Source organism: Pogona vitticeps, chromosome 1 (genome assembly GCF_051106095.1).
Source record: "Pogona vitticeps strain Pit_001003342236 chromosome 1, PviZW2.1, whole genome shotgun sequence".
Classification (NCBI taxonomy): Eukaryota; Metazoa; Chordata; class Lepidosauria; order Squamata; family Agamidae; genus Pogona; species Pogona vitticeps.
In genome coordinates this window covers 45,708,443-45,780,531 of record NC_135783.1, presented here as the reverse complement: position 1 = coordinate 45,780,531, position 72,089 = coordinate 45,708,443, and the positions used below count along the sequence as shown (strand labels likewise).

The window sequence follows — 72,089 nt, the reverse complement described above, 5'->3', positions numbered from 1 at the left end:
CAACCATAACTAGAGAATGGGAGGTCCTGGTCTTTGCCCACTCAGACCTAGACTGAACTGGTCATATTCTTCCCCATTACAGAGAGCTGCACTGTCGCTTTACTTAAATTATACAATTTTTGCTAATTCTTTATCTATGACTATAAACAGGCTTATGTGTTTTTATAGCTAGCTGTGCCTTTGCCTGTTTCCTATTTGGTGATATATCACAGCAATGCCTAAATGATCATGCTGTGTCCCTATGCCAGACCCTCCCTTCAAATTGCTGTCCGTGTTGCTGGATGTTTGAAAAACAGGCATTAAAACAATCTCAGAATGGCCGCTAGCATGATAGGTCAACTCGTTTTCAAAATACACTCCACAACTTTACCTGAAGCTTTAACAAAGAGGTCACCAATGCCAGCATCTCCAAAAACCTTCCAAGAAGGTTTTAAGCTACCACTCAGGAAGGGTATTAATTATTGCTCTATGAAAGGTACAAAAGTGCTTCTCCACTTGTAATTTTCTGTTGAGATAATAACAATATTGCATGCACTAACACTGAGTATCAGTGGGAGGGGTTCTTCACAATCTATGGTGATTGTCCTGTGCCACTCACCTATTGCAAAGGTTCTTTTTCCTGCCTCTGGCTTACCCTTCCCCCTTCCTATTTGTTTCTTTTGCTTCCTTTTGTTTGTTAGTCTTTCCCTCCCTCCCTCCCTCCCTCCCTCCCTCCCTCCCTCTCTCTCTCTCCCTCTGACTTTCCACCATGCAGCAGACATGGAAGATATCTCTCCCCCATAACAGAGACTCTGACTTTTTCCTTTCATTCTTCTGATTGCAACTACTGATTGCAACTGTAAATAAAGAAACTTTTTTTTCTACTTTAAATGCTTCTAGAGTGATTTTTCCCTTCATGGATTGCTGCCTTGTCATGGCGAAGGGGCTTGAGTAACTCAGGAAAGCTATGGGCTATGCCGTGCAGGGACACCCAAGACAGAGAGGTCATAGTGAAGAGTTCCGACTAACCGCAATCCACCTGGAGGAGGAACTGGCAAGCCACTCCAGTATCTTTGCCGAGAATGCCCCATGATCAGAAACAAAAGGCTAAAAGATATGACGCTGGAAGATGGGACCCTCAGGTTGGAAGGCGTCCAACATATACTGAGGAAGAGCGGAGAACAAGTACAAGTAGCTCCAGAGCTAATGAAGTGGTTGGGCCAAAGCGGAAAGGACGCTCAGCTGTGGACGTGCCTGGAAGTGAAAGGAAAGTCCGATGCTGCAAAGAAAAATACTGCATAGGAACCTGGAATGTAAGATCTATGAACCTTGGGAAACTGAATGTGGTCAAACAGGAGATGGCAAGAATAAACATTGGCATTCTGGGTGTCAGTGAACTAAAGTGGACGGGAATGGGTGAATTCAGCTCAGACGATTATCATATCTACTACAGTGGTTCCTCGCAAAATGAATGCCTCACAGGACAAAAAACTTGTAAGATGAATGGTTTTGGTGATGGGGTTGATGACTCACAAGATGAATGTTCCTATGGCTGTGCTTCGCAAGACGAATGTTTTCCGTTTTTTTGTTCCTGCCTTATGTTTGCTGATTTTTAAATGTTTTTCTATGATGTTTAAAAAGTTAAAGTTTTTTGATTGAAATTTTTGAAATCATATGCACAATATGTATGGCTTTAAAGAGCACTTAATAAACTCTTTGTAAACCAAATTTGACTTTGTTCTGACTTTTTTCCCCCATAGGAACGCATTAATTAGATTTCAATGTATTCCTATGGGAAAATGCGTTTCACAAGATGAATTTTTCGCAAGACAACATTAACCACGGAACGAATTAAATTTGTCTTGCGAGACACCACTGTATTGTGGGCAAGAATCCCATAGAAGAATGGAGTAGTCCTCATAGTCAACGAAAGAGTGGGAACAGCTATACTGGGATACAATCTCAAAAATGATAGAATGATTTCAATACGAATCCAAGGCAGACCTTTCAACATCACAGTAAAAATTGGGAAAGGAGGACGACAAGGCTGTATATTGTCCCCCAGCTTATTTAACTTATATGCAGAATACATCATGCGGAAGGCTGGACTGGAGGAATCCCAAGCCAGAATTAAGATTGCCGGAAGAAATATCAACAACCTCCGATATGCAGATGATAGCACTCTGATGGCAGAAAGTGAGGAGGAATTAAAGAACCTTGTAATGAGGGTGAAAGAGGACAGTGCAAAAAATGGCCTGAAATGCAACATCAAAAAAACTAAGATCATGGCCACTGGTCCCATCACCTTCTGGAAAACTGAAGGGGAGGATATGGAGGCAGTGACAGATTTTACTTTCTTGGGCTCCATGATCACTGCAGATGGAGACATCAGCCTGCTTCTTGGGAGGAAAGCGATGACAAACCTTGACAGCATCCTAAAAAGCAGAGACATCACCTTGCCAACAAAAGTCCGAATAGTCAAAGCTATGGTTTTCCCTGTAGTGATGTATGGAAGTGAGAGCTGGACCATAAAGAAAGCTGACCACAGAAGAATTGATGCCTTTGAATTGCGGTGCTGGAGGAGGCTCTTGAGAGTCCCCTGGACTGCAAGGAGAACAAACCTATAAGTTCTAAAGGAAATCAACTCTGAGTGCTCACTGGAAGGACAGATCCTGAAGCTGAGGCTCCAATACTTTGGCCATCTCATGAGAAGAGAAGACTCCTTGGAAAAGACCTTAATGTTGGGAAAGTGTGAAGGCAAGAGGAGAAGGGGACGACATGTTTGGATGAGATGGTTGGACAGTGTCATCGAAGCTACCAGAATGAATTTGACACAACTCCGGGAGGCAGTGGAAGATAGGAGGGCCTGGCGTGCTCTGGTCCATGGGGTCACAAAGAGTCGGAAATGACTAAACGATGAGTGTGATTTTTAAGACATATAGTGCTAATCACCGTGAGAAGGCGAAGGTGGTGGAACTGGGCTAATCTCTCTATGTTTCTTACCCCACTAATGAAAAGGGGGATAAACTAAATTTACCAGCATTTTACAGCAATGCAGAAGCCTCCAAGCCCTGGTAAAGAATAGTTAATATATTTTTATTAGATGTTGTCTGGCTAGGATCAATTTATCTGCCTTGAGGTCTTCCATCAAAGGAAAAAAAAGAGAATATGGATGAAAATCCTTCATTCTTTTTTCTTTATTTATTCATATCAGAGTGTTGCACAATGTAAAATTATCAAATTATATGAAATATAAAGTCGAAATAAATTTAAAATGTTAAAATGATTACACGGTTTGTGACCACAAGAAGGCTACTTCAGTACTGTTATCTCAGGCATTTACTAGATGTTCTTTTGTACACTTGGTGGGGTATAAATTACATATACATATGTATAACATAAGTGTTGCAATGTGTTGCAAAGTGTTGAATATCTCCTCATTCACAGAAAATGGGTCCTGTATTCAAGTAGTCCCATTTTACCTGATTATTCTTTGATTTTCCAACTTCACTTCTCTTTGCATACATTAATTTTTTACACATTGAATTATGAAGCTGGAAACCAGAAACTTTCCCGGCATTTCTTGGAAACTGGAAATTTCTTATTTTAGTTTCAGAGAATAACTGTGGTAATGCCTCTAGCAGAACACTCTGCAGCAACAAATGTCAACAGACAGCCTGTCCAGATTGTCTGTTTTGGATGTGGGGTGAATTGGGCTACAAAGGGTCTGCTGAGGTCGGGGGTGGGGGATGAGTGATGTGCCATTTGGCATCTCCTCCATCAGAGGAGAAAACAATCCCTTGTAGCCCAATCAGCTGTCAATTAAATACTTCCCCTCATCATCCTTATCAGCTGATCAAAACGAAACTGAAAGTGAATGCAAGGACTCTCTTTCTTTAAAAAAATTGGGTTGCCCACTAATGGTGCAATTCTCCAACAGGATGGGAACTTAAATATTTATGAAAAGGATTAGCTCTGCATTAGGGTGGCTATAATAGCTATTTTGGTGGTTTTAGTAAAATTTTAGGCATGCAACCTTTTTAACTTATGAGTCAGACTGGATTTGAAGCTTTCACTAATTTAAAAAGTGAGTCCCTAGCTCTTATAGAGACAGAATTAACAAAGCAAGATGCAATAACCATTCTGGCCAATTTTTTTAGGCAATGAGCAAAGTCATCCACAGTTTGATATGACTCTTTGATATGGGGATCAGAGAGCTGGCGCTTAGCTGGCTCCGAGCCTTCCTTGACAGCTGGGTCCAGAATGCACAGCTTGTGGAGACTTGGTCATCTCTATGCACCCTCAGTTGGGGGGGGGAGGTTGCCTCAGGGGTTGTCTGTCTCCCCAATGATTTTCAACACCTGTGTGAGGGTGCTGAGGGAGGTCATATTGATGCTGAACCTGGACAAGATGGAGATCCTGCCTGAGCTGGACAGAATTACTCTCCCTCTTTGAGATTGAGTCTGAAATTTGGTGGTGATTCTGGACTCGGCCATTTAAAGGAACAACCAATATTGGCTGTTTCCATTTGAACTTTAACCAGCTTAGGCTGATTGCTCATGCAGTCATGTGGTAGTGATCTTGAGGATTAAATACTGTAACACTCTCTATATGTGGCTGCCACTGAAGCTGATTCGAAGACTGCAGCAGATGCAGAATTCACCCTTATTTATTTATTTATTTATTTATTTATTTATTTATTTATTTATTTATTTATTTATTTATTTATTTATTTATTTATTTATAGGTTTGGGGCCTCATTCCTTGTCACAATCCCCCTAAAAATGTCTGCTCAGCCCACCTAGAGACAATCAGAACGTTGCTGCCAGAAGTCGGGCCTTCTCAGTTGTGGCCTCATCTTTGTGGAACAGGCTCCCAGAGGAGATCCCTCAGCCCCCTTCCTTGCCTGTGTTTAGGGAAGATGGTGAAGGCAGAGCTTTCTAAAGGTTTGGAGACATCCTTCCCTTAGGTTGTAGCACAATTTGGTTTTATCTTACCTTTACTGCCATCGTTAGTGTTTTGATGTATTTGGGTTTTGTTTTATTCAGTTTGTTTGTTACTTTGCTATGTGTGTTTGTGATGAGGAGAAAGAGAAGAGATGGGTTACATTTATTGTTAACCGCCAAAGTCAGGTGGCATACAAATGTTTTAAATAAATAAATAAATAAATAAATAAATAAATAAATAAATAAATAAATAAATAAATAAATAAATAAATAAATAAATAAATAAATCTTTTAGATGTTTCCACTCTCCTCTGCCAGTTCTTGGCAATCCAAGGAGGAGGCGGGAGGGGGAGGCGAGATCCCTTTCTTCTTTCCCTGATATTTTCTTCTTCCCAAATTTCTTTAGAGAAACTTCTTGGCTGTCTTCCAGTGTTTCTTGCACAGAAGAAAAACACCTTTGTTATTGTTTGCTTTAGAAATCAGTTATATTTGGGGTTTTCTGTGTATAGGAGACAGTCTGTCATTGACAGTTTCTCATTTCAGCTGCTGAGAGCAGAGACTCGTTATACACTTGATGCCTTGTAAATGAAGTATCTTTCACCCCAGTCCTTTGACGAATGTTGGGGAGGTTCCAGTTGTTGGATTTTGCGAATTTTTTTGTCTTTACACAGAGAGAGACACAGCCTTGTCCTTGAGTTTCCCATTTCAGCTGCTGTTCTTTTGTCTGAACTTACATCCCTGCTGATTCTCTACACCAGAGTATCTGTTCCCCCCCCCCACACCTTTGTTGTGGATATCTTTCTGTGGGCAGGTGCCAAACATGCAGCACTCTGATTTGATTGGTTACATTTGAACAAGCCAGGTTGCTAACTGGGGACACCGAGAGGACATTTTTGACACCCCTGACACACATTTTCCCTGAGCACAGCTCTTGGGGGAGGCGAGAGAGAATAAAGGAAGCCAGAAGGAACTATTGTCTATAACCTGAAGGTCCACCAGATTTCTAAAGCTGATGGTACACTACCATGTAGCACACACACCATCCCTGGTCACAGCCTTTTATTTCCCACGTTTGCAGGTTCCCTCTTCCCTTCCAGACAGGAAACATATACATACAACACTGAGGACAAATCAGTTCAGGCCACCTCCAAATCAGTACGTTGGTCCCAATTTGTTTGGCAAATACTGGGATAGTAATTAGATCAATCAGTACTCACATATCTCTAATAGCAAGAGAACTATTTTAATTTGAACTTAAGTTTCCCTTTCTAAGCCCAGCACTCTAATCATTGCATTATGTTGGTTCTGTCAGATCAGTGGTTACTGTATTAATGATGTCATGGCTTAAACATACTGACAGAAGAACAAGGCAACAACTAATGTGCTGAATTTATATAATATGCAGATATGGCCACTCAATTTGCATTAATAAGGGAATGAGTCTGGTTGGATCTGGAGAAATCAAATATAGCACACCTACTCTGGACGGCAGAAAACAGGCTTGGAGCTGCGTGCAACTGGCAGGTCATGTAATTCTCACTCCTGACTGATACACGCAAGATGCACATTTTCAAACAATTTACTGCAGCTTTAATAGAAATGCAGTATTTGTGGGAGACTTCAACCAGCAAAGCTGTGTGCCTGCTCACCCTGCAGTCCAGGTGTTCACTTTAAATGGAAAACGTGCACAGCCCTGCTGGTCCCTCGTCTCTTTCTTTGCTTTTAAGCTGGATTTTAGTGGAGTAGCCCTCCAAATGGAGGATATCTCACCTCTGGCAATCTTTGAAACAGGGGATTATTTGAACGACCTATTTATAAAAGAGAGCTAGAAGCGGCGTTTGTGATGACAAAAGCCACTTATTTAGCAATACACCCCCCAAGATCCCTTGTTAGATCAGATAAAAAATTGGGCTCTCTGCTCAGAGCATGAATATTTTATTGATTGATTAAAAAATAAGCTTCAGTAACTTTAAGGACATCCAAGAAGTTAGACAAGCAGTGTTTGGAGATCTTTTAAAGCTGAGGAGGTTTTTTATCTTGTGTTCAGCAAAACCAGGTAAGTGGTTTATAAGCACAGTCAACTGAACAAGTATAGTAATTTACAAGCTTAACGAAAATCAAACCTATATAAAAGAGAGGCCACACATGATTCAGTATTTGTTCCTTTTTAGAAACAGGATACGGATTCAGCGCTTTCTCAGTGTTACATAGCCATTTGCAAGAACTAATTGCACTGTGTGCCCAGGAAATCCTAAGCCAAGGCTTGGGTTCAGCGCTAAGGCTGAACTACTGATAAGAAGTAATGAGCTTCTAGTAACCTTTTGACGTGAGAGACATAAAATATAAACTAGAACAATTAGAGTGTTCTGACTTTCATGCCCATGCCATAAAAGATAAGGATGTTCCTACACAGCACATGTAACTCTAAAACCTGGGAGGTCAGTCAAAGGACCCGCTCACCTCAGGCTGCCAATGTTCCAAATAATATTCCTGTATGAGGTTGCCAACACTCAATCCCAAGCGTGTTTAGGACACCATTTACTTCAAATGTGAGCCTAGTTTTATGTATATCATTGGTATCTATTACTGCAGTTTGACACAGTGAAACGTATAGAAGATGCTTGGTACTGTCGCTCAGTTAGGAGTACCAAATGCTAAGTTGCTTACAGGTTACATTTTTATGCTGAAAAAATAGGTATATAAAAACTGCATGAGATGAAGAGAATGGAAGCAGTTCCACAGATGCATCACAGGAGTCTGAAGCTACATGAAACAACATGTTTGCTATGTTATGTTTGTATTTAACTTATAAACTTGTTTGATTGTTGTTTTCTGTTCCAAGATATTTTATAGTTTAAAAAGAGAGAACTTAAACCTGGTTTCAGAATGATCACATACTCTTTTATATTACTCCGAAAGCCTAGTAAAAATATTGGTAAATCGTATCAGAGTAGCGCTTAGGAAAGAGAATCTGAATGTGCTAAATTAGATGCTCAATGGAGAGCTGGTAAAATACAGGTAGCATATCTTGGACCAACCCTCATCCTAAAAAAAAATTGTCACAAAGGATTATCAGCTTGTACTTCCTTAAGCTCTGGTCCATGGGGTCACGAAGAGTCGGACACGACTTAACGACTAAACAACAAATTCCTTAAAGGGCCTGTTTCTTTAAGTGAGTGGCCAGTTACACATGCATTTCCAAAAAAAGAAGACCAGAGAAGATGGCATGTTGCATAGAATTTGTATTGCTGATTTGGAAACAATTATTATCATTTAAATGGGAACACAAAAATATCTCATCCTAGTGGACAAGACTGTGACCAGAGGCCATTGGTCATGCTCAGTGTGCTGCCAGAATGCAAGTAAGACATTCTCAGTTATAGTTTTGGATCTGACAGTTCTTCAAACAGAATACTACCCTTTAAAAAATAGGGTAACTGAGGCTGTGACTGGACTTCAAAGGAACATGCCTGATTGTGCTAAACTAGATGCTAGAGAGGGCTCAAGGAGGACTCAGTGTTAAAAAGCAGCATTGTTCCCTAAATGTTAAATATGATTGATTGTAATCCTACAAGGTTTTCAGATTTCATAAAGCCTCCTCTTTGGAGTGATCATTAGCAGTTAAACACCAGCTTTGTTTGCATTCTGATGGCTGAGATAGAGGGGTTGAAATCCAGTAGTATGCTGCAACTAGAATAGGTCCATTGAATCAGTGGGGATTTGAGTCAACTCTTCTGTGAGTTCCACTATTCAAATTGGCCTACTCTAATTGTGACTTACTCCTGGATTTCAGTCAATGCTAGGAAGGGATTGTATGGCTGAAACATTAAAAAAATGTTTTATTTTTCTAATGATGTGTTAACTATAGCATCTGAATAGATGCTTAGTGGGGAAGCATGAGTGGGTCACCTCAAGTCTGGTCCCACTCTCACAAGCCCAGGGGAACTTGGGAGAGAACAAGTCTCCTGAGCTTCTAGCCAGCAGGGATACACCACTGCAAGTGAAGGAACGGTCACTTGAAGCCTGATGCATGTCACCTGGAGGAGGGTGCAATGGTGGGAATAAGAGGGCGGGAGTTGCAGGGCTCAGGGCTGTCTTCAACCACATCAGACTAAAGGGAGCTATGGAAAGAGGCAGTCAAGCACTGGGACCTTGTCTTCAGTGCCTGCACAGAGGTACAGACAGGGCTAAGGGACAGGGGGAGTCACTTCCTCCTGGCCAGCCAGTTTGGCCATGGAATGGGCTGGAGACTTGAGGCTCTGGCAATGCAACTCCCAGTTGACCTGTGCCACCCCAGATTCGGTGTTCTTGCTGCCTGATGAGAGATATAGTGCCTACCCCAGCCCAGCTTTGGTGCTGGAGATACAAATGGCAACAGGTATGGCAAATGGAACTTCAGGAGCAGCAGCGCCATAAAGCCCAGTCCACATCACCTGCCTTTACCATCCCTCTCTAAAAGGACTGTACCCCAGATCAGGATTCATACTTTTCACCTGCTTCTCCAGACCTGGACTACTGCGGACCCCAATGAAGTCAAGTGGGGTCCCAACCAGACTGACTGCCTGGAGTCTTAGTGTTGAAAACTCCCTGGGAACATGAGGAAAGGGGCAGTAGGGGCTGACTCTGTGCCTTTAACGAAAGCTACCCTGAGTGATCAAAGCAAGCTGGAACCCATGGAATTTTTGCTGGGGGACTCCTCAGCTGCTGGGCCCTGAGTGGGGGAACTCACAGGAAAACAGCAGAACTCCAGCATCTTGGGCTCTGTTATTCAAGTGCAATTTCTTGCTCTTGTGATAGTCTGGTAGGAAGCGAGCAACACTAGTTGTTGTCTGAGTGCCATTATATTTATCTGCTTTACAGGCATTTTTTATATTCTTTTATGCATCCAATGATTATTGCCAGGGAGATAGGGATCAGCTACAGCACAGATAAGTTCTGAGGACATTCAGTATTATGGCTGACTGCTGATTTGCATCTCCAGTCAACATTTCCTTCAGAATAAATAGCTACTAAATCAAAATTAAGCATGCCAAGGAATTTGCGTTCTCTGAAATCCTTAGTTCTATCAGTGTCAATGAGGAAAATAATATTCCACACACAAAGCAAATATCATGCTTCAGGGCATTGGTTGATTAGCTGAGGTAGGCAGAACAAGATTCCTACTGCTATATAGTTCATGGTACTCTCTCTCTCTCTCTCTCTCTCTCTGTGTGTGTGTGTGTGTGTGTGTGTGTGTGTGTGTTGAACATCTATCATGTCAGATTATTCAATGCAACTAGGCTGCTAAAGCAGAGTGAGTCAATGATCTAATCTAACAAAGCCACCTCTGGCTCTGTGATCAGATTAAATATAACCTAGCCAAAGCTAAACAAAACACTACTAAGCCCATTGATTTCAATGAGAAACATCTATTCACAGGCTTAGCTGTCTCATTAAGATCAATAAGAACTTAACTCTGGTTGGAGTGTGACCAATATCTGAGGGAACAGTAAAAACTCAGCTCAGTTTGCAACACTGTGTTTCAGATGTTATAGCAGATCTTGACATCTATAAATTACATAGTATACATATTTTCCTTGTTTATTCTCTGTATGTTGGATTTGCTTAGTTATAATTATTTTAACATGCACATAAAAACAGTAAGAATAAGGAAGCCACACCCAAATGGGAAGCTGATTTGGAATGCTAACCCAACAAAAGCAAAGGGAAACTCCACCTCATGCCACTTTTATATGAGTCTACCTGGGGAACTTTGTATCATGGATGCAGAAAACTAGTCAAGGGCTTTTCATGTAGGATAGAGTACAGCTAGCATTCATAAGCATGAGTGGCAGATGGTGGCAATGTTAATTTCAACATTGCTTCCCACACATGTTAATGGGCATATATTTGTCTCACTCCAAAGGGTCAGGATGAGGTAAACTCGTTCCCCACTCAGACCACAGAATGCCTGTATTTCCAGCCACTGAGAAAATACAGCTAAAGTGTTGATGGTACAAAATTGTATGCTTCCTGAAAACACATAATCTATTAACATAGGTCCCAAAGCAAAGGAATTAGAAGTGACGGAATCATAAAATTGAAAAGGACTTTGAAGGTCAACTGCTGTACCAATGCAAGAAAATTCAGTGTCTCACTTCTACAGCTATGTGCATTTCATAAGTTTGTGCAATAATACATGCAAATTGGAAAGTGCCAACTGGAACCTTTGTGTTTTAAATATTTTGTAAGCTGCTTTGAGTTCCTTCATTGGGACAAAGGTGGGATATATATAAAACACATGAATGGATGGATGTTCTTGATAGTTGGGCATAGTTATAGAACTAATAAATAAGAGATATAGGCAATATGGATTAAATCAACATATAATCCTGTTGTAAACTGCCCAGAGTGACCTCCAGCCAGATGGCTGTATATTAAATAAGTAAGTAAATAAATAAATATTCGTTGTAATTTTATTATTAAAGAACAAATGCAATTGAACACGTATTTCTTACATTTGCTAAATTATATTAGATCCTATTACAATTCCTGCCTTTGAGAATAAACAAAAGGCTATAGATCAGTGGTTCCCAACCTTGGGTCCCCAGATGTTCTTGGTCTACAGTTCCCAGGTAGGGAACCACGGCTACAGATCTACTTCCTAATCTAATATATTAGCCAATACCTATATCAGGTTCCACCCTAGTCATGTTCACAAACTGAATTCTGAGGGCTCAATATGCAGTCTTCACCTTGATGCTGCTTAATAGTACAATTAAACATTGTACCAACTCTCTGTGACCTCTCCCTGATGTGTTTATTCAAGTGCAGCAACTGCTTCCTTGTCCATTACCCACCAATTGCCACTCAACCTCCTGGTTGCTCCCAAAGGATGCCACAAACTTCTTATCTCCATCACAAGAAAAATAATAAAAAAGACTACTATCAAGGGAAGAGGACTTTGCAATTTACACAAACCAGCACTTCACAAAAGTAGTGTGTTTTCCATTCGAAAAGCAAATCACACCCAGCTAGACCAGGCACAGAAGTGCTGATTAATTGCTTAAAAATGCAAATAACCCATCCACTGCTTCTAATTTTGGCAACACAGCAGCAGCCAACATAGGTCTGTGCCATTGGTGCAAAACTTGTTCTCACCAATATCTCACCCTCCATGAAGAATAATTCTCAAAAAGAATAATTCTGTGGTTCCTGATCTCTTAAGGTGAGGACAAGACAAGCAAGAATTTGCATTGCAAATAATTTAATTTCAATAGCCAAGTAACAAATATAGGCAAACACTGTGTCTTCTCTCCTTGTAGCCCAGAATGAAAGACATACTTTCCCCCTCTGTTTTGTTAATCATCTCATAACACAGTCATCAACAGGAAAAAAGCAGCTAGAGAAGGATAACATTTTTTCTGAGAACTGATGGCAGATTCAAAGGGAGTTCACATGCCCTGTGATATGAACACATTCGCTCTCCATTTTTGCCTCTGTGAAACAACTGTTGTATTTGTTTAAAAATCTAGAAAGACCTCTTTGGCCTCAAATGGTGGTAGGGGAAAAGAAATGTATGAGTACATAAGAAACAATGATTCTCTCACACCATTAGTTGTATTAAACCTATTGGCTGGTAACAGTCTCAGTTGCAGAGGGCATCCCACCAGAAGATTTTAGTAGAGTCAATTACTTCTTTCTTCTATATTGTTCCCAAGGAAAGAGATCATTTCTGTCAAGCTCACACTTTTATCATATGTCATATACACCTATGGCAACAGAACTTCAACAAGGAACATTAATAAAGAAAGTGTGACTGACGTTCAAATGGAACAATAAATGATTATTTAAAATTACATAAATGAGTCTTAAGTATATGTGTTTCCCCTTTTCATTTTCTCTGTAACTGAAGTTACAAGAAAGAGACTGAATACTTGTATATTCCTTCCCTATTAACCACAATTAAATTTGCATCTGAACTGAAAAGCATGGTTAATTTTAATTATGGTTTATTGAAAAGCCAGTTTCATGAATCATGGTTTGTTGGCTTATTCCAGTAATCTATTTACCAGCATTTATCAGGGCTAGACATAACACTAAATGGCAGTTAGTTAAACGTATAAACAAAATCTTCTGATCATTTCCTCACAGCTGCTCTAGAGAGGAAGAGAGAAACAGTGAGCATGTGAACCTTAATCCAGGAATTCCTCAATCCAGGAACATTGACATAACTGTAAACCATAATTTACTTTTATGTCTGAATATAGTGCTTCTGTATAGATGCTGAAAAAGGGAAGAAGAAAGGAGCACAGAAAGAGAAAGCAGAAAAAGGAATAAAAGGCTACCCATAGTATTTTCTCTTGTTTAAACTGAAGATTTAACAGAGAATGGTAAATGTCCAGGGTTTTAAAAGGGAATACTAAATTGTAATATTTCTTATAACCTTGGGAATTTGGACAATTATGAAATATTGTATCATCTTTCTGATCACTGGACACCCAAGCTATAAATGGGGGACAAGAAAAATTACAGACAAAAATTACCAGGATGATATGAGAAAATAAGAGCAACAATACATAAGGGGACCCATTTCAGATTAGGAAGGGAAAGCCCCCAGCTTTTCATTTTTTTCCCCCATACTATTTCCTGAGTTCCAAAAGTCTATAGTTCTCTCAGAACAACAACTCTTCAAAGTTTGAAGCTTCGATATTTATCATCACTGTCAGTGATTTAATAAACATTATCATGTTACCTGCTTTACCTGTCCCTGGCAACATAAAATAGTTACATGTACTGGTGGTTCTGTAAAACAAAGCAATATAAGGATTTCTACCTGGATGGTTGCTAGCCTGACTAACCAGCTTTGTTTTGTCATTTAATATATATTTTTGTTCCTTTTTTTCCTAGTATTGCCTTAGTGTGAATCAATGTGAAATTTGCCTTATTATCCTTACTAGAAACCTGCAGCTAAAAAACTAACAAGTTCCTTCAGATCAATACATGAAATTCATACCCACATACACAATTGTTTCTAAACTACCTCTGCCTCAAAGGTTTGCTAGCCACAATACTCAAGTAAAAATAGAATATATAATGTGCAAGATTCCTCTATTATGCTCCTCTGCCCACTTTCTCTTCTATTTTCTTTAGGTTCCTATTTTTCTACTCACACCTACGGTGCTACTTTTATCTTTACTTCCCTGCTTCAAGACATATCTTCCCAGTTTTTGGTTAATCCTATAACCCTGGTACGTGGTGGTGTTGTGGGTTAAATTGCAGAAGCCTCTGTGCTGCAAGGTCAGAAGACCAGCAGTTGTAAGACTGAATCCACGTGACGGAGTGAGCTCCCATCGCTTGTCCCAGCTCCTGCCAACCTAGCAGTTTGAAAGCATGCAAATGCAAGTAGATAAACAGGTACCACCGTGGTGGGAAGGTACCGGCATTCCGTGTCTAGTCACACTGTCCCTGTGACCACGGAAACTGTCTTCGGACAAACGCTGGCTCTACAGCTTGGAAACGCGGATGGTTTAGGTTGTTCCCATGCGTTTTGACTGACAGCATTCTATCCCACCCCCTTTTAGTGGTTACTTGCTCCTTTTTGGCACAGCAGTAGCACTACAGGTTTGTTTCTGGAAAATTTTGGTACAATCCAGAGCACTTCTGACTAGTCCATTCTGTAGCCCATATGGATGGTTAGTCTGCACCAAAAGAGAGCTGCAGGCAGTGTTACCTGAGGTGACAACCCTGTGATGTATTTGATGGGTTGTGGGATTGAAAGAGACAATGGAGCACCCTCTCCTCTATTTTCATCTACTCTACTGTTTTAAATGTTTAAAATATATTATCCTACTGATACAGCTCTATTCTAGATAAACAGAATACATGGGTGTTATTATGTGTACTATGCTAGGAAGATGCATTGCAGTTGCGCTATGTTGCTTACTTTATTTAACAACAACAAAAAGGAAAGTGACAATAGTCCGCTGAATGATAGCCACAGGAAGAGATAGCAAGAGGAGTGTAATTAATTGAAAGGGAGACAAATTGGGGACATCCAAAGACCAGTCTGGACCCTTATCAGGGGAGAAAAATAATGTTGATCCGTGTGAACAGAAGGATTACTCAAGTGTGAGGAGAAACAGATAGCACTAAAGATAAGAACTTTTTAAGTACAAAACCAAATGCCTCCCATTTCGCCCATCTGGATGTGCTCTATGTGTTACAGTGACAGTAAATGAGATCTGTTGTTATGTGCTTCTCTCTCTTCACTTTCCAGAACAGGTCTTGCATAGCAAAACACATGATAATTATTAGTTATCTACTATGTCAATCACGTTGGACTGTAAGAAGCTGCTGGATTCCTATGCCTGTTTCACAGTAGTCCTCATGATATTGAATATACCAATATAAACATAGAAGCATCTTTGAATGTGACCTTTTGAATGAAACCAACTGTTTTCACTTGTCCCCATGTAACTATTGAACAGATCTTACATGTGACTAGCTGTTCACTGAGATGTTCAATGGAGGCCTTACTTGTTCCATAACCAGTAGAAGACTGTCTGAAAATATCACGAAAGCAGGCCCTCTCAATGGCAACATCCATCCTTTGGACTTCACTTCCCTGCGAGTTTAGAGCAGCAGAAAGAGTGTTCATCTTCATACTGTACACCTGATGCAGGTATCCCTCTGCAGTAATTATTTTCAGTGCTCTCTTTATCTATTGATTGTCAATTTTTTATTTGTTCTAGACTATGTAATTATTTAGTGGTTGGAATCTTATCATGTATTTACAGCAGCATGATTTAGACAGTGCATTGAGAGGTCAGTGCAGGCATTTGCTGATTTCTTAACATCACAGTTCACCACTGAGATTTATTTACACCATCTCCTGTTTGTGAATAACAGGTTTGTAAAACCTCTTATTTTAAAACATAAAATCCTAAATCCAGTTGGTAATCCCAGATAGACTAGCCATACTGAATCAATGGGATTTAGTAAATAAGGGTTGACTCACCAGCAGTTGATTCCATGGATGTACTGTCTTTGTGTCCAGTAATTTTGATTTAGACTCAGGATCCAACACTGGCACATAGCTTTCCATTGCATGAACAGTCAGTTGTGCAATCTTCTTATTCATACAAGGAGGCTCAAAGATCTCCCTACATTAAGCACTTTGGAAAGTTTTTAAATAAATACGTAAATATATAAATAAACAGCAAAATAAAAAGACAGACAAATAATGTGTTGGTGAATTTGTGAAATCCACAGTCTGCTCTAGCTTCAGGAGCAGCTGAACCCAACTGCCCAAAGAAAAATAACTTAAGCATGCCTTGCAATTCCCTAGATTTTTCAAGTCTGACTTTAAATCAAACAGTGACTTCAAAGTTAATCTAAAATGATATGATGGAAGGTTAGGCAAAAATTCTTCCTTTGGCTTTTTAGTTTAGCTTCTAATAGTATGGACTGAGCATTAAAAAGAATAATGGTTGAATGTGAACCAGATATGTGTAGGAAGAGTAGCTCTCACCACTAAAAATTAAAAAAGCAGCATATTGAATACCAACAATGGTAAGTAGCATCATTCTCATTTCATTCCGGTAAAGTCTGGGCCAGAATTCAAGGTTGCTCCATCCCGTAAGAACTGGAAAAGACTGTGCTCCTTGACATTCATCTTCTGTTTCTGCCTATTTTTGCCCCTACCTTCCTAAACTGCCCAAGCAATTAGAAGCACAAGGTCTGCCTGGGGACATCTGCAAGGTTAGAGAAGACATTTTCCATTTTAATGAATAAATGGCCTCTGTCTGCTTAACATCACTCTTGTGTGCATGTAACAAATACGGGCAGAATCAATTTTCTTCCCTTCTGAACTGCTAATTAAAGGATTTCTGTGATGTGAGGATACCAACGAAATGGCTGCTGGGATCATTCCCACTTTCCTGTCGCATTATGCAGGGTACTCTTCTACACCCACCCCTAAGTCATGGGTATAAAGGATTTAAGCAGAGCAATTTCTAAGAAAGTCAACAAGTGACACAGGAATGGAGCAAATGCCTAATGGGGCTAAATGCTGCCAACTGTCTATGTGCTTGCATACACAACCGGGTGTGAGGGAAAAAAATGTCAGTACAATCGCACAGTCTGTGTATGCTCATGCTGGAAGCAGGGAGTGGGAGCATGCTTGTCCTACTTGTTTATTCCAAATGAAGGCTACTTTCAAGCTTGTGTAATGCCCATATGGCTTGTATCATTGCCATCCTTGTTGGCTGGTCATAATTATGCTGCTGCACATGTAGCATGGCTTTGCAATCTGAAATTTTTATTGAATTGAAGAACACATTTATAAAAAGTGAACATTATCATTGTTTTATGAGATACATCTTTCTTACCCACCCCATCTTTCATATGTGATCCGTGATCCTTCATTGGGCCTTTGTTCTGGGAGAAAGAAAGGACATAAATCAAAATCCATGAATAAAATAAATAAAATATGATCTGTTCCAATGCTGAAATCTACCACTCTGTTTTCATTTCAAGCAACATGATGCAAAGGACCCAGTTTGCAAGGTTTAGAAATTCATTTGTCCCTCCCCAGTGTTCTTTCGCTTCCCACTTGTCCCTATTTTGCCTCTATAGTTTTTCTGACTCATTATTCTTTTTCTCCCCACTACCCTGGACCACGGTTGGATCTTTCCCTCTGCTACCTCTGCCCCCGGCACAACAGAAGGATTATTTCTTTTCTGTGCACCTTTCAACAATTTGAAGGCTTCAAAGTCTTCCAGCGAAATACAGTATATGGAACTGCCTAGAGGCCCTCTGGAGAAATGACTGTCTAGGCTTTGTCAACAGCTTTGTCTCTCACGGCAAAGGAAGATCGGAGAAATTTGCCAGCTTGTGACAGAGGATGATATTGGTGACTAGATACCATATTAAAGGCAAATGATGTACACATGAGAAATGTGCACCTGCAGTCCCTTTAGTACTCATGCCAAGTTTCAGGAATCTCAGTTTCACAGTCTTGGAGCTACGGTGGGTGGAGAGAGAGACGCAGAGAGATGGACAGACAAACATACGCACATGTATTTTATAATTATAAATTTCTAGACATAATCATTGCAGAAATGAGCTTCATCAGGATAATTATGTACAAACAAAGGTAAGCATTTGCAGAAGACCCAGCTATCAATGATAGTTTATTTATTTATTTATTTATTTAACTTATATGCCGCCCACACTACCCGAAGGTCTCTGGGCGGCTTACAGCATTTAAAATACAATAAAAAGGCAAAATAAAAGGGCAAAATCTCATCTCATTTTGGACATAATTTTGCAAGGCCCACCACACTGGTAAATGTATTTGTTGGAAAAGAATATGAACCTCATCTGCCACATTTATGGCATCTAAAGAGGAGCCTAGTTCCACAGAATACACCAACTACAAGCCTCCAGTTCATTGCTTTTCTAGTGAGAGGTCAATAGTCTACATATTATTAGTACATACAGAAATGATGTAGTAAGAACCAAACCTATAAGGCAATAGAAGGCCAAGTCCAACCCAGGCAGTTTTAGTATCACCAGCTAGAACATTCTGAATAGCATATTTCAGGTGGACTTGTCTGAAATTCTTGGATGCTGTTTCCTTGATGGTATGGGCAGTTCTGGGCAGGATGTTTCACATAGCCAATCTATCCCCAATACACCCCAATGTGGTTTGTAATGATGATACACGAAGAGATTTTTATTTTTATTTTTTTAAGAAAGAAAGAAAGATAGGAGATAGGTGAAGAACTTTTTAATAAAGCTCGTTTTGGGGAACTGATTGGCTGTTACAAAATAAACTTTTAATGTAATACTCTGTGCTTTTTATTTTCCCTCTTTCTATTTTTTTAAAAAATACAGTTGTTCTAAACTGATAATCTGTTTGATTATATTTTAATATCATAACTTATTAAAATTTGCATTGTACTTGTTTTTAATTCTCTTGTAAGCAGCCATGGTTTGAGAGATACTAAACAAACAAACTAACAGACCCGACAGACAAACACATTAAAAGAAGGTAAAACATGTAAAGCAATACATTGCTGTAGCAAAAGTCAACTTCTTCCATATTTTGCAATCTTAAATGAACTGGAACAATTTTAATGTCTCTGGTAGTCTAAATAGTGCCTCAGTTGTGCTTGCTTTCCTCTAAAGTAGAGTTTATTTCTGACAATATGAAATGAGTGCTAGAAAACCATAATCCCCTTGAAGGTGCCACCTTGATCTCCCAACTAACAACAACAACAACAACAACAATATCTCCTCCATGGACACAGGCCTTATTGAAGCAGAGGAGCTTGTGTGCTTTAGTTAGGTTGAGAGCTAACAGGTCTCAGCCGAAAAGCCAGACCAAACATCAATTATGATGAGAGGAAATAAACAGAAATCCTTACTGGATCAGTCATCACCCAGGTCAACAAGGACCACATGAGATGCTATAGCCCCTGTGCATCTGGTGACAAATGGGTTACAGGGCTCAGCAGACCCAGTTGAGGAACCAAGACAGGCTGCTGCAAAGCTACTGGTACAACATAAATGCAAAATTGGACTCCCATTGAAAATTGAGAAAATTGAGCCCATGGTTTTTTAAATAAAGGAATTATGGAAATCTGGAAAAAGAAACACCCGAATAGCGACATACACTGAACAATGAAGAATGGACAAGAGAAGTTTTTCAACCGCAATAAAGAGCTTTCAGAACTGGAATTGCAACAACCAGAAAAGGTGGCAAAAGAAAAATAAACACAGAACAATGACCATAATATGGAAGATAAATGGAAGGCAGATGCAATAGTGGAAGAAATAGAGCAACAATTTTTTGTTGTTGTTTAGTCGGTAAGTCATGTCCAACTCTTCGTGACCCCATGGACCAGAGCACGCCAGGCCCTCCTGTCTTCCACTGCCTCCCGAATTTGGGTCAATTCATAGCTTTGGCAGCTTTGATGACACTGTCCAACCATCTCATTCTCTGTCGTCCTCTTCTCCTCTTGCCTTCACACTTTCCCAACATCAGGGTCTTTTCCAAGGAGTCTTCTCTTCTCACGAGATGGCCAAAGTATTGGAGCCTCAGCTTCAGGATCTGTCCTTCCAGTGAGCACTCAGGGCTGGTTTCCTTCAGAATCAATAGGTTTGTTCTCCGTCATAAAGATGATGGTCAAAAATTTTGGGGAAAAATGTGGAAAAGCCCAACCAGACATGACAAAAATGCCTCATGGATTAAATATATTTGTAAAAAAAAAACCCCTCAAGAAAAAGATATGGACGATATTGTAATAACAACTGAAATGATTAAGAGGCAAGTAAAGGCTGTGAAAACCTGGAGTGTACCTGGCCCAAACGAGCTGCACAGATTTTGGTTAAAGCATTTAACGAGTTTCCATCAATGTATAACTGCAATTTAATCACTTACTTCAAAATTCTACAACTGAAGATTGGATAGCAACATTTAAATAAAAGAACCCAGTAATTTTTGACCAATTACATGCCTTCCAACAATGTTCATGCTCCTCACAGGAATACTTGCAAGATCAATTTTTAATTATTTAATTGAAAACTCCCTATACCCAGCTGAACAGAAAGAGAATTTTAAATGTCAAGAGGCACAAAAGATCAGTTACTTATTGATAAAATGGTAATAAAGAATGCAAAAAGATGAAGAAATTTTTTTTAACATGGTCTGGATAGACTATACAAAGGCATTTGACTATTGCCACACAGCTGGATTAACACCTGCCTTAAAAATTTAGGATTAGTAAAAACATTCAAAAGTTCAATGTATTTGCAAAGGCTTTCACGGCCGGGATCTAATGGTTGTTGTGGGTTTTTCGGGCTTCTTGGCCGTGTTCTGAAGGTGGTTTTTCCTAACGTTTCACCAGTCTCTGTGGCTGGCATCTTCAGAGGACAGCAAACTGTGCTCTGGTGTAGTTGGCTAAGGCGTGGAGTATTTATGGCTGTGAGATGGGATGATTAGTGTGTATTGTTGTGGATGTCTTGTTTTCTGTGGATGGGTGATTAGTGTGTTTTGTTGTGGGTGTATTGTTGTGATAAGGAGATTATCTGTCACTGTGGTTGATGGTAGTGATCCCCTTGACCTTGTGGTTGGGTAGAGTTTGTGACCTTTTGCATGCTGTATTTTTGAGAGCTAGGAGCCAAGTTTTGTTGAGTTTCAAACTTTCCTCTTTTTTGTTGAAGTTTTTCTGGTTCTTGTGGATTTCAATGGCTTCCCTGTGCAGTCTGACGTAATGATTGCTGGTGTTGTCCAGTATTTCAGTATTTTGAAATAGAATTTCATGTCCAGTTTGTTTTAGGGCATGTTCAGCTACTGCAGATTTTTCTGGTTGTTTTAGTCTGCAGTGTCTCTCATGTTCTTTGATTCTGGTGTGGATGCTTCGTTTTGTGGTTCCAATGTATACCTGGCCACAACTGCAAGGTATCCGGTATACTCCTGCAGTGGTGAGGGGGTCCCTTCTGTCCTTTGCTGACCGTAACATTTGTTGTATTTTTGTGGTGGGCTTGAATACTGTTTTTAGGTTGTGTTTTTCAGAAGTTTCCCCATGCGTTCTGTGACACCTTTGATGTATGGCAGAAATACTTTGTTTGTGGGTGGCTGTTTTTCTTCTTCAGTTCGGTGTTGTTTTCTTGGTTCGATGGCTCTTGTGATTTCATTTTTGGAGTAGCCATTTGCCTGTAGGGCCCAATTCAGGTGGTCGAGTTCAGTGTTGAGAAACTGCGCTTCGCAGTTCCGATTTGCACGGTCTACCAGTGTTTTGATTATGCCTCTTTTTTGCCGTGGGTGGTGGTTGGAGTTTTTGTGTCTGTGTGGGTGGGTTTTCTGTAGACCTTGTGTCCTAGTTGGAGGTCAGTTTTGCGTAGGAAAAAGTTCCTCTGGAAAAACATAGGAAAGTGAGAAACTGTCTTCATGATGTATGGTGAAGAAACTGGGGAAGTTAGCATCAAAAAAGGAATATTTCAAGGGGATTCTTTGTCATCCCTGCTGTTTAACATCTCACTAATGCCCATGTCAATAATTTTAAATAAAACTGGATTGGGCTACCATATTTCAGAACAAGCAGGAAAACTCAATGACTTGTTATACATGAATAACCTAAAACTATATACAAAAAGTTGCACTGAGATAGAATCACTGCTAAAAGCAGTGTGAATATTTAGTGAAGATATTCAAATGAATTTTGGAATTGACAAATGTGCAGTTGTGTCTATACAACACGGTAAGTTCAAAAAACTAGATGGAATAGAGTTAAAAATGATGATATTATAAAATTACTATCAAGTAATGAAAATTATAGATACCTTGGAATACTAGAAGCAGATAACATCCTGCACACAACTTAAAGAACTGACAGAAAGAGAATACATAAAAAAGCTGCAGAAAATCTTAACATCAAAATAAAATGGTGGAAATACTATCAAAGCCATAAATACATGGGCAGTTCCAGTAATTCGATATCCAGTTGGAATAATAGATTGGACCCAAAATGAATAAGAAGAATTGGATTCAAAAACACATAAACTAATAAACATCTATCATGCACTATATCCAGAAAGTAATGTGGACAGATTACATTTACTGCGAAAAACTAGAGGCTGTAGATTACTGCAAATACAGCAGGTAGTAGAGGAGGGAAAAAAGTACATGATGATGTTGGTACAAGTAAAGAAAAATTACTTAGGGCAGTGAATATAGCGAATATTTTGAGAACATCAGAAACAATGGCTCAATATAAGAAACAACAATTTGCAGTTCAAATTAAATGTATCTATCTGTGGGCTGAATGGATTAAAATAAAACAGTATTGTATATACCATATTTAATATGATGAATATAAAAATAATTGCAACTAAAAATAACTGTGGAGACTCCCCCAAAATACTTTGTGACCCCCTTTGGGGGTGGGGGGTATCACAATGTTCGGTTTCGTAACCCATGCCTATTGTTGAGAGTTTGGTACTGTACTGAATTCCAGTACAATGCGCAGCAGAAGTGCCAGCCGGTTCAGGCAGAATTAGCTAGAAGTTCCCCTTTTAATACCCGCCCCTCACCAAACACTAGCACTTAAGAATAACACTCAGGAGGCCTTTTTGTATAAAAGAAAGAAATCTGTATTGTACTCACGAAGATAAGCATTTAGAAGGTTTCAGGTAGATACAGGAATAAAAACAGCAAATACAGTGTTCTTCTGTTCTGGCCCCACGTGGCTGGAGGGATCTCCAGGCTTAGTGGGCCGGCATGGAGTCTTACATCTTTCCAGGTGAAAGGCGTGTGCAGGAATGCTGACCAACAATGGTGGTTCAAACACCTCATGGCCAGGAGGGCCGGAAACAGGGGTGGAGCCTCCCTACCCGGGAACAACAAACTCCCTCTAATTGGTCAGTATGTAAACAAACAAGCAAACAAGTTAGTTTGTGTTGCAGGCCCTTCCCCTTTGAAATTTACATCTAGATTGCTTGACCATCCAACACCTATTTGGATCCATTGTGCTTTTTGCTTGTACAAGCGGCAAGAAGAGGTGGGAAAGGAACAAAAACATGATACTGGGTATTACTATTGTGACTCAGGTGCCCTTTTGCCCTACTTCATAGGGAACAGTACTTGAAGGGATCCACTGTTTGAAGTGCTGTCTGGAGTAAAGATAAATAACTGTATCTTCTCCTCTCCAGAGAGGCCTTGAAGTTGCCTCTCCACAATTAGCACCTGGATGGTAGACTGAGAAGAGGAAAAGCCCCACCCCACCCCCAGTCCTCAATATTAGTGACAAGTACTGTATTTCTATTTAAATTATGGTAAAGGTAAAGGTAAAAGTTCCCCTTGACATTTTTAATCCAGTCGTGTCCGACTCTAGGGGCCGGTGCTCATCCCATTTTCAAGCCGTAGAGCCAGCGCTTGTCCGAAGACAGTTTTCTGTTGCCACGTGGCCAGCGTGACTAGGGAACGCCGTTTTACCTTCCCACTGAGGTGGTACCTATTTATCTACTCACATTTGCATGCTTAAGAACTGCTAGGTTGGCGAGGAGCTGGGACAAAGCAACAGGAGCTCACTCCACATGGATTCCATCGTACGACTGCTGGTCTTCTGACCCTGCAGCACAGGCTTCTGCAGTTTAGCCCACAGCGCCACCACATCCTTTAAATTATGGTAACTATTTCTAAATTTGCCTTTATCTGTGTCAAAACAACGTATGCACATTTTATGCAAATCAGCACCCCTTATGTATTGGCAATGAACGGCCACCTCTTAATTAGTTCTTGTTCAATATATGAAGTGGGAAAGCCACAATGCATGCATTAGACTGGACTGGGATGTGGAGCAGAGAAGGAACCTGTAGTTTTTCCTCAAGAAAATACACAGAAAGCAAACTACAGTGTTAAACGCTTTTGTGTCCTGCTGCCAACACTCTCTACCTCCTTCCATTGCCTTCTGCACCAAGAGTTCATTTGCACCAGGGGAGTACATGACTGAAAATGGTAAAGAGAGAATAGGCCCTGCATGTTCAACTCTATGGCTGCAAATCGGAGCTGACATTTTATTCTCTGCAATTCCAGCTTGCTAAGGCAATTAATTATTGTTAATTATTGTTTCAAATATGTTGGTGGCATTTTGAACATTATTGTGATTCATCTTTTGTAATGAGCTAGAACAGTTATTATGCAAATCATCCCATTGATCAAAGATGTATTGATGTCTCTCCTTCTTCATGCTTTCTGCTCTGTATACCCAAGCATCCTCCACATATTTATCTATTAATCCACACCTTTCTTCAAAATGCAGTTAATTTGTAAATGCTTTATGATAGCCACCTACTTCTGGCACAAGCTATTCTCAGTTCTGGAATTGATGGAATTCACTCAAACAGGAATGGTGGTGGCCTGCACATGCCATGCCTATGTAATTCAAATCTGCCTTGAATAAAAGATCAATCAATCAATCGTTAAATTAGTAATAAAAAAAATCCAGAAACCTCAGAACAAAATACTTTACTGAACTTAGGAAAATTCTCTGGCTTCCATGCTAACAAGCATCCTGGGAAGGAGACATTCACTGTTCTTTGAGGCAGCCATAAAAAAACATAAGATTACCAGGTTGCAGGATCTGACTCGTATTTGGAAAGGGGTATGCTTTTCGGGGGAGGGGAGCCAGAGGAGTAAGTTAAATTACAAGATACAGAACCAGAACCAAGGCAATGAACAATCTTTCACTAAGTTCATCATAAGTCCCCTATTCTAAAAAGTGAAACAAACTCTTCTTGGTATGTTCTTTTACTCTCAGCATATCTCGTTCTTTGTGAGACAGAACAGGTGGATGCGTGCATAATAACTGCATTTTGAAACTATATTGGAAAGACGACAGCAATAACTCCACTGGAGATTGCCTAGAAGCACCTTAAAAGTCCTGCCAGCTTCTGTGTTGTGTTTGGTCCAGCACCACCCTTAAATTTCTGGGTTGTACCTGCTGAGTTCCAAGGTCTGATTTCAGAGAGTCTGGCAACTGCATCTCCCCACTACATTGTACTAAAGTTCTGAATGAATGCAACTCCCACTGATCATGCTACACCTTGTCATATGACATATTATGCAGAAACAATAAAACTTAACAGTTGGTGCTTTGAACAAAATATGGTGGGACACAGGAGAAGATAAAATCAGCATCAAATAATGTCACAGTCCTACAGTGTATATGAAAAAGGACCCAAAGGTTATGAACCATAAATGTAGCATGACTAGTCTTCAGTTCAGTACCTAATCATAGGCATGAAAGGGGGCTAAGTGGTCATCTAGTCCCATCCCACGACTGCAGGAAATGTACAGCTAAAGTAATCCTGACAGACGGCCATCCAGCCTCTGCTTAACAACCTCAAATGAAAGAGACCCCACAACCTTCCAAGACAGTCTGTTCCACTGTTGAACAGATCTTAGTGTCACAAGGTTCCTCCTAATGTTTATCAGAATATCCTTTCTTGTAATTTGAATAAATTAATTCATCTTCCATGTGATAGTCCTTCAATATGTTAAGGTGGCTATCACCTCACATCTCAGTTTCCACTTCCTCAGGCTAAATATACCCTGCTCCCTTAACTGTTCTTTATAGGCAAACTTCTCTCTCACCTCAGTCACCCTCCTCTTGGATAGCCTCTAGAACAGTGGTCCTCAACCTTGGGCCTCCAGATGTTCTTGGACTTCAACTCCCAGAAATCCTGGCCAGCAGAGGTGGTGGTGAAGGCTTCTGGGAGTTGAAGTCTAAGAACATCTGGAGTCCCAAGGTTGGGGACCACTGCTCTAGAACACTGATAGCTTTCCTAAATCATGGTCATTATCCTGTTCATTTCTGGCTAAGCATAAGGTTCCACTTATGGAGCTCCTGTGTTCTTGACTTTGTAAGCAGGCCATCACTCTGTGGTTTTCAACAAGGCTTGCACTTGTGAAAAGCAGCAGAGTCTTGCATGTGCAAATATGGGGCAGCAGGATACTACTCAGTATCTTTTGTAATAAATGAATGAATATAATCAATGGCACCCTCTTGGATTGAGAGGTGGAACACCTTTGTCAACGCTTTGAAAGCGAGTCTAGGACCAGAGAGATCCAGGGGCAAACCCACCACAGCCATAATGCTTCTCATGTATGTTGTTTGGATTTGGGGAGAAAAGACAGAACATACAAAATCAGAAAAGGAAAAACCAGAATGTGTACTGATGGGCTCTTTTGCATAGGGACTAACCAGGGTCAGAATCAAATACAAGCTCTCTCTTTATAACTCTAAAGGGACAAAGCTACTACTTTGTTTTAAACATGCATTACCAGGGCTCAGGCTTGTTTATTGTCTGCAAAGTATTCTTGTGGCCAAGGAGGAAATATAAATAAAGAGATAATGGAAGCCGTTTCTTAGACTCCAGTCTAAGAAAAACAAAGCTGCAAAGAGGTGAGAGACCTTTTCCCCCTGCCACAATCATTAGCTTTTCTGAGGTTCAGCTTCTTAATGTTGCATTAGTAACCCTGGCTTCTGGGAACATCTGGCTAACGGATAAACAGCCCGTCTGATCAAAGCTGCTGCTGACTGCAGGCTGAGAGGATCACTGGTTGCAGCCATGCCTGGCCCATCACTAGTGAACATAACAATGAAACAATTTAAGATGTCCTCCCCTGCTTCTCTCCCGCCCCACCCCATGCTGGCCCTGTCCTAGTTACTGGGGGGGCGGGGGGGAAGCAATGAAGGTTGCCAGCAAATTAATCTTGCTGCAAGTCTGTCTAAAGGGCTTGAATACAACCGAGGCTACTGCCAATGCTGTCTTCGGTACATCTCTGACCATTAAGTGTCAGTGCTATTGACTCAGGGGAGCACTTAATGCTCCCATTTATTTTAATTTCATATCACTTTGTGCTGGTTCTTTAGAAACACAATTGTAAGCTTTGCTTTATGGGGAGTCAATACCAACCAGACAGCCTGCAGTCAGCAGTGGCTTCTCAAAAGTCACTGTGTCATTGGCCACTGGCAGCAACAGGGATTCTAATTCAGAAGACAAGAGCTTTTCAGCTAAATGGGTCAAAATTGAAATTCACTGTAAAAGCGGGTGCATTATTTAAAGCACACATATGGTGTTCCTATCTTCTAGTTTTCTTCTCCTTTTGTAGCCCTGCAAATGCTACCATTTCCATCATCTCTAGTTAGCACTGCCTGGGATTATGGTGTTGTAGTTCAACCTATATGGAGCGCACTAGTTTCGGGGACGCTGCTATTTGCTAAGGGCAAAATAAGAAGAAAAAGGAGAAAAGCAAAAACAAATTGTATATAAACAGCAAAAAGGGACAGTGGGAGGTAGTGGTTAGAAAATTAGACCATGCCTGAGGAGCTCTGAGTTCAAATCCTCATTCAGCCATGATGCTCTCTGGGTGAACTTGGCCTCTAGCTAACCATAGAGCCATGCTGTGAGCATAAGAAGGGGAGGGCCTGTATTTTCCTTTGAGCTCTGTAGAGATGTATAGTAGTAATTGTCTGGGTTTTGCTTGCAACCTCGCATGTTTGTGGTTTATGTGACTGTGAGGGAGTTTTCTGGGCTGAAATTGATTGACTATCCATCCAGCACTAACCAATCATGCTTTCCAGCCTATGAATTCAATGAGAGCCCCACCTCTTTACTGACTGTTCTTTTCCCTCTCTTTCCTTGGTTGGAAGCAATTGTTTGCTGTTGATCTGTTCAGTTGGTGACTAAGTATAAGAAAGCAGCAAATACAAGCCTGTAATTTCAAGCAACTATAAGTATTTTTATTCTTTCTCCTACAAATGTTTCAGAGTGATTTACTGAGACTTTAAGTGCCAGTTGATTGAAAAAGGGGTGTACTATCTGGGGAATTTGTGGCCATTCTCCTCTGCGGATCTCCTTGCTTCTACTGCATAGCAAAAGGGAATTTTACCAGAAATTCAAAGCTCTGCAACAGCAGCGATAGCTGTTGGTTATACAACTTGACTAATCTTTTCTGATGACAAAAAGGCCTTTCTGACGAGGACTGGATTATGTAATCACTCGGTTTATTAGCTCTCGGGGCAATAGCCGAAATCTGTGAGATTTGCTATGCTTCAGCAGTTCTTCAGGCAGAGAAGCAAATCTCGGCGCAACTGAAAACAGGAGGAAGAAGGCAAGTAAGTTAGATTTTTCTGTCCGAGTTTGTTTGTTAGCAATAAAAGAATCAACCTGGGTGCCCATCTCCACTCATTCCCAGCAGGCACCACCTCTGGTTTAGCCAGAAATTCAGACTTTTAGAGGCACCTTTACTGGCTTAGCATGAAGATGTTTCTAAGTGTGTTGAGCCTATGTGACATCAATGGACCTAAAAGCTAACAAAGACGGGAAGGGACTGGGTTAAAGAGAGCAGGGGAAGGGTCTCTAAGCACTTGGCCTAGGCCTTCTTACACCGACAGGACCCACTGCATGATATCACACCAGCTTGTCTCAAGACATGACTAGACCCCTCCTCCTCCCCCATATTGGTTTTGGGGCCTGAAATCACAAGGATTGGTATGCTGTTGACCTGGCATATTTATATTTATATAAATAACATAAATACATGAAGAAACAAAACAAAATAATAATAATTGCACCATTGCAAGAATCAGTACAGTTTTGGAAGGGGAAGGGACTTTGCAAATGGAGGAAAACTGGTTAGATCTCCAAATAGTCCTGCTGGAGAGGAGCACATTTATTATCATTGCATTTTCATGTGGTTTTGTGTTACTAGAATATGATTTATGTATATGCATGACCTTGTACAATAAAATCCGTTTGTTCAGTGATTCACCAAGACCCTGGGCAGTTTTTAAGTGGTTTTGTGGGGAAGCTTTTCACCCACTTCTGTTGAAATGCACTCAGAAGAGTCCCATTAAGTATGTATAAAATGTAGTCAGCAGAAAAGGCCTGTGGACACAGATCAGGAGAGAGCCTTCCAAGCTTCTTGGTGACTTCTGTGAGCTATCACACCACCCCTAGTCTCTTGATCTGGAGGTCTCAGAAGAGAATTCAAGAAAAAACACTGTTCACACACAACATTAAGAATGTAAAATGAAATGAGATCTGTCTCGCTCAGCATTAACCCTGAGCGAAACATGCAACTTGTGCTTTCAGAAGTGCAGCTTTAAGTCAGTATATCCTTACATGCAAGAAGGTTGAGTCTTAATCTTGTCAAATGAAACTTGACTAGCTTCAGCTAATAATTTATTATTATCTCTGACAGAGTCCTTTGCCTCAATTCCCCCACTGCAACCTTTCATAAAGGATGCCGATGTAGCAAAGGAAAACATGTTTGAAGATGCCTTTCCCTATTGCATTAAAGTCCTTTTTACACAGAGACTGTGAAATCAGTGCCTGCTACAAACACAAGCTTTGTCTTCTGCAGATCAAAACCAAACAGAAGTTTCTCTTCAGGGGGTGTCCCAGGTTCAGTCAAACACAACAGCTTCCCCTGGAGGACTGAGGTTTCCCTCCCAATTGTAACTGAACACTGGCTCATTCTTATGCATATCACAGGGTCACAAAATAACTGCCATGGCTAGGTGTGTTTGCATTTCAGCAAGCAATTCTCAGTCTCTGCTCAGGAGGGAAATACTGTATTTTGCAAAGAAAACAGATGAAAGGTGTTCATATTTATCTCACAGAAACATTAGTAGCGGTCTTATATCAAGACAGGACCATGTTCTATCTAACTCAGTATTTTTGTCAGGGATTCTTATCAAGTCTGGAAGGAACAGCTCTCCAGTTTTGGGGGCAGGTATTTTCCCTGGTCTTACGTGGAAATGACAGACATTGAGCCCGGGATCTTCTGTGTGCAAATCACATGCTCTATTGCTGAGCCATGCTTCTTTCCCTTCTTTCATTGGGCTCCCATGGATTCTTACAGTGATGCAAACTCATTCATGAATCCTTCCAAGCAGGCAGAAGCAGCCAAACGATTGGGCTCATGAAAAAGGTAAAGTGAATGAGGTTGTGATCATTGACAACCACCAAGAGTGACAATACAAAACAAAATACCTCCAGGGCAAAGGCTTCCATGCAAAGGAATTGCTGTTGGGCTGGAAATTCCTCACTAGGGATTCTCATCATGTTTGGAAACTCCAAACCAACAAGAATAAGGAATTATAATAATAGCATCCTTTACATCCCTGTTGGGGTAGGATGCTTATATTTTCTAGCACTAATGTGATTGAGTGATTGTTTGGGGCAGGATCAGGTTTACACGAATCAGGAATGGGTGAAGTGGGGACCTCCAGATGTGACTTGAGGACTCACATCCTTCCTAGCCAGCATAGTAAATAGCAAGGAATGACGGGATTTGTAGTTCAACAGCATTTAGGAGACCATCCCAGATTTCTACAGATGCAGATGCTACAGTAAAAATGAAAATCCATAGGGTTGGTCTGTTATATAGAAAGTATTGTACTGCTCTGTACATGAAACAAAACAAAACAACAGTAAATTCTATAGCTAATTGTACCCTTCCTTACAGAGCCTTTTAACTATGGGAGTACATAAAAAATTGCTTTCTTTTGGTATAGTATAATAATTCCACAATAGCTACCTGAAATGACATTGTAGAAGTACTAAACAAACCACTGTGGCTATAATCTTTTTAGAGGATGATATTATTTATTTTTTTAAAAATTTAATTTGTGGGTTTGAAATTGAGCAAATTCTGAGTAGATTATATTTTATATTTACAAAGCTTGTGATTTTATTCTTGTTCATTGAGAAGAGGACTTCTTTTGTTTGTGTTCTTAGCATTATCAGTTCATCCCTCTTGCACACAGCAGGCAGAAACTAATTGAGCCTAAGAGCAAATGCTATCCTGCACTGGCTGTATTTAATAAGTTTTATGTGGATTTTTCCTTGCATGTCCGTAATGGCAATGGCTAGTCATAATACTATTCTGATCTATCACTATGTGATTCTATCTTTTTCTATTGTAGATTGGGTTGGTTAACAAACAAAAAAAAGATTCAGTTAAAAACATTTCTACATACACACACGATTACTGTACAGTTGATGGCTGGCTACTGAACGTGTGAACTGATATCATGAAAAGGTGTGGAAAAGCTTCATTTTTTGGACTGCAACTTACAGAAATCCCCAACAATATGTAACAGTAAAAACAACAGTAGACTCAAAAAATATGGAGGTGCTCCCAACTCAGCCCTGAGTCCAGATGCTTAGGTTTCCGAGGTGGCCAGGAAAAAGTTAAACAGTTAAAATTGGTGCACCAGCTGCACCCATTCATTGAGATGTTTGATCTGTCTATAGTGGCAGATGCTGCAGTATCATCCTGCCTGGATTGCTATAACACAATACTTTACATAGTACTGCCTTTAATGGGTGTGCAGCTGGTTCAAAATCCTGCAGTGATTCTGCTGACTGGTGCTTGTTACAAGAAGCATATAACTCTCCTATTACAATAACTAATCCAAAATGCTCTTTATGACCTACAAAGCCCTATACGGCTCTCTGGAGGTCTGTATCACTGCATAGGAGCCTCCCTGGCTTTTAAGGCTCTATAGAGCGGCCCTTCTCTAGGTCCCACTATCCTCACTGACCCGATTGGTGAGGAAACAAGAGGGCATTTTCACTAGCTGCTCCCAGGATATGGAATCCACTCCTCCATGAAGCCAGGTTCCCCCTCCATCTTGTCTTTTTGCCAAGAGGCAGACACTTTCTTTTTAGGCATGCATTTAACTGACTTGGGCATGTAGGGGCTGGTACAGGATTCTGAATTGAAGTGTGTATGTTTCTAAGTGTTTTAAAACGATGGTTTTAGTAGTGCTACTTGTTTAGTTGCTTTTTAATATTATATCTTACTGTCTTTTCAACTGTGTTTATTATGTCATTTTAATTGACTGTAAGCTGCATTGCATTCCCTATGGGGGGAAAGGCAGCATACAAAACCAACTAATCAAATAAGTAACTTTTCCAAATTCTAATTAAAAGTGTTGGTTGAAATCCATTTCAAGTTGGAAGTGTGCTGGTCCTTACACCCATTCAGCCAACATTGTATAACTGAGCACACCGTTGATCTTGCAGTTGAACCATTCACATAGAGCTGTACAACAGGATAGTAGTAATATGACTGTGGATGTCACTCATTCATAGGGCCACCATAAGTCAGAAATGACTTGATCTCACATCGCAAGTAATATGACACTTTTTTCTAATATCTAAGGCCAAGATCCTATTTGATAGTAGTGGAGTGAAAAGCCCTACAAGTATCATTGTGTGAGATCTTGGATTCATGTAAGAGTGCAGGGGCCTCTAGTGGGGGAATATTCTGGCACTGAAGAGCTGGTTGGGATGTCCCAGCACCCTCTGCCAGGCAATCAGTGACCAACCATGTCACAGAGGAAGAAGCTACACCCCAGTGACAGGTAGGCAAATGAAGAACCACTTCCACAAAATGGTATTGGGTGCCTCCATACACAAAGTTCCAGCAGGTGCAACTGTTTGTGCAACCAGCTGCTGCATGAATATACTACTCTAGTTGAATTCCGCCCTGTGTGTGGTTTCCCATTCACATACCGTTAGAGATGAAAGTCCTATTTTGTCTCACATGCTTCTCCCTGTAAGCAAGGACTCAGTGAATCATCTTCACTACTGCAAGGATGTATTTTGGTGCTAAACACAGGAATCTGCACAAATTAATTGTGCAAACCTGAGATGACTGCTCCTGTCTGTTATGGACAACTGACAAAGTAAAGTAAAACTGACAACTTCGAGAGTTCCAGCAGGAGTCCTCATATGAACTTTGAAGGGCTGCAACTAACCTGTTTACTACCTGCTCCTCCTGGATACCTTAAAGTATGACCAAAAAAGAAATACTGAAAAAGCTCCTTCATACCCTGTGGTCACCCTGGTAGGCAATTCTGTCACATCTTTTATCCCAAATTGTTCTAGACTTGTTGTTACATGTAGTCAAGCCAGAATAGATTTATAGCTACCCTAATAGTGCTTTCAAGGCAAATGAGATAATTAAAGAGTAGTTTTACCGGTTGCACCCACCCCCAAATGAATTTCCATGGTAGACCTGGAGAACTGAACCCAGGTCTCCTGAGTCCTAGTCCATTACAATATTCTCTACACCACACTGGGTACTCCTGTTCTAGACTTAGGAGGGTCTTTTTACTCAAAAACAGAAGTGACTTCTAGTTTGAGTACTTGCCACTTGAGTATCTTTGCATACCCCCTAAAGTGGACTGTTTGCATCTTTCTTATAATCCACCAATTCTTGTATGCTTGCTGAGCCTCCACAGTTTGCTTTTCAATGAGAAAATGTTCTGTATGAAATACAGAGTCTTTAAAGAAAAGAAAAACCCTTTGTCTTGTTTTCAGCAGGAGGCAAGGAATGTTGCCAGGCTATCAAATTCTTCTTTGAGTTGTTTCCTTGGGCCAAAAAGCCAAAGTTGACAAGAATGAGGAATTCTGCAAATATTCTTCACAGTTGTTTCCTTGGACCGGACACCTTTCTAGAGGTGCACACCTGCACCCCCTCACACACAATCAAAAAACAGAGCACAGACAGAATTCTGACTCCTGTCCTCTGAAGATGCCGGCCACAGAGACTGGTTAAACATTAGGAAGAAAAACCTTAAGAACACGGCCAAAGAGCCTGGAAAACCCACAACAACCACAGTCAAAAAACCTTTGAATTTCAATGAGATTAGAAAATGCTATGGTGTTGCACCTGGAATGCCCCATTTAAACAAAGAAGCCATCCCTTGGTACTGCAATCATCAGGTGAAGAATATGCATGGATCTGACACTTCCATTGCTCCCAGCCTTCATTCATTCATTCATTCATTCATTCATTCATTCATTCATTCATTCATTCATATATGTACTACCCAATAGGACAATATGCACTCTCTGGGCAATTAACAACCAATGCATATAAACTACAAATAATACAATAACGATCATAAACACAAACAATAAATAATTGTTTATTACCACTCCACCATCATCTTCTCTTTCCCATTTAGACAGAATGTTTTGCATAGTTTTCATGTTCAGTCCATGCTGAGCTCCAGCATTTAATCCTCTGAAACAGCACAACTGTCAGGGCACGATTTGGGGGGATCTGATTAGCAGAATGAGCAATGCCCCCCTCAAAACAGCACAACTGGCTTTACTCTTTTGGAAGGAGGTGAAGAAATATGGGTTGGTAACGGAAGCAGGTGTCTATAATTTCACAGGGTGGTATATTTACTCTGGGTTTCAGCTTGAATTTTCCTAGGAGTTATCCAAAGTGTTGAACTTATTTAAGGGTATGGTTCAGCACCTTGGAGAGCTCCTGCACATTCCAGACTAAAGTTGGGCACAAATTGGCAGTTCATCTGTCGGTCTAACAGGTGGTCCACAGTTTCAAGCCCTGCCTCCTCTGGCAGGTGCCCACGCAGAGGCAGCACCCTGGTTTCATTGCCCAGCCTCCTCTGGGTGCTATCTCTGAGTGGGCGCCTGCCAGAGGAGACGGGGAACCATGGAACACCTGTTGGACTGACAGATGAACTGGCACAAACCACTGAACCAGCAGTTTGTGCCCATCTCTAGTCCAGGCTAAAGCCTAGGGTAATTCATTGCCATGAAATCAGAATCACCATCCTTCCCTGCTAGCTGTCATAACAAAAAGTTATGTAAGTCCATTCAGTCTATGGTCTAAAATTACTATGTGGCTCTACTGCCTTGAATCATAGCATCTTTTTCCATATTACATGTAAATCACATTTAACCTTTAAAGTGCTTAAGAGTCTGCTGCAGGATCATTGTTATGTTATATATCATCATGTTGCTTCTGATGTGTGGCAATCCTAATGATATTTTCAAGGTATATAAGATATTTAAGAGTGGTTTTACCATTGCTATTCTGAGTTTTCATAGCCAAGCAGGGATTTGGACCCAGGTTTCTTGAGTGCTAATCCAACCCTCAATCCACTACACCACACTGCATCTTACTTTTGGAGTAGAGATGGTGAAATCTGACAATTCTTCTTTAGCATGTCTTCAGTTTTTTTAAACTATTCAGCTATGCTCTTTGAGAATTTTGGGAAATTCTTCAAAAAAAAAAACCCTTGAAATATGATTATTTTCCATTTTATCCAGGACATTTCAATATTTCCAGCTATTTCCATCATGGAGAGGGTCATATTATCTCTCTCCCTCTTCCTGGGAAAAAGAGGAGGCCACCCTGATCTAGCACTACCAACATGGCTGAATACACTGGGATTCCAAATTAATATTTTAATTGTTAGAAGCTTCAACGCCCGGGGCCTGGATAGACAAATCTGACAGTTTGTTTGGCTACATCCTCATTTGATATTTTTAATGCAACAACCTCAACTTCTTTCCAAGCAGAATAAAAAAATAAACTATGAATGTTGGCAAAACCTTATAAAAAAGAATATTGTCACGTACCTAGTTGTCACCTTTCCATCCATCTTAAGTTACTGTGTGAAGGATTTCCTCCAGTTGGCAGTTCCCAGGGCTCAATGTGAGGCTTTCCTGTTTTCAATATGTTGGATCATCTGCTTCTGAATACTTCAATAGGTTTGATATCAAATTTTATATTTGATGGTGCTGTTCACATTTTGAAAATGTTGCATATTTTTATAACTCAGGTGCAAAAAAATGTGCATGGAGAATTGGCTCCCAAAATATCTCTTAACTCTCTCTGACTACAATTCAGTGAAACTGTGATATGTTTGATTTTGGAATAAAACACACATACACACACAGTTTTCCTCTGGTTATTTTTAAAACCTTAATTGTCTGGCAACAAATGGAAGCCATTGCAGGAGAAAGTGTGAATTCACTGGCAAAATTAAATTACCCTGGGGCAGTTGGCGGGGATGCAACAAAGGCATACGGCTGGGCTTTTAGGGAATGAAATATAACAAATCCGATGGCTGTGAGCTCATAAAACTCTGCCAATACTTCTTGTTCAGGAGCCAGCATGCCCCTTATTATTTTGTCCCTTGGCTTTTCACACAGTGCTGCCTACATGCTCAAATCCAGGGTTTTCTAGCAGCCCAACACACCCGCTGCTATTCTGTCTAAGATATTTCTGCATACCAGCATTTTAGGAGAAGAGTGTGTGGGGTGGAAAGTGTGCTCAGTACAGGAAGACATGTGGAGCCGTTTCAGATTGCTTTCTCAACATGCAGCGCATTTATTTATTGCACCATCCCAGGGCATGGAGGAGGGCACCTGCTATCTTTCTTTTTTATGCTGGAGCTAATGCAGAAACCAAACAGCAAGAAAAGAAGACTGTAAATTTAGGAAAAAAGTGTTTCAGATACTTTTAAATGTTTTTCATAACGATATTTCGAATTGAGAGAGACAGGTTTGAAGAGGGCGTGACTATTTACGTTCATGGGTTTTACAAGTAGAAATACTACTGTATGGAGATTGCACTCTAATAAAATGCATCATTTAATAAAAACACTGTACATTTTAGCTGGTTTAATAGTCAGCTAAAGGCGTGACATCCAATCTTATGCAAATCTATTCAGGAATAAATGTCACTATCGGCAGTAGGGCCTTGGGGCAGCCCAAGACATTTTGTTGCTCAAGAAAGGAATAAGATGGCATTCCCACCTCCATGCCTAATTCCACATAGAAAAGATGACCAGATTGGTAACCAAATCTTACTTCAGAGCTGATGAAGGGTAAGTATCTTCTAACTCACCTGACAGTACCGGGGTTCTTAAGTGAAGCTGTGCAATGCATACATTTTTGTCCTCCAGCACCCCATTGCTGCTTTGCTCCCCCACTCTCTGTCACATGAAGTTACTGCCTCACGTTCCCCAATGGTAGGGCTGGTCTTGTGGGGCTTACTTCCTAGTAAGTGTTCAGAAGGTTGTGGCTTGGTACATGTCAAATTTATCTGTTGAAACGGATAATACTTCAGATTATGTAAAACATGCACCTACAATCCATAATGTAATAAGTACCATATACAGTAGGTTTTGGCAAAGATGGGGACATGGATTAAAACTCACAGAATCTCACAGCAAGCATGAACAACTTGCTAGGTCAAGGAGCCTCATAGGGCAGCAGTTAAACTGCAGTACTACAGTCGAACTCTGTTCACAACCTGAGTTTGATCCCCATGGGCTCGGGTAACTGGGTCAAGGTTGACTCCGCCTTCCATCCTTCCAGGTTTGGTGAACAGAGTGTGTAAGGCTGCTTAATTAAATTGTAAAGCACCTAGAGAGTGCTTTAAGCACTGTGGGGCAGTACAGAAACAGCAGACTTTGCTTTGAAAAATTACAAGTCCCAGAATCCCACAGACAAAATTTCTGTAGTCCATATTGGATGAAGAATTCTAGTAGTTAAAAAATAAAATTAAAAAAAAATAAAAACAAAGTAATTGAATCACTTGATAGATGAATGAATTTATAGAAGATGCGATTAGTCAACTAACATTTTTCTTGAGTGACCGACACCTGTGACAACAGAGGCAGAGAACGTGCAGTCTCCCCAAATGGACCGCTGGCCACACAGGGAGAGACCAATAAGAGCTGAACAAACACATCATAGGCCGGACGTTGCTGACACTTGTAAATGCAGGAGCCCACTGAGATTCTACAAATAGTTTTAAATAGAAATGGGCTATTGAATTATTTATTTATTTTAAATACATATATCACACTTTTCCATGTGCAGTAATCCCCATCATAAAAATATTTAAAAGCCAGCAAAAATAGCAATGCAGCAAATAACAACAACTAAAACTAGTGCCAGCAAAAATATGAGTGAGGAAGAAGGACTGCAAGGCTATGCAATATGGTACTGCCTTCCTAAACAAAGAGGTTGCAAAGCTGCATTGTCGGTAAAGAATTTATCAACAATGTCTCTGCTATGCAGACCACATGGTATTACTAGCTGAAAAAGATGTGCAAATGTTACTCAGTAAGTCAATACAGTTCGTAATGAATGTGGTCCAAAATGTTAAGAAACCCAAGTTTGTGGTAAGCAGTAAAAAGAAAGCAGCCCTAAGACTACAGTCAAAGTCCCAAGATGAAAGGGGTGAGCTGCCTTGACAGGTGTGAGTAACTTGGAATTTGATTGAATAAACAGTGGGAGCAGCACCATGCAATAAAAGTCAGGAAAGAGATGGTCCAGAGCAGCTGCCTTCAGATGGCGTACATAATGTGTCTTTTGCTCCCTCTTGTTTCATGAGATTTGATGCCATTCAATCTGGGCAGCCTGAGGAAGCAGGCAGGATCCCTGGAGAGGTGAGAGCTACCATGTGTATGCAAGACTCTTGCTCTTCTTGGCTTATAAAAGCCATCAGAGGGGAACTGACTGGAGGAGAAGGGGAGTAGTGCCTCCTTGCAGTAAGGCAGGCGATTAGCATGCCTAAAGGGGTCGGTAGTAAGACTGCTGTTGAAAAAGCCCACTCTGAACCCCACCATAACAGGTATGTCTCTAAGGGCAAGATACTGGACAGAGTGATGGGTTCTCAGCTCCAGTGATTCCTGGAAATCATCTAGAACTATTTCAACCAGGCTTCAGGACTGCTTATGGGATGGAAATGGTTTTAGTCAACATGGCCTGGGGATGCCACCAATGTGGTTCCTTGAAGTGCAGGTAGAAGGTTTAAAAGGAGTGGTGGAAAGTAGGCAAGGGCAAGAGAAACCTACACAAACAAAGGAACAGGGGAGTTATGTCCCTATTGGTTCTGCTGGACCTCTTGGTGGCTTTTGATACCACCAACCATACTTTCCTTCTGGACCAGTGCAGGAGTGTGTGTGGGTCTGCTGATGCAACTCTCACCTTTTGTGGTATTGCAGAGCTGAGCACTCAGCATGGGAGATTGACAAGAACGACGTATGCTGTAACTATTGCCCCATGGCCTGGGGATGCCACCAATGTGGTTCCTCAAAGTGCAGAGGTAGAAGGTTTAGAAGGAATGGTGGAAAGTGGGCAAGGGGAGGAAAAAGCAGAGGGCAATCCAGATGGTGGGATGATGGGGGAGCGTTGAAGGAGGGAGAGGGAGGGAAGAAGCAGAGGAGAAAGAGGAAGAGGAATCCACTCAGTGGCAGACGGATGTGACTCATTGGTGTGTCCGGTTAGCCATGAGCCCAGGTGGGCTGGAGAAAGGAACACCATGATTTGGAGCTAGAAACATACATAGGTCCCAGGAGGAATAAAGGATATCCCAAACTATTCTGGATGGGAGGGACTGTCTGACCTTCTCCCCAGAGCCACAGAGTCAGAGTTAGCAAGTCAGTCCTCAGGAGTGAAATGGAATTGAGCACCTTCTTCTGCCCACAGATGATCCAGCAGCAGCCAGCTTTGGGTAGGGGGACTGGCATCCCTTGAGCCTGCACCAACTGTACTGCCATAGGCCCTCACTCCAGCTACACAAAAACCTTGGGACATTTGGGCTGAACCAAGGATCCTTCCACAATGCCATAGGAGTTTGGATTGGACACCACCTACTGGACCCTCAACCGGAATCCTCCTACCACTTACCTGACCCAAGATTAGCCTAGGATGGAGGATGTTATAACTGGCATGGAGCAGGTCACAAGGGCATCCCTGGGATGGGACTTGGAAGTCCTGTTTTACAGTGGCCTTAAACCTTACTATTGGGGTAAGCTCACAAGGTGGTGCTAGGAGAAAACTGTCTGATACCCTGCCTGTTGGCTCCAAGATTCAATTCCACTCCTTCCCTTCACCCCCATGTTGTTCAAAATATATGTGAAACTACTGGAAGAGGTTGTTCAGAGTTAAACAGTCTGGTGTCACCAATATGTTGATGACACCCAACTCTCTATCTCTTTTCCATCTGATTCCAAAGGAAGCTGTTGTGAGCCTAGACCATCGTCGGGGGTCAATAATGGAATGGATGAGGGTGAACAAATCGAAACTTTACCCAGACAAGACAGAAGTGCTCCTAGTCAGTCAAAAGGCAGATCAGGGAACAGAGGTGAAGCTTGTATTAGATGAGAGTATACTTGTCTGAAAACTCAGGTTCACAGCTTGGTTTTGCTCTTGGATTTAGTCCTGAGAATGGATACCCAGGTTTCAATGGTGGCCAAGAGAGCATGTGCACCATTAAGGCTGATGCACCAGATGTGTTTGTTATCTGAAATTTCTGAACTCACAACAAGGGCACATACCTTTGTGACATTCCATATGTAGATTACTGAAACGGACTGGTTTGTATGCAGCACAGCATAATTGCTTAGGGCTCCACCATCCAAGGACAGAAGAGCTATTATGGCATCTAGACTCCAGTAAGAGTGGAGCAAGAAAAAGTAGTAAAGCTGCAGCAGAAGATCAGCAAGGATGGAGTGAAATAAACTTCTGTAGGGCAAAGAGCTCCATCATCTGAGTTTGGTAGCAGAAGCATTCCTGTCTCTTGTAACCAAATATGGATTTGGAATGGATGATACTGTCCACCAATAATTTTCACGTGCAGTCATTCAGGTAGGAAGGTTGTACCCCTCCCCCATCTTTTATGGATACAGTACTGACTTAAGACATGTTGCAGTTCAAAAGTCAACGCTTTTAAAAAGTCTTTCCATCCCATCCAAGCATCAATTTGTATGTTCATGTGTTCTGCCTAGCGATATAAATCCCTGCTTATCTCATTCTCACACAAATCTCAAAATTTTTATGCTAATCTGTGAGACAGCAAGATTTTGGAGGGCAGTCTCCGCCAGGCTTTTAGAATTGGATTGTATTGGATGTGTTGGTTGCATCATTTTGATCAATCACCTCATGCTGCTATGATTGCTAAAGCGAGTGTGTGTGTGTTTGCGTGTGTGCGTGTGCACATGTGCGCTTAGCTTCACAGTTTCTCTGTTGGAGACACATTAAGCTTATACAGATTGAGATGAGGATATTGACAAAATGTCTTCACGTCTCTAATACATAAGGTAACCTGAAGGTGACTGTTTTATCTGATTGCATAGCAGGGCAAGTCTTGTTTGCAGTCTCAGTGTCCAGCATCTGGTGATCAAGGGAGAGTGGAGGATTTGTTGCTTAGCATTAGTGATGTCCCGGGGCAGTATCCAAGGACTACTCCAAACAGCTCTTCCATTTCCAGAAGGAATAGTAGCATAATGTCACGGAAGTGTCACCCCCCCCATCAAGAGAAGAACTATATTAAGGAATGCTCTGGAGCTGATGCACCCAAATACCAAGTGGAACATCTGTTGCACTATAACCCGATAGTCTGGAAGGTCCTGGCAAGAGAATTTCTCCTCTTGTTTCTCTATTTCTAACACAGGGGTGTATGTGCAGATACAGCTTCCCTGCAGTCCAGTGATACTGAAATTCATTCTATATCAAATGGGTATTTTCACAAAAGTGTGATTAGAAGGTGCCATAGGATGGCAAAGTGTCATTAGTATCACTGGCCTGGCATGACTGAAGTGCCATTACTCCAGTTCCAGCAAGCAAACAAGGATGGCAGATGTTCCATTTGCATTCTGACCACCCTTGAGCAAGCTGTACGGGCACTTTATATATGTTTTCTAAAGTGATGACAGAGCATGTCCCATCCTACTTCTCAAGGACACAAGTGGCTCTGCCTCCCCACACACTTCCTTGACTCTGCTTTTCTCCCTTGGATGTTCTTTCAGCTGTCCAAAATGGATAGAACATAAGGCAGAGACTAGGAAAGAATGCAGTGTACATGAATAGCGTCTGCCCCCTCTGTCCTGTGAGAGTAAGTACCAGGCAGTCACCAGGGACTTGAGGAGACCTCAGTTCAGCAAGAAACATCTGACTGGCCCACCTCACTGTTGCATCAAGTGTATGTTGAGAAAGTTGTGCCAGAGCATCCCAAGGGCAGAGGTGCTATGGGAAATTTCACTTCCTTCATCATGTTACTCACAATGTGCCAGGCTCAACAACCTTCTTTACATAACTAAATCATGTGTATGCTCCATGTACAAGGAGGAAAAGAGCAAATGGGTGCAGGTGCCCTTCACACTCATCTCATCATCCTCCGTGTGTAAAGAGGTTATCTTTTTGCAGCAGAATGCTGCTTCTCTCTGTGGAGGCTGTCCCTGTGACTCAAAACCTTAGAAAAGCAGGCTTATAAATAAATAAATAAATAAATAAATAAATAAATAAATAAATAAATAAATAAATAAATAAATAAATAAATACATACATACATACATACATACATACATACATACATACATACATACATACATACATACATAAATAAATAAATAAATAAATAAATAAATAAATAAATAAATAAATAAATAAATAAATAAATAAATACTTTTTTTTGACAATAGCTCCTAGAATTCCCCAGTGGTTAAGGAGGTTTACAGATCTGATTGTCACAAGAAGGCTAAGAAATATTTATTGAACTAACCACCCTACCTTATCAGCTTGGATAGAATGTGCTAATTAAAAACATGATAGTGCTAATCGTGTGTTAATGAACCGCTGCTATTTTGTATGTTATCTGTACCTTCACCTGGACATAAATCCCACCAAGATGGAATAAATATATAGGAGACATGCATCTCCACTCCTAAGGTTTGAAGAAGTGGATTTTGATCCATGAAAGTTCACACTGAGATAAATCTGATGGTCTTTAAAGTGCTACAATAACTGCCTTTTTTCTTTTTCCCTTTTACTTTTCATAACACCCAATGGTGAGTTGTCACCATTGACCCTTAGAAATACATTTATTATTGGCTCCTTTGAGAGGACACTTCTCGTCATTTTAAAGTTGTTTCCCCAACCTGCTGCTTTTTACAATTGGACTATAAATAAAATAATGCAATTGTAGGCTGGGGATGGTGTGGAAGCTGTCAGGTTGAAGAAGGCTGTCAGTCTGAAAGCGTGGGGCTCTCATCTTAGAACAGTTACATTTTGTCACTGACCTGCATGATCTTTTTTTCTCTTCTTTCCACCCCACCAACAAGCTATATCCTTGTGATCTACATTAACCACATATATAACTTGCATTGATTTGGCAGTAGAAACTATAAAAATAAAAGACAGAACAAATACTTTACTACCTATTTGCTTAACATTTCTTAACCGTCCATTATAAGCTACTGAAATAAATCGATGCTGCCATGTTTAATTTTGGATTTGAACTCTGCACATGCACTGGAATTAGTGTCTTCTTTATGCCCCTATAACCCTGATGTCTCTTTTCTGATCTTTATTTGGTTCTAATAACTAACCTGAATGTTCAAAGAAAAGGATACGAGGGGATGCTGATAAGTATTGAGCCTTTCCCAGAAAAAATTGAGCTAGGAAGCTGTAACTGCCACACTATTCTACATATTCCCCCAGGAAGTCAATGCACTTGCAACTTCTGTCCTGCAGCTTCTTAAGTCCCTGCAAATAAAATTCTTCCGACTGCTGGTGTAACCACTCATTTGCAGCATTAGTTTCCTCCAGAACACTCCCAAATTGTTGTCCCTTTAGGTGTTTCTTTTGGGGAATAGATAATACTCAGAAGGAGCCAGGTCAGGAGAATAGGGTGGATGGGGTATCACTTGAAAGCCTAAGGAGGACAGTTTTGCCATTGTTTCTCCTGCAATGTGTGATGAGGCATTGTCATGCAACAGGATGACACCTTTGGAGAGCTTTCCTCAATGTTTTTCCTTGATGATTTGCCTCAACTTCATCAATAAAGCACAGTAATATTTTGCATTGATGGTTGAACCCTGTTGGAGCAGAACTCCCTTCTTATCCCCCCAAAAAACTCTTGCCATTTGCTTCTGCACCGACCTTTGCACTCAAAACATTTTTGCCTGGGGGAACCACTGTGCCTCCATTCCTTAGACTGTTCCTTTGTCTCAGGATCATAACAGTAGATCCATGTCTCATCACCAGTTACCAGTTTGCCCAGGAAATCTGACTCGTTTCTTGCAAAAATTTTCCAAAACAGCCACCAATGACTCCACACGTTTCCTCTTTTGTTCGGTTGTCGAAAGTTTGGGGATCCACTTTGCTGCCAGCTTTCTCATTTCCAAGTCGTCATGGATAATGGCACCAACTCTCTCACGTGATATTCTCAGATATATAGCAATACTTTTGGCTGATATTTGGCAGTCCTCCATGATCATGTCATTGATGGCTTTCACATTTGCAGGCACAGAGACAAAAACAGGACTTCTACTGGGTTTCTCACTTTCAACACCGAAATGGCCAGTTTAAAAATTGACAACCCAAAGTTTAACTGTTGCATATGAAGGGCCACTGTCACCCCTAGTTTGTGACATTTCATCAAAGATCTGCTTTGCGCCTTTCTCTTGGAGAAACAGGAACTTGATTATGGTCCTATGCTCTTCCACATTGAACTTTTCTGGCATTGCTGCCATGTTCACTTTGGACCTGAACATGAAAGATATGTTAAAATCATAGGTAGTTGATTTTTGCACCATTGAATACAGACAAATTGGCCAATACACCCTGCAATTTATACTTCCTAGCTCAATTTTTTTCTGTGAAAGGCTCAATACTTATCAGCACCCCTCGTATTCCAGTTCCTTTTTAATGTTTTCTCAAACAGTCCTGTTTTAAACTTGTAAACTAACATGAACTTGAAAATGAACTAAGTCTCTTATAACCATTTACAGTGATGAAATCACCTCTGCCAAAATTAGTAGGTAATCAAGTTCTTAAACAGATCTACACTCCTAATACAGTGGTGCCTCACTTTACGGTTGCCCCGCATTGCGACGAAACTGCATTACAATGATCTTTTTGAGTTCGCAATTGTGATCGCAAAATGATGGTCTGAATGGGGTTTTTTCACTTTGCGATGATCGGTTCCCTGCTTCGGGAACTGATTCTTCACAAAACGACAATTTTCCTCCAGCTGATTGGTGGATTCAAAATGGCCAGCAGGTAAATAAAATGGCTCCCCGCTGTTTTCTGGGACGGATGCCTCACTGCACAGGCACAAAAAATGGCCACCCTATGGAGGATCTTCGCTGGATGGTGAGTTTCCAGCCCATTGGAACACATTAAACGGGTTTAAATGCGTTTCAATGGGCTTTTTATTTTCGCATTATGACGTTTTCGTTCTACAGCAATTTCGCTGGATCGAATTAATGTCGTAATACGAGGCACCACTGTATATACACTGAGATGTGCCTTCCTAATTACCTTGGTGTCTTTTTTCTAATCTCCATCTCTCTATTGTTTCCAAAACCTGGACTGACAATGTTTGTAAAGGTGAACATAGAAAACCAACCTTTTCTCTGTTGGATGATCTAGAGACATGAGCTAACCGGAAAAAAGAGTTACAATCCTATATGTACCTACTTACTTAAGACTAAGCCCGACCGACACTTATCTGTAAGCAGATATGGATGTTATGGTGCTGTAATTTCACATAAGGTTTTTTTAATGAAAGAAATGTGTAGGTACAGGCCATGTGTTACATTCTCTTGATCCAAAATAACTAACTAGGCATTATATTTAAAATAATTAATCAAGGGGGCAGTATTTTGTTCTGCACTGAGGAAAAGAGAAAGTTTTTAAAATATAATGTTATTAAAAACCATAAATTGGAAGTGTTCAGAAAACAAGAAGCAGCAGTTTCTAAATGTGGAAATGAACTTCCAAGAAAATAGGAAGAACCAGCAGGAAGAAAAATGTCTCAAATATATAGTGTGCGTTAACATCTCGTGACCATTGGTCACAAACCAATCCAAATCAAATTGTAGCTAAAAAGAATTTAAGTGCAGCTCCCCAAATTTTATCAACCAGGCTAACTTTTCGGTCCAGACTGCTGCGGGAGTTACTTCAATCATAGGCTGGTGTGAACCAACTCCACGTCTACCTTTCAGTTCAAACCGAGAGGAACAAGCATTTCAAATGCAATAAGGAAGGAGAAGCTGCCCACTTGTGACCTCTTAGGCAGAGATCATAGTGATGATTAGCAGTGCTTAATGATGGAAAACCTCATTAACATTACAATTAAGTCACTAAATTAAGTTAAAACGTTAAATTAGTCGCAGTCTGGCCTATTAAGCAAAAAAATATTAAAGCACCAGCTTTTAATAAATTAAAATTGATGATTTATTGCCAAGCTCTGGTTCCCTCACCTGAGGGGGGAGGAAAGGAGCCACCCCTGCTGCTGTTATGGCTACCCAACAGCCTTCACCACCAAGCCCCATTTTCCCTCACTCCTCTCTTCATCAAGTTCCAAATGCCTTGCTCTTCAAGGTTCTTTTTCAAAGGACGACATGGTGGTTAACGGTGTCTTCAAAGATTGCCATCACGCCAACAGAAAGCTAAATCTCACATCCTTCTTATATGTAATGCCTTACGCTAGGACTCCTCAGAGCAAGGCATATGGAAGCTGTTAGACTCCCGAGAGGCCACTTCTTAAGGAAGCTGTTGGCTGTTTCTCACTTATGGCCAGTGTCACAGTTCTAGAAGAGTCAGCAGTCAGTGTGTCAGGAGTGAGAAGGGCAGCACTACCAGCAAGGCTATGCCATTTACCACCCCTGGAACTCCACCGTTGCAGTGGCCATCTTACTCTGCTGGATAGGAGGGGGCAGGCCCTCCCCTTTTTTCTCTATGCAGAAGGTGCCTACTTAGCTTTCTGCAACCATCTGCCTTACTCCTTTCTTGCTGGCAATCTGAAAGACTCACACTGAACCCTAATGGGGGCTGGTAGAGAAGCACTCTGCTCTTGAATAAAAGTGCATTCTTCCCCACCACCACCACCCCAGGCTTTCACAGCTCTCTGTTCAGTTCGCACAAGGCCTATTATCCGGTGGGTTCTTTGCACAGGAAGGTCTGTATAAACGTAAATTCAACAGCCCAGCAGCAATAACCTGCATTTGGCGCCTCAGAGTCTGTTAATCTGCAGTGGTCATAAGGCTACTTATCTCCTGCTCTTTTCAAATAGCTCAGCAGTGGATACAAAAGGGAAATGGCAGGAGCTATTCATCTCTGCAAACTGGAGGGGGGGTTTGCAGCACCCTTGCTACATTACCAAATGTCACATGTAAAAATAACAGGAGTGTTTGCAAGCAAGATAAGAGATTCATATCTCCCAGGTTACCGGGAGTGCAAAAAATACTCTGTCCACTTACAATGTGCCTCATTTTGCTGGGCTGGGAGCAGCCAGATTGTCTGCTCTCTTGTTGATAGAGCATAATCAGAAAATCTCCCATTGTCCCTTTGACAGAAGTGGCTCACTGGCCAGAGGGACAGGCCACAATGGGCCTATGTGTGGCACTGTACATCCAGCTCCTGAAGATCTCCCCTATCATCCTCAGCCATGTCAATCCATTTCAGACAAAGCCAGGCAAATCTTTCTGACAGCTGTTGAGGAAGAGGAAAGAGATTGCCTTGTGGCTGGCCTAGTATAGCAGAAAGGGAACACTGTACAGCCAGGGAAGGGAACCCTAACATGGCCCACGGAGATTCCAAACCCATTTTCAGAGGGGCAGGAGGTGTTCTGCACTGATCTAGTAAACCAAGATTCAATGTAACAGACTGTGTCAGGCCAGAAAAGCTTTGCATTGAAACTAGTCTTGGTTTGCTGCTCTTGGAAACTCTGTTGCATTAATAGGAACTCTGATCTTAGGCTGGGCAAAAATAATTTGCATGGAACATGAGTTCTAGTTTGCAGACTGGGGAGGTTTTGCAGGCCTAGAACCCCCCAAAGCCTCTGGTCTCTGTTTGTTGTTGTTGTTATTGTTATTGTTATTGTTGTTGTTGTTGTTGTTGTTGTTATTATTATTATTATTATTATTATTATTATTATTATTATTATTATTATTATTATTATTATTATTATTATTATTATTATTATTATTATTATTATTATTATTATTATTATTATTATTATTATTATTATTATTATTATATACTGTAAGTAATACAGTGGTAATGTAGACATGAAAAAAATTGTGATTGTGTTTGGACTTCAGGCAAGATGCAGTACTCTGTTACTTGCTTTCTCAACAGTAGTAATGACAGAGACCCAGGAGGGCAGGCACATGAACATGGGCAAGCCCACCCAGCCTCTTAGCAGGCAACAGAGAACCCAGAAGCAAAAGCAGCTCGATCAGCAGTGGTATTTTTGTATAAAAAGTAGTGATTATCATTGCATGCCATCAAGTCAATTCTGACATATGGTGACATTTTCCAGAGTTTTCTAGATGTAGAATAAGAAGTGGTTTGCTAATCCCTGCTTATGGGGTGACCTGAGGATGTGCAGCTTGCCCACAGCTACACAGGCTGGCTCGTCTCTCAGGAGAAACAGTGGGGAATTGAACTCCCAACCAGATACCTAACCCACTCAGCTATCCAGTCAGTATGTAAGAATTACCAGGTGCTAATTCAAACATGAGTGGGTGATGATTGTGCTGTAGGTTGGTTTGCGGCCCTATAAAAGTTACTGGAGTTCAGCCAGCAGCATCCTGCACCATTGCCTATGCTGACTAAGGCTGGTAGAAGCAACTGTCCAATCACTAGAGAGCTAAAAGTTGCCCAAATCGTGCTACAGATATGCATTTCACAGGCTGTGTGGGCACTTTCTTTCTTTCTTTCTTTCTTTCTTTCTTTCTTTCTTTCTTTCTTTCTTTCTTTCTTTCTTTCTTTCTTTCTTTCTTTCTTCCTTCCTTCCTTCCTTCCTTCCTTCCTTCCTTCATTCATTCCTTCCTTCATTCCTTCATTCCTTCATTCATTCATTCATTCATTCATTCATTCATTCATTCATTCATTCATTCGATTTAAACCCTGCCCCCCTAGGCAGTGTCTACTCGGGTGTGGCCTTTCAGCACATGTATACTCTGTACATGTGAAATGCATGTGTGTGCATTATTCACACATCACAATTTATGTAGAGATTGTGCATCTCGCAAAGGGGACATTTTTTTTCTAGGTGGGATGAAAATGTCATCAAGGGGTGAAAAGACAACTCTTTTTTATAGTGGTTGATATTTTTCATGAAAGCATATGGATTGGGCTCTTCATTTTTTTAATTGTTTTGTGTGATTTTTGTTGGTGCAGCATTTCTAACAATACCAGACTATGTGAAGATCTGTTTAGGATCTCCTTTATTCTGAGATTATTCATTATCCGATGATGAAAATTTATTTATTTTCTCATCGCCAAAGCTTTCTACAAAGCCACGAGAGATAGAATTGTGATATTTTTTTAAAAAAAGTTTTGGAAGAAAGGTGATTCCTGTGAAAACAATTTTCAAAACATTATTCAGGCGCGGTGTTTTATTGTCATTACGGTGCCCAGTATGCAAACTTCAGCTTCTTGACTAATTTTACTCTTCCTGGGGAAGGCAGAGCCTTTCAACTGAGGAATGGGACAGGAGTAGGTTTCATGGGGACCAGAATCCCAACTGTGAGACTAGTGGGATATCCAACATGGTTTACAGCCAGAGCAACCAAACTAATTGGCTAGTTCTTCTAATTAGCGAGTTTTGTTTTCAGTTTTAAAAATGATCAATAGTTTTGTAAACTAGGTAATATGAAGAAGGTCAGAATTCAAATACAAACATACTTCCTGAGCATCATGCAGCTCGCTTGCTCTCATTCTCTCTGCCCTGTTGGCTCATTTTTTTTTATTGTTTTAATAAAACAATGCTGTTTCACAGAGCATAATAGGAAATAGGTCTGGGGCCTGAGCCAAACACACCAGTAGAAAAAGAGAGGCTTTCAACCTATTGTTTAGCACTGCTGGAACACTGCAGTGCTGAGAATGCATTTCATCTCTCCTATTTAGAAAGCAACCTTCCATTCCCATCACAGCCACCTGCTGTTTCCATAAGACATGGAAGATGATGATGTGTATGATCAGCTCTGGGGATCAGAGTCCCTGCCTTAGGATGGTGACTTACACATCTCCAAAAAAGAACGAACAAAACACATTTGCATAATATTTCTGTATGTTTAACTGTAATTTTAGGGGGAACTGACTATCAGATAAATAGAAATAAATACATAGTATTCTAGTGGGAAGGCTGGGAACAGCTGATTTGTCTACCCGTTTAATCTTGCTATCTAGGTTCTACGTGTTGCTGGGAAACTCCAAAGTCTCTGTTGTTTTTATGGTTGTTCATCTTTAAGTGAGATCTGGAGAGAATAGCCTTTCAAGGTGAAGACTGCCCTTTGCAAGACAGTCTAACCTGCCTATGTCTAAGATTTTGAAGCTGAAAGGCCAAGCTGGGTTTGGGTATCTGCTTTAAATGTAGATGGAGGAAAAGGAGAGATGGAAGAAGCACAGTCCTTTAAAGCAGGACAAGTGTGGCATATACAGTCTCATCCAGCAAAACTCATTCAACCCTCACAGACCACGTAAATGCAGTGGGCTCAAATATCAAGTTCACCAGGGAAGACACCAAAAACAACCGGTTGGCTTTCCTGGACTGCACAGTCGTCATAGGAGCCAATGGTAGCTTTGGAATAGAAAGCTACAGAAAACTCTCACACACTGATCAATAGCTGCAGTTTGACACTCATCACCCATTGCAACACAAACCACGGGTCACCAGGATGCTAAACCACAGAGCAAGAAACATCTCCACCTCCACAGAAGCCAACAAAAAGGAAGACAGACATCTGAAGAGTGCCTGTGGCTATCCAAAATGGGCCTTTTACAAGGCAATGTCCCAACCCAGCAGGACAATGGAACAGTCAGAGACCCAGAGCCAGTGGAAGAAGATGGTCATTATTTACATGGCGTGTGTATCAGAAAAGCTCAAAAGGACTTTTGGTAAACACAACATACTCATGCATTTCAAACTCACAAACACACTAAGGCAGAGATTCATCCACTCAAAAGACTGAACACTAAAACACAACGGTAGCAATATAGTATATGCTAGATAGATAACACCTTCATTGGCATATGTAAAAAAATGGACATTAGAGGAGGAATGGTGGCAGCTCCTCCCCTCAGAAGCAGCCACAGGATGCTAGGAGAGTTTTCCCTCACTAGAACAACCATGCGGCTCAGCAACCTTGGGAATGGCACCCCCACAAATAATCAACTTTATTTGTTTGTTTGTTTGTTTGTTTGTTTTCCTGTCTGACGAAGTACCTCTTCATTCTTTATTCCATCAGTCCATGGGATGCCAAGGATTCTTCTAGACACTTGAAAGACATCTATTCTACTGAGCATCTCCTTCTCAATAGTCCAACTCTCACATCCATACAGGAGTTCTGACTGTATGTAACACTCATCTTCAGTCTCAAAGATATATGAAGCTGTTTGTTACATAGCGTTTTATTCAGCATCATAAAAGTTCTCACTATCTATGATAGAGAGAGCTTGCCATAGAGGCCTTTCCTTAGGCCAATTAGAGGGCTTGATTAATTGCCTTTTCCCAGACCAACCCTAATAACATGATGTAATCATTGTCCTATCTGAACCCTGGCTACTACAGTGGGGTCTCTACTTAAGAACTTAATCCGTATTGGAAGGTGGTTCTCAAGTCGAAAAGTTCTTATGTTGAATCTGCATTTCCCATAGGAATGCATTGAAAACCATTTAATCCATATCTGCTCTTTTCCGTCCATAGAAACTACAGTGGAACCTCTACTTAAGAACTTAATCCGTTTTGGAATGGTGTTCTTAAGTTGAAACGTTCTTAAGTTGAAGCAAAATTTCCCATAGGAATGGACTGAAAACCAATTAATCCATTCTGGCTGTTTTTTTGTTATGTAGAGGTGCGTTCGTACATTGAAGCATTAGTTCCCATAGGAACTAATGCAAAGCTGGTTAATACGTACTCTACCACTAGGGGGAGAATTTTTTTTTAACCTAAGATGACCTAAGGTTAAAAAAAGAGCAGGAAAGGTTTTTTTTCCTGTTCTTATCTTGGATTTCTGTTCTCAAGTAGAAGCAAAATTTAGCAAATGGAGCTGTTCTTAAGTTGGATTGTTCTTAAGTAGGGACGTTCTTAAGTAGAGACCCCACTGTATCTGTAATGCTGTCACTACCTGTGACCTTGTAATGTTAATAAAAGGACAGTCTCCTGGGGGCAGGGCAGAGAGAGACCGAGAGAGACAGAGATGGACAGAGAGAGAGTCAGAAGACTTCTCATTCTGCTTCCTTCCTGAGTTGCCCACCAGGAGTATTGCTGGCAGACATCCTTCTGCGTGTGTGGCTGAACTTCTTTAATCTATTGCTAAGAGACTCTTTGCTATCCATTATCTGGTGATCACCACAAAGCCCATCAGCCTGCTCACTCATTGCCTGAACCCAACAATTATTAAGAAATGCAATCTCTCATATCTTGGACATATAATTCATCATGACAAATCTAATATACTGCAGAATGTGACTGAGGCTAAATGTGTAAGAGGTAGAAGATGGGTTTCTTGGATGATTAACATCAGAAACTGGTTGCACCTTAATAAAGAACAACTAATCTGCATGGCAAGAGATAGGTGGTGATATGCCATGATGGTAGCCAAACTCAAGTAACTAAGATGGCAGAGAGAGAGAAAGAGAGAGAAATGGAAGTGTCTGAAGAAATATTGGGTGGGTCAATTTATAGCGTGATCAGGGATAGACTTGAAAAAGGATCAGCACTGCTTGTGGAGATTGTGTATGGTCACAGAAGGAATCAAATGGTGGCCTTAGCTGTGAACTAGGCAAGAGCTTGCCATATGCTAACTAGTTCCCATTTAGAGGGCTTTTACTGAGTTGCTGCCAGGTAAAGAAGTTAGGCATCTATGCTAGGTGATCTCTTGGATAATTAAGCACTGCAGGGATATTGTACCCTTTCTGTTTTGAGTTGTCTTTGTGTGCTACAGAATATAGCTATAGCATTGTTAAGTGACTTCTTTGGACTGTACGTCCCAGAATTTCCAAAATAGCTGGGCATGACTATGCAGGCTGGCAGATTCTGGGAGCTGTAGCCCGAAAAAGTAAGCCTTTGAAAACATGAATTTAGCTGCCATGTGCAGCGTAGACATGCACAATTGCTTTTGTATAGGAGAAGTGAAAAGACGATCTCCTGCTGCTATTTGCTATGTATTTCTGTTCACATATGCTATGGTAATTTGACAGGCTGAGGGTACGATGTACCTTGAGTTGAACAGAAGGAGGGAGTGCCATTAAGCAGGACAAGGAGGGGGACACCTTTTGCACTGAGAAGCAACACAGTTTGGGTAAGTACTGTATAACTTGGCTCAGAGATTTAGTGACATCAATGACCCGAACAAATGCGGCTTAGTCTGTCCTCTTGCGCAGAGCCATGGCCTCTCCAACAATAAAGCACAGAATGAGCTACATTTTTCAGCAACTCTCTGTCTTGGCTGTCAGGTCTTGCCCACTTAATAAAAAAAGCAATTGCAAACCAACTCTGGGTTTTTTTGCTGCCTGACTGGAATTCCTATTGAATTTTTGGAGACGTGGCCCCATATAACAATAATCAAAATGAGACAAGAGAGTTTTTAAGAAAAAGAATAAATGTAAAGATCCTGGGAAAAGAGATCAGCAACCTAAAATAAACTCTGCTTTTCTTGGTATTGATCATCATGTCAGCAGTGCTTTCAGCCATATGGCAACCTTACTGAACAAATGAACGTAGCTGCACTTTGAAGGTACCTGAAGAAAATAAGTTCTCTTGAGAGAATATATATGTCTGAACAGAGATAGAATTGGGAGAGATGCCTGTTGCTGCTGCTTCTGTTGTTATTGTCATTCTTACAACCATAGGGTGCTTTCATCCACCTCTTTCTGGATGCTGTTTAATTAGACCAAATCTGAATACACACAATACTTTACAGAGGAGGAATAGAGAATATATGGCTCTCCACAACTACCATCATCCTCTACCATTGGTTATGACTGAAGGGAGTTGCACTCCATCAACATCTGGGATATAACAAGTTCCCACCATCATCACAGAGCAGCAAAAACAAAATATGTATTTGTTCCAAGGAGATTAAAATCTAAACAAAGCTACAACATGGGAGGAAAGAAGAGGAAGGAAAGGGAAAGGAAGAGTTATACGGACTCTAAGTAAACAAGAAAATCTACACAACTGGTACTCATGTCAGCAAGAGAGTTAAGTCAGTGATATAGGGCTATGACAAAGTCTTGTTGGATGAAGTGGGGAGGGGATTTAGCATAGCCATGGGCTATATATACCAAAAAAAGAAAAAAATGTTATCAACAATCAAGGAACAGAGACTTGCAGAAAAACAATGTTAGAAATGAGCAATAATAAACAGAAATACATGATGCAGATGTATGATGAAAACAGGAAGGTCAAAGAATAATCGAGTAAAATGGGGCTACTTGGATACAGGACAAATTTTCTCTGATTGTGGAGAAATTCAATCAATGCAGGACTTACGTGCATGCAATTTATGCCCCACCATGTGTACAAACAAAGATCTAGCAAATGAGTGAGATAATGCTATTGAAGTACCCAATTTCTGGTCAAAAATAGTCTGATTATCTTGACATCTTAATTTATTTTGAATTTTACCTATATTTCATATACATCCATAATTTTAAATTGTGCAGTGCTCCGATATGAATAAAGAAAGACTAATTATACAAAGGGAGGAAGATAACTATGAAACCCATGTGCTTGCTCAGTTTGGTGCTGATGGGCACCTTCAGGGCCTTTGTTCTTCCTTCTCATATTCTAATTTTTAAACTGGATTTGGACAATCAGAAAGTGCTTTTTTGGAATCCTCAAGATCATAAAGAGGTGGACTAGGATAGTCTTTATGTGTTTATGTTGCTTGTAAATATGTTGTTGCCAGGTTGGTTCCACACAATGGCCAAAGTCCTGTTGCTTTGCATAGAAAATTGCACCAGAGTAGGCCCATTAAATGAGTGGGGATTTGGTGAGTCAGTTCCTCCATAATCTCCATTGATTCAAATAGGTGTGCTCTAACTGCAACTAACATTAATGTAGTAAGTCACAACTAGAGTTGGCCCATTTAAATCAATGGAATTTGCAGATGACTCCAAATCTCCACTCATTCAGTATGCCAGCTTAGACAGACTTCCTACCTTAAGCAACAGGATTTCAGTCAATGTGTACAAAAGTATGGCTTTTAGGATAGATCCTAAAAGCTCTCTGCCCCACAGCAGATGCTGATGTGGGGCAGAGAGCTTTTCCAGCAGGAAGACAGGTGTATTCAAAAAGAGATGGCATACCTGTCTCTGCTTTTAGATACTCCTTTTCACAACTTATGCCACCCTGAATAAAGCATTCTGCAAGAGAACTAACAGAAGAAGAATCCTCTACTGACATCTTTTGGGTCTTTGCTGTCTCCTCTTCAAGCCAATTGTTGTCATGGCAAAGCAAGAGAGAAAATAACATTCCACAGAAATTTCACTATGGAGTGTTTTTTTCTTCTTCTTCTTCTTCTTCTTCTTCTTCTTCTTCTTCTTCTTCTTCTTCTTCAAATAACAGAATGAAAACTATAAATCTCTGTCTACCAGTGTGAAGGGGCAGAAAACTAAAAACAAAAAGAAAGGAAAAAGATTCATCCTGGTGTAATTCTGCCCATTGCTATAGATTTGCACCCTGAGATTGATTTGGCCATTATGTGCCTATTATAGCTGCATGATTCTGGCAGAAATGACATTAGCAATCGACTCCAATCACGCATAAAGGGGCAGACTAGGTTTGCAAGGTATATCTCGTTTCATTTGGGATTCATGTGCAATAGGCAGCAATTCATTGGACATATTCTATAGAATTATGGGGAGCAGAAGAAAGAACTCGAAAGATCTCATCAGATTCATGGGACAGAAACATACTTAATTATATCCTGGTGTGTTTTATTTTCTATTTGCATGCCATCTCTCTCATTTCAGCTCAGCTCTGAGCAAACCACATGTAGCCTGGTGGAAGATGTATGTCATTTTCAAGAGCCACATGATAGATGCCACCAGCCGAGAGACATTTCACACTCAGCAGTTTCATATTTCGGAGCAGAAAACAATTTAAAATAATTTCTGTGGCCGTTCAGTTAGAATCAATAGAAATAACCAGATTTTCAAAGCCAGCAAGAGTAGGAATTATCTAGTCTTAGTGAGTAACAGCAGGATAGTGGTAGAGAAAGGCAACTAATCATATCCTTACCTTCGACATACTGCAACGTTTTGGTTTGAATTGATGGTCAAGTGGCTAAAAGAGAGATCTCTGCCAGTCATGGCAGTCTTGAGGGCACCCAACCTTCTAACAAGAGATGCTGCTAGCAAACTGAAGATGAAGATATTTTTCTGTGAGTGTAGGTCACTGCATGTCTTCTTCGTCTTCTTAGCTGCATCCACTCCTGTGCCTGGTTGATCCACTCAAGAGGTGCCATAGCAGAGACTTGTACATGAAGTCTTGAGCTTTCTTCAATGAAAATTTGTGCAATGTCATAAAAAGCTCCTCAGCCTTCATTCTAAGAGCTGGAAACATCGTTTTCAGGCTACAGCCCATTATGTAGCATGACAGCCATGCTGACTGGGGAATTTGGGGGGCTATACTCAACAAAACCCATGATTATTATACCCAAGACCACTTATCCCTGTAAGCCAGTATTGGCTGCCTTGGCTTACAGGTGCTTCCTAAGGTCTTAGGCATAAGTCTTTAATGACCCTGCATTCTTATATCTCATTAAATGGCACTCCAAAGGACACAAGCCAAGTCTATGCCCTGATATGAAGTCTTGGTCCACCTCTGTTCCTGTAAATTCCACTCAGGATGTTGCTTGCTTCTAGACTTCACTCCCTAGCAAGTTTGCCCAGATCCCAGAGCTTGTAATGATGCATGAAAATCAGAGTTGTTGGAACCAGAGAAGAAAACTTTAATCTTTACAAGTGTTGGTAAAGCCCTCAACCCCAGGCTTCCCAGACTTCTAGTGAAATATGTTATGAAGTAACCTCTCCCATACAACAGCTTTGTTTTCAAATCAGGACATGTGCAGACATAAGAAAGCTGTGTGAGACAGAAAGTAGAAACAAAGGCAGCAGACTTGGCTGCTTGGTGAGGTTGTAGTAATCTGAAAAATATTACCAGGAGGAATTCTGACAAACTATGGCACAGCACTGGCTCCACTTTCCCCCCTGCTGAATGTGAACATCACACAACCTTCTATGGCTCTTTCAGGAAAGAAGCCTGACTATAAGAATGTGCTGCGGCTGCTTCACTTTCCTATCCTGCTGGATGTTGGACATCGTCATGGTTATTCTGGCTCTGGATATAGCAAGTCTACACAATGATGTTCTGCTGCATCTCCAGTATTCTTCTCTCTCCTGCATTTCCTTTCCCATTTATTTTACCTCAAACGATCACCTGTAACAATTTGTACTTTTTGCTTCTCATTACAGTATATGACCAGATTACTCTAGCTTTCCACATTTCACATCCCATGATTTCTTAGGATTTACTGTACTATGGATGTGTATAGGCTCTAGCTTTCCACATTTCACATCCCATGATTTCTTAGGATTTACTGTATTATGGATGTGTATAGGTTCTGCAGCCCGGCCCATGTTCAAATAAAGCACAAATAGATTGGGGCCAACCTGCTCTCTGAGTTTTTTGGAACCTTCCAAATTCCTATCGAGGTTCATGGTGCTATTTGCATGTTTCTGGTGCTTTGTGAAGGCCCCATTCCTATGAATGGGGAAATGCAAATACTATAGCAAGGTGAGGTCATACCTGAATGTTGCAGGCAGAATAGAAGGGGAGCATCAGAAATCTACAAAGCTCTGTGCAGTTTTTTTGAAGACTTTTTTTCTCAACCAGTAAGAGGTAGCCACCAGGAAGAGACTGTATGAGGAACTTTAAAGGGACAATGAACACTGTTTGATTCCTTCTTAAATGGTCAATGCAGGAAGTTTAGTCCTCTACACTTTCCATCCTTTCTCTCTCCTCTCACCTTTCCTGTTCCCTGGCTATGACATCAGTGGTGCTACAGCCACAGACTTCAATATTTCAGTCAATAACTTTATAGCAAGAAAGGAAAGAAATATTAATTTCTAAGGTAAAAAAATATCTCAGATATTTATCTTAATTATTCCCCTAGAAACAGAAAGGCCAGGATACCAATACAGTCGCTATTGTTTCCATGTGCAATGGTGGGACAAATATGAAAAATCCTTTTGGGGAGAAAGAACCAAGCTGTACTACAACTACTGGTAATAGTAAGAATCTTCCCTGAAAAAAAATGTAGAATTCTTCTTCCTCTGGAGAAATTCACTAAATTTCTTCTCACAAGTAGGGTGGAAATTTTCATAGGGTCATTTCTGCAATAGGACTGTTATACTATGCAATAGTCATGAGATTACCTTATCAAGCATCCCTTTTACTGGTGAGCTTCCTCAGTACAGCAGTTCTCTTTATTATTGCTCCTACTAATGTTTATGTGGTGTTGTTTCCAACTACACCCTCACAGAAACTGTGTCCTTGGTTCTTAGGATAGCATTTGGGATGGAGAACACAAGAACACATGAAGAACATGGCTATATCACACATATCAAAAACCAATCTGGTCTAGCGTCCTGTTTCCTAGTGTCCAACCAGATGCTTTGGGATTCCCTCAAGCAGAATATATGCACAACAAGCAACTGAGGGGGATTTAATCCTGGAGGGAGTGGCTAGCTATCAGGTAGAGTAGCCTGTGCAACTGATAGAAGACCTTATAATATTCTTGGGCCCAAATGCATGGAGCTTTTAAAACAAGTAAACATCCAACTTGTTTGCATCTTAATGCATGTTTCTTCCAAATGTTGGTTCTTCTTGGATATTTCTCATTTCTTACTATTACTGTATCCTAATCCCTTTTTAAATCCATTTACAATAGTGACCATGTATCCTATTACACAGAGGAGTGCTGGGTCCAAATCTATCAAATTGATAGAAGCATACTGGAATAACAGCCAGAGTTTGAAACTGCCTATTCACTTGCACCACTGGACATGGTAGCACTGTGGGTTAAACTGCAGAAGCCTCTGTGTTGCAAGGTCAGGAGACCAGCCGTCATAAGATCGAATCCATATGATGGAGTGAGCTCCCATCACTTGTCCCCGCTCCTGCCAACCTAGCAGTTCGAAAGCATGTAAAAATACAAGTAGATTAATAGGTACCACCTCGGTGGGAAGGTAATGGCGTTCTGTATCTAGTCGCGCTGGCCACGTGACACAGAAACTGTCTTCGAAAAATGCTGGCTATATGGCTTGGAAACTGGGATGAGCATACACACACCCCAGAGTCAGACACGACTGGACTAGATGTCATGGGGAATCTTTATCTTTATCCACTTGCAGTTTTCTCCGTTATGATGAAATATCTGGTATTCCTATTGGAATTAGTGCAATTATTTCTGAATGCGCACCTATTTATACATAGATAAACATATGCAGATTTGATGTAACTTTGTGGGGCTTTTTTGTAAGATGCTTTTCCTTTTGGCAGTGCATCGGTAGTTATCGTACTTGGAAGGCAGTGGCACCTGGATGTTGTTAATTCTACTCTGTCGAAATAAGCAGGTGACTTTCTCCCACTCTTGATGAAATTATGAAATGTAGCCTCTGTCTTTCAGCCCAAGTATTAAATCCAGAGCAGCCCCCTTAAGAGCCATGGCACACAGTTTGGGAAACACTGTCATAGAATGACATTGCCCACACAGGCAAGGGACAAGAATGGAAGTGGCACCAGAAATAAGAATTAGTTTTCAGTCATCCTGGAGATGCTCCTGAAAATTTTGTCTTCTTGGTATCTCCTTTTGTGCTGATGCATCATGAAACAAATAAAATTCATGTGAACAAAACTCTAAATAATAATAATAATAATAATAATAATAATAATAATAATAATAATAATAATAATAATAATAATAATAATAATAATAATAATAATAATAGTTGTTGTTGTTGTTGTTGTTGTTGTTGTTGTTGTTGTTGTTGTATTTATACCCCGCCTATCTAGTCATTTCAACCACTCTAGCCGGCTAAATTATGTACATACATTCAGAAAAGACTAGCCTGTTTTAACGTGGGTGCTTTGTATTCATATCCAGGGGATATGAAACGTGGCACCACAGAGGTCCATTTCTTTCCCCCAGAACCAGCCTAGTCCCCTCATCATCGCACCAATCATATGAGCAATTTGGCCAGCACTTCCCCATCAATCCCCACAGCTCAGCAGCTGAGCAAGGAGACTTATCATCCCACTTCCTTGCTGGAGTGGTTGGCTTTGGGGACAGGTGAAGAAGTGTTGGATGGGCTACTTCCATGATTAGTGCAACGATGGTGACAATGGATACATATGCCGCACAGAGCCCAGTATGTGGACTGGGCTGGTTCTGGCGGCAGGGAATGGACCTCCATGGTACCACTGATGCCATGCTTTGTATTCGTATCCCCTGGATAAGAATAGAAACCCCCCAGGTCTAGTTTTAACTCATAAGCTATCTCTTGCTTATCTCTGCACCTCATGGCGCAGTGGTTAAACTGCTGTACTACAGCTAAAACTGTGCTCATGACCTGGGGTTCAATCCCAGGTAGCCGGCTCAAGGTTGACTCAGCCTTCTATCCTTCCGAGGTTGGTAAAATGAGTACCCAGCTTGCTGGGGGGGGGGCAATGTGTAGCCTGCATAATTAACTTGTAAACCGCCCAGAGAGTGCTTGAAGTGCTATGGGGCGGTATATAAGCAGCACACTTTGCTTTTTGCTTCTTGGCTGATGACATTGGTATAAGCTGGAGTTTTAACATTTCATTCCTGGAACCCATTCTATGTTGACCTTCCTGAGGTCATTCACATGAAATGTGCTGTTCTTTTATCGCTTTCTGACCAATGTGTCCTGTAATCTAGGGGTCCCCAACCTTTTTCACCCCGTGGACCAACTGGGGAAGACGGGGCACCCCACAAGCTCATGGGCATGTGCAAACGAGTGAGTGAGTGCAAATGAGCGTGTGTGCATGCACAAACGGTGGTGTGGCACTTATGCACACTTGCTCACTCAAGCGCATGCATGAATGGCGACACGGCACTCATGCAGAGTGCGCGTGCGCTTGTGCTCATGTGCAAATGGCAGCACAGTGCTCACACAGGCACGCGCAACGTGCACAAATCAACTGTGCGGGGATGAGTGTGTGCACGGGGGGGCGGGAAGTCTGTCTCCGCTGCCCGGTTTGGCTCAGGTCACGGACCATTACTGGGCCGCAGACCGGGGTTTGGGGACCTCTGCCCTATGGATAGAGGGTCCTACTGTATAGTGACAAAAATGTGAGCCTTGGAGGCATCCAGTTTTTCAAATTTCATAGCAAATGTAACGTAACTATCATTGTGGCATAGTGAATTCTGCTGGTAAAGAATCTGCAAAGCAGGAGTGCTGACTGCATTGTCATAGTTTCTAGAACCAGACAGGTTTTTTTAAAAAAGGAATGGCACCATTGTGTATCTGCAATTTCTATTGATTTTATTCTGTAGATTAGTCATTGCTTCCAGACGCACTCCTTGGCTGATTCCCTTCAACACTTACAGCCTGGTCTCAGTTAAGCCCTCAACTGAACCACCACAACAATACATAACATGGTCTCTGGCTCTCTGTAGTGGCCAGTTCAGGTAAATATATTGTGAAAATACTTATTTCTAGGGTTTTTCCCCCCCCCTTTCAATCATTTTAAAAATTTCAAGCCACAGATAAGTGAAAAAATGGATACTCATCCAGCAGATACTGGGATCCTACTGTATGCCCAGCCTGAGAGAAACAGATGTCTATGCAACTGTTCGTAGTACTTTTGCAGTAATGTGTTCAGCGCTGAAAGGGAAACAGAAGGGAAGTACTTTCTGTTTAAAGACATTTTAATTGAAATCCTATTGGCACTTGGATAAGATTTGAGTAAATGGCCATGGCTACCTGCAGCTGATTGATGAAGTGCTGTGGTACATTCTGGTTGAACGAATCAGGCACATGACCAAGCATGTGACCCAGACACATGCCTTGACACCTTTCACTTAGCCAGGGCAAGTTACTCGAACCTTATGCAAACACCAGTATCCAAGCACCAATAATAGTTAAATTTATTGCCTGGAGTTCATAATCTAGTCCACAACAAAGCATCTGTGGTGGATCATAAAACCAATCCCCTATGGATAGAGGGTCCTACTGTGTAGTAACAAAGATGAGAGCCTTGGAGGCATCCAGTTGTCCAAAGGTACATAGCAAATGTAATGTAACTATGATTGTGGCATTGTGAACTCTGCTGGTGAAGAATCTGCAAAGCAGGAGTGCTGACTGCATAGTCATAGTTTCTAGAACAGGCAGCCAGTCAATAAGGGAAAGCTTGCCTGAAGAAGAAAATATTTGCCTGCTTATGAAAGGACAGCAAAGATAGGGCAAGTCTGGCTTCCAGTGGGAGGGAGTTCCAAAGGCTGTGGACATATTTGAAACACAGGTGCATGTTTGATAGTGCAGGGATGGTGTTAAAATACTGGTTTGTGTTTCAAACACTTAGGTCTTTTTTTAATTGGCTCCTTATGCTATCTTTTTCATGGCAAGGACAAGCAAAAATGTCCAAAAAGAGGCAAAGAGAGAGAGAGAGAGAGAGAGAGAGACCCTCCCCCAAAAGGGTCAAAGGCTGTGTTGCGTTACTGTGCCCATCCTTATTCAATTATTACTTTCATTTTTCCCCCTAGCTCAGAGTTTAGGAAAGTTCCTTTTTGTGCAGATGCTGGAAGATATTGGAGCAAGAAGCGGAAGATTTTGGAGCGCCAGCCTAGAATCCTGTCAGAAGGTCAACATGGGGAGATTTAACAATCAGAGAGATTTGGTGACAGGTGATACATTTATAGGCCACTAATAAAAAGATATGTTTAAATATCATATAAAATGCATACTTATGTGGGTAAATGACATGATCAGTGGGATTGTTGACATCATCTTCAGGACAGCCATTCCTGAGGGTGTGGCTGCTGCCTTGGGAACCCAACCCCCCATCATCATGGGTCTTTGTGACCTCACAGGGGCCCCACCTCTCTGCTGGCAGATAAAAGGGGCTTGCTGGGCAGGGCAGGAGACCAGAAGGGAGGCCAGTGGCCAGAGGGCAGCCTGGCAGAGACAGTGGCGGCGGCTGTGGCTGCAGGGGACCCAGCCCTTTTGCCCAAGGCAAGTTCTGAACTTGCTAAGTGGGCTTGCGAGTTAACAGCTCGAGGCTGGCGGAGATCTGTGGCTTGAAGCTGGCTGGTGTCGGCGATGGACCGGGGGAAAGTCGGTGGAGGTTGGCCGGCAGAAGCTGGTGGAATCTGCTTGCGGAAGCTGGCTGAGGCCGCAAGGCGGAGGCCAGCAGAGGTTGGCGGATGAAGCCGGTGGACGTTAGCCATAACCCAGCTGGCGGAAGCTGTGTGGATATTGGTGGATGGAAGCCCGGGCGTGTGTCGGAAGGGGAGTGAATGCGTATGTGTGTCAGGGGGCTGGCTGGTGTGTGTGTGTGTGTGTGTGTGTATGAGTGAGGGAGTGAGGGAGTGAGGGAGTGTGTGTGTATGTGTGTGTGTGTTGTGTGTGTGTGTGTATGAGAGAGAGAGAGAGAGAGAGAGAATGTGTGTGTGAATGGGCTGGCTGGCGTTCCATGGGGATGTCGCCAGGGTGTGTGTGTGACCCAAGCATTTGGGAGCTGGCGGAGGCTGGCTTCAGAAGCAGAGTGGAAGAGATGAACGGGTGGATATTCCTGATGGAAGCCAGTGGATGTTGGCAGGCGGACCTTCGGGATGAAGTTGCCAGAACATTGGTCGGTGGATACGCCTGGGTTGAAGCCGGTTGACGGCAGTGGACAAGCTTGCCCCTTAGTTTTTGTTTTTCTCTTGCAGGGCCAGAAGCGTCCTCTTCCCCAGGGTGATGTGAGGGACCAGAAGGCAGGCGTCCTGCTGGAGCTGAGCCAGGCTGTCTCCACTGAGGACCGGGTTACCCGTTTAGCCTCTTTTCAAAAGCCAATAAAAGTATTTTTCTGGAATGGTTTTGAAGTGTCTTGTTTGTCAGGGGCTTTCATGGGAGCATCTTCCCCATCCCCTCATTATATCTGGGGCCCAATGCTATGGGATGGGTCACTGTGAGGTCATGGTGTGGGGCCTTGTGATGTCACAAGAGGCAGGAGCCTTTTCAACAGTGGGAACGTAATGTGTCCGCAGGCGTGAAGGAGTGGGTCCTTCACCGTTGGTCCCCTATACGACTTCGAAAAGATATTATGCATCCAACACAGGCAGGAAGCCAGTGAGCACTGCTGGTGCCATTCAGAGAGGGTTGGAGTTGTGTACCCAAACACGATGACCACCCCGTAACAATAAACGAGACTCATTCCTTCCCTTCCACCACTGCTCCTGACATTGGTCTGCCTGGCCTTGAGAGTCAGGGAAGCACAGCTACTTCCTGGCACTGCAGCTCATTCTCTGAGACCTGGCAAGCCTCATCGTCATCATCAACACCATGAGCACTCCATGGACAGCTCCCTGCAGAGTACAAGTGGGGAGAAAATACAGTATGCCACTTCAAAGAAGTTTACAGTCCAAACTCTCATGCCAGTGCCACAATTGAGGAAATGGAGATGGGCAATAATTTGGAGGTGACTGTACATTAAAATTGATGTGGATCCATGCCTTGGATAGATTGCAAAAATACACTGGTACTGTACTGCGAAATCTGCTGCCTCAGGGAAGTGGCTGTCTCTGAGCACCTAGTGGTTCAGGTGTCTATGAATGTAGCAAATGTAATGTAACTATCATTGTGGCGTAGTGAATTCTGCTGGTAAAGAATCTGCAAAGCAGGAGGGTTAAACACTGGAGGTCCACCCATGGACCTATCCAGGGACCCAGTCTTCCTCTCCACTCAGCTGTCATGATTCTTTTTTTACTCTTCTAGAATGCCCAACAATTCCCCTTTCTCTTCTGTTTCTTTTCTCTCCCTCCCCGTTTTTCCCCTTGCAAGTCTATTCTGGGGCTAATTCAGACTTTCACTCTGCTCACTCTTCTCCCACAACGCAAAGCGATTTCTCTCTTTCAGCATTTTGAAGAATTCTGTTGTAGTCATGTCCAGGATGATGGCTTCTACTCCCCTGAGGATGATCAGGGGACTGTAAATGAAGCCCTATGAGGAAATACTGAAGAAGCTGAACATGTTTAGCCTTGAGAAAAGGGGATAGAGGGGAGATGTGATAGAACTTTTCAAATACTTGAAAATCAGCCATACAGAGGAGAGGCATGACCTGTTCTTCATCATCCCAGAGTGCAGGACACGTAATCATAGGCTCAAACTATATTCAGCCGGATTTAGGCTGAATATAAAGAAAAACCTCTTAACTGTTAGAACAGTACAAAAATGGAACCAATTACCTTGACAGTTGGTGAGTGCTCCCATATTGGAGGCATTCAAGAGAAAATTGGACAACCGTGTTCAGATCTGTTTTGATTTGGATTACATCATTGAGCAGGGGTTGGACCCCATGGCCTTATACACTCCTCCCAACTCAATTTTTTTTTTAATTCTATGAATTCCACAATCACGTGCATCTTTTGCAGTGACAGGGAGTAGAACAGCATTATTATTATTATTATTATTATTATTATTATTATTATTATTATTATTATTATTATTATTATTATTATTATTATTATTATTATTATTATTATTATTATTATTATTATTATTATATTGGGAGGCTTTGAGAATTTCAGCTCTTTATAGTGTATTCTACTTGTGTGAGTAGTTGTGTGAGTTCAGCGGCCTGTGCCTTGATATCAACATTTTGGTAAGGAAGCAATTTGTATGGGTATGCATAACACACTATAGAGGTAAAGTTTCTGAATCAGAAAGCAAAGTAGGACCCCCATATCTGCAGGGGAATGGTTACAAGCCCCCCTCGCAGATGCTGAAAACTTTGGATAATCGTGAACACTATAACTACCATGGTCAAAAAATAAAATAAAATCCAAGAATACATATTTTCACCTGCATCACCAGAACCCATCAACTGAGGGACCCAGAGACCATGCTATGTACCCTTCAACAACAATGGTCATGAATGACTTCTATCAATGTCTGGTCCAATGGTCAAGAGACCTCCAGAAGGTTTCACGAAGCAGTCCCCAAACAATAGCATCCAAAACCAACAGTTGCTTCCTGCACTGATTCAGCACAGGAGCCAAACCTATTTCGATCATAAAACCAACCCCAACCTTTTTCACCCCGCGGACCAACTGGGGAAAGACGGGGCACCTTGCCAGCTCATGGGTGTGTGCGAACGAGTGAGTGCAAATGAGCTTGTGTGCACGCACAAACGGCGGTGTGCCACTTGTGCACACTTGCTCACTTGTGTGCATGCACAAACGGCACCACGGCACTCATGCGGGGTGGTGCTCACATGGGCACACACAGCATACAAATCAGCTGTACGGGGGTGAGTGCATGCGCAGGGGCCGGGAGGTCTGTCTCCACAGCCCGGTTTGGCTCAGGCCACGGACCAGCACTGGGCTACAGATCAGGGGTTGGGGACCTTTGCTGTAATGCTTCTACTTCATGTTGTCAGACCTTAGGTGTAAATCCACATATTCATATACATTTTCATAAGCATAAACACAGAGAAATTTATTTATTTATTTGTATTTATTTATTTATTAGATTTATACCCCGCCCATCTAGACCAAAGTCTACTCTGGGTGGCTAACAATAAAAATGGAATAAAAACAATATAACAAAGTAAAAATGTGGCACAAGATGGGGAAAAGAAAAAAAATTCAAGTGATGACAGGAGGGAAAGCCTGCCTAAAGAGCCAGGTCTTAAGTTTGCTCTTAAAAACACCCAGCAAGGAAGCCAGGCAGATCTCTGGGGGCAGACTGTTCCAAAGGTGAGGGGCCACTGCTGAGAAGGCCTGGTTTCTTGTTCTTTCTCTCCCAGCCTCCCTCAGTGTTAGGCCCCTCAGCCGGCCTTCCTGGGTAGAATGAATGGTTCGGGTAGGTCTAGGTGGGAGGAGGCACTCTTCTCAGCCTGCCCCAGTATAAGAACTACATTTAATGCCAATACTATGGTGTTAAATTCTCTGTCCATATGAAGACTGCAGCCAAGTGATCAGAAGAATCCGTCTATATACTGTGATATGCCTGCTAAATATGAATAAATATTTATTTCCTATGTATTTTTTTATTTACTGTAGTTATATCTGATCTTTCTCCCAGTGAAGGGATGCAAGGCAGTGAACACCACATCAAAAGCATGATATGAAAGCTGGACAGCGAACCAGGTGGACAGGAGCAGAACCTACTCATTTAAAATGTGGTGTTGCAGGGGATTTTATGGCTGCCATCGACTGTCAGAAAATGCATCCCAGAAGTCTCAGCAGAAGCAAAAATGACTAACCTTGAAACTATCACACTTCAGGCACACCATGAGTACCTAAGACCTACTGAAAAAGACAGTAACTCTGGGCAAAGTTGGAAGCCACAAGAAAAGGAATTGACTCATGTAGCGTTCTCCATTTATTAGATCTATGGTTCTTGATGTATTATGTAATGGTTTATGAATATTCATATTGCTGTGAGGTGGAGCCGAGAGAGATGCTATAAGAGGCGGAGTCAGGGAGTTTTAAATCAGATTAAGTGAGATTGTGTCTGTGAGAGAAATCTAAGAGTCAGGCAGGAGAGAAACGCCAGACAGAGTAATAGATTTTGTAGTTTGGGGAAATTCTGAGGAATGATTAACTACTGAAGATATTCATGAATCAATCTATGTAATCGATAAACCAAAGTTTTATTTAAAAGAATTTAAAGCGTGGGCCTGAATCTTTCTGAAGTAAATGGTGATTTAGAGATCACCTGGTGGCAGCAAGTGTAAAAGAAGAGAGTGTTTGCCTTTGTGTGCTCTGGGGCTTGAAGGTCAAGCAAAAGGGGCACGAGGGTGGACGCCACAACTCAATAAAGAAAGCTGTGACCATTTGTTTGCAAAGAGAGAGAATGGCAAGATTTTCTATACCAGAAACTTTATGTTTCAATAATCCTGCCAGATGGCCTGTATGGAAATAAATATTTAATCATAACAAAGAGGGAACAGTGCAAGTACAATCACACCTTTATGCTGTGGGAAAACAACCAGCAGTGATAATTATTTGGCATAATTATCAGTCATAAATTAAATAGCACTAGTGTGATGAAACTTTCCTCTTGTTCCCTATCCTTCTGCACCTGTCCATGCAGCCTGGTCTGAGGGAGGAAAGAAACCTGGAGACACTAATCCATCCTTCAGAGAAAGGGGCTTTGCCCTGTGGGTTTACAATCAGTGCTGTCAGCTCGGACAGCAGTGACCCCATCTTTGGATGTACAGCTCCAGTGAAGCAGCATCTGCTTGTCTCATAGTTCTGTGGCTCTGAGACAGAAAGTGGCAATTCCAGGAACCGAAGTCTGGATAACAGAGGCTTCAATTATGCTAATCCTACTTCCATCCTATTATTTTGGAGAAAGTAAAATTCAATCCAATGTTATACAAAGAAAATCTGGTTTTGGAACACAACCTACAAATTAGGAAAACAATATCAACTTTCAAAGGAGAGTGGAATGTTGTTAATTCTACTCGGTTGAAATAAACAGGTGACTTTCTCCCACTCTTGATGAAATTATATGAAATGTAGCTTCTGTCTTTCAGCCCAAGTACTAGATCTGGAGCAGCCCCCTTAATGCCGTTTTCCCACTGTGTCATTCTTGTCTCATTTAACCGTCTGTATCATTTCAGGTCTATTGCATTTGTAACAGGAGACAAATACAGTACAGTTGATTTAATTTTATTTACACTTCAGAGTCATTTAGGTGGAATATATTGAACAAACGTTGATTGAAACTGTCCTGCAGGACTGATTTTAAGCACATTTAGATGCAGATAATGGCAGCATTTTAGTACACAAAAGGCACCCACTTGGAAGGAAAGAAGGATTTGCCAGAGCTGTTAGCCCATGAGAGAAAATGAGCATTACTAAGAACAGAACACTAAGCTCTTCTCTTATTATGAAAAGCAATTTTATGGATAGACCCGTCATTTCCTGCATATAGAAACTACACATATTGCTGAGTGAATGTTTATACATCCACACATACAAAGACTACAGACTGATGGAACACAGTTGCTAGAAAAGTCAGTTGCTGGCCGAACGACAGTTAAGTCAGACGACAAAATAATCTTTCATTGGCAAGGACACAGAAGAGAAAAGATGGTTCATCCTCTCCAAGGTAGCAGAAAACTAGATAAGACACAATGGAAAGGTTGAGCCTTTGCACAAAGCTCAAATTTAATTAATCTTGGTAAATATTTCCAGGAATGGAATCGAATTTTCACTTCAGTGGCTCATTCAAAATACATATTTCCCTCCGCTGCCATTCTGCCTGCTGTGAGATCCAGCAGACGTCAGCATTTACATCAAGAGGCACAAGAGCTTTGAAGGTGCCCTGTGTGGTGACACTGGGCAGGGAATCTCACGCCGGCTTACTGGACCATGCAAAAAACCTCCTGCCTTTTATATATGAAAGTATTTCCTGTGATGAAGCGTCCCTTGCTGTTGTCCTAACCAAAGAAATCGGTCTTGTGAAAATGTCCTCCAGCCAAGTTTATCCACTTTTCACACAGTTTAAAAAGATTTTGGGGATTTGTTTTTGGACTACAGCTCCCAAAATTCTCAGATGGCATAGGGTACTGGGATGTATATCTCCTGAAAAGTAAAGTTTCCAAGCTCTGACTCCAACAAGGGAGGTGGGTGACCCTGCTGGACGTATTCAAGCCAGTTTTAAATACCACTTCCAAATGCCATAAAAGGACTGAGAAGATGATCCTACAACATAATATAGCAGTGACAAGTGATCTTGTTCACAGCTGGCAAGGGGATTCTGGGAGTTGTTTAAAAAAGTAATCTTTCTATGGTCTGGGCGATCTTTTCCCAAATACTTGTTGGAGCGCCTTTCCCCAAAAACACTGACACAGGCTATGCTCCTATGGATCGCCACACTGAGGGAGGCCAGAAAGACTTTCCCCAGAAATCAGGCCATCTCTGTTGTGGCACCATCCCTTTAGAATGGGCTTCCCGTCAAGCTACGCCTCCCTTCACAACTTCTAAGAGACGACTGAAGATGGTGGTCTTTCCTGAAGCTTTCAGAGCATCCTCTCATGACAGCTGCCAAATTGTGTTGCCCATCCATCTATTCTTAATTTTATGTTGTTTGTTGATTGGACTTACTATTGTCATATTATTTTATTTATATCAATTTGATTGTTAACTGTCCAGAGTACTACCTCACACTAATTGGGTGGTATAAAAGTTTCAATCAATCAATCAATCAATCAATCAATCAATCAATCAATCAATCAATCAATCAATCAATCAATCAATCAATCAATCAATCAATCAATCAATCAATTTTCCATTCCACCCTTGCTCCCTTACAGGATCTGTTTCAAAGTATTCCACTGTATTCTTCCCTGTTCTGGCACACTCGTAGGGCTCATTTAAATTAGCTTCTCTTTTTCCAAGAGGAAATTAATATACAGTTTGCACCTGAAAACAATAAGAAGAAATAACAGGCAAACATTTCATATTACATGAAAAAAAAAGGATGCTAGTTATTGAGAGTCTTTAATCCCCAGCCCAGCCCCAATGCAGTGTATTACATGTAAGGCTGTACTGTACATGAATCCCCCAGTTTGGTCTGGAGGCCAAACTGGATTTTCAGAATGATTCTGGTCTTGGTATGGAGCAATTCATGCCCCATTCAATCTGATCCAAACATTCTGCCCAGGATGTAAATAATTAGTAAATCTGTAAAGTCAGTCTATTGGAAAGTCAAAATAACTTCGTTTTTGCACACAAAATTAGGAGGCATTAAAGACCTTGTAGGCATCCTTCAGTCTCAAGAGACTATGGTAACATGCTCTGAATAGAGGTCTTGGAACAGCATCTAGTGTGGCTGAGAAGGCCAATTCGAGAGTGACAATCCCTTCCACACTGAAGACAAATACAGTCTGTCCCCTGTCCGGCTCCCTGATTTTGCCATTTTCAGGACTGCCTCTTTGCCTCAGCCTGCTAAACAAGTGTCTCTTCAAAATGGGAGATGACATGTTGCACCGCCTGCCTCCAGGCTGAATGCTCAGATGTCAAAGTTTCCCATCTGTTGATGTCCATCCCTAAGGCCTTCAGATCCTGCTTGCAGATGTCCTTGTATCGCAGCTATGGTCTCCCTCTAGGGCGCTTTCTCTGAACTAATTCTCCATACAGGAGATCTTTTGAAATCTAAAGACTTCGAAGAGGGGAGTAAATGTGCAAAATTTCAGATAGCTAGCTTCAAGGGTTTGAGTACTAGGTCTGTTTAAATTCAAAAAATATGGGTGGCCTGAACAAAATGGTGATTCATCTGATTTGTCTATACCTAGGATCTACACTAAAAAGAGACATGGTGGCACTGCGGTTTGAACGGCAGAGGCCTCTCTGCTGCAAGGTCAGAAGACCAGCAGGTATAAGATTGAATCCATGTGGCGGAGTGAGCTCCCGTTACTTGTCCCAGCTCCTGCCAACCTAGCAGTTCGAAAGCATGTAAAAATGTAAGTAGATAAATAGGTACCACCTTGGTTGGAAGGTAACAGTGTTCTGTGTCTACTCGCGTTGGCCACATGACCACGGAAACTGT

General features: G+C 41.3%; 1 long non-coding RNA gene across 1 annotated transcript; it reads left to right on the top strand.

The window, feature by feature from the left end:
* The first annotated feature begins 28,514 nt into the window (after positions 1-28,514).
* LOC140706915 (uncharacterized) lies at positions 28,515-63,222 on the top strand. The gene is made up of 3 exons (XR_012086854.2): positions 28,515-28,594; positions 61,880-62,014; positions 63,089-63,222. It is a non-coding gene; the product is annotated as an uncharacterized LOC140706915 (long non-coding RNA).
* Positions 63,223-72,089: the final 8,867 nt, after the last annotated feature.